Source organism: Dama dama, chromosome 27 (assembly GCF_033118175.1).
Source record: "Dama dama isolate Ldn47 chromosome 27, ASM3311817v1, whole genome shotgun sequence".
In the NCBI taxonomy this organism is placed as follows: Eukaryota; Metazoa; Chordata; class Mammalia; order Artiodactyla; family Cervidae; genus Dama; species Dama dama.
This window is the reverse complement of record NC_083707.1, coordinates 56,507,088-56,568,035: the sequence shown is the minus strand read 5'-3', so window position 1 is coordinate 56,568,035 and position 60,948 is coordinate 56,507,088. Positions and strand designations below refer to the sequence as shown.

At 49.6% G+C, this 60,948-nt stretch overlaps 1 protein-coding gene across 1 annotated transcript; it reads right to left on the bottom strand.

Annotated features, from left to right (window-relative positions):
* Positions 1 to 423: 423 nt before the first annotated feature.
* Positions 424 to 51,648, bottom strand: ONECUT2 (one cut homeobox 2). The gene is made up of 2 exons (XM_061130725.1): positions 50,394 to 51,648; positions 424 to 8,114 (listed from the first exon to the last, which is right to left on the bottom strand). The coding sequence occupies exons 1-2, from the start codon at positions 51,646 to 51,648 to the stop codon at positions 7,828 to 7,830; spliced, it is 1,542 nt and encodes a 513-aa protein (XP_060986708.1). The 3' UTR covers positions 424 to 7,827.
* Between the last annotated feature and the right edge of the window lie 9,300 nt (positions 51,649 to 60,948).

Genomic DNA, 60,948 nt, shown 5'->3' with positions numbered 1-60,948 from the left:
GCCACTTCCAACCAGGCTTCTTCATCAATTTGGAATTTCAGGAATCCAGTGACAGCAACATCTGAACGTGCATCCTGGACATGTGGAGGGGACAGCGAACACACGAAGAAAAATACAGAAAACATCCCTTTCCCGATCAGCAGCCACTGTCGCATAGATTAACTATTTCTTTGGGGTATCTGAGCTGTGGCCATACATGCCATACATCAGAGAGAAGAGTTAAAATTATAAAAGAGCACAAGCGAAATGCAGACCGCACAGAGAAAGAAATCTTTGGTATCTTTGGTGTCATCAACACGATTAAAATTACAAATGGAAAAAGTCAGTGAGGTAGCCTTCTTTGGTTCTCACTAGAAATAGAAAGTTTTTCCTTTTTTTTTTTTTTTCCTTTTTTCTGCTTTTTTTTTTTCCTTTTTTGTTTGTTGTTTTACACACACACAGAGTTCATTCTTGGAAGCAGCTAGTGTAAGGGTTTCTTTTTGCTGTTCTGATTTTTTTAAAAAATTTTTCCAGTTTCTGTACAGAAGCCCCGAAATCCAGGCTGGTGAAGCAGGGTCTCGGCATGCGTTTTCTGAATGCACAGGTTCGGGTTGAATAGTCATTGCTTGTCCACAAACTTTGCTCTGTTGTCCGTCTGACAGCAAACAAACTGCAGTGCTTTCTGTTGTTTTAAATAAAAAATATAAACTATATCATGCACCTTTTGCAGATGCTGAATAAGTTAAATAAATAAGTTACAATATGAAGGCTCTGAAGGCCCCAATAATTAAAAGGTGAAGTTCGCTTGGTACCAGGTGGGGCTGTGAACTTAAATAATTTAATCACTGTTACTTAAACTATTTTCAAAGTTAATTCAAGAAAGAAAAATACCTCAAAAAATTTTTTTTTTTTGTAACCTGTATTTCTTCCCTGTCTGTAACAGAATTTCTCTGCTTTATAAAGCAAACCTTCAAGGGGATTCTAAAGGGGATCGCGCATCTCTGATGCACCATTGGTCTAGGTTCTGATAAATAAGCACAAAGAGTAAAATCAGAGTAAGCAAAGATGATTAAGTAATTATCAAAATCCTATACATTCAGTGTGCTAAAAACTAATTTAAATAAATTAATTACATTTATGGTACTTAGCTTGTTGGGTTATAACCCAAAGAGATAATGGGAAAAAAAAAAAAGGTTTCTTTTGTCTTCATTTTTCAATGGACAAAACGTATAGCCTCTTTCCACAGTCTAAATGAAAATAAAGCAGAAAATTATAACCTCTGAACTTTCTCACGTTCAAAAAGACCATTCAAATGTGATAAGCATGAAAAAAATCACCATGTCCCTCCCTCTGGCTGACACAGCCCCCCCAAGACCACATCACCATTTTCTCAACCCTGGAAACCAGAGCCCACTTTTTTCCTCATTAGTTCGTACTTGCTACTTTTTCCTTCTTTTTCCTTTTTTTTTTAGGTGTGTGTTCTTTTTTCAGGTCTTTGGATTTAGCTTTAGTTAATGAGAGATCCACAATAAAGCTATTCAACCGAAGTCATCAAGCACGCGTGTCACTTTTACACAGATGATTAAATAAAATCCAAGGTTTCTTGAAAGCTGAGTTTATCTTGGATGTGACCAAATGAACGGAATTCCAAGTGTATGGAATGAAGATGCTGGGATTTTTTTTTTCCCCCCTGCACTTTTGTTTTCAATGGTACAATAAATAATAAAAACAGTGTATACTGTAGAAGTAGCACATACATGTGAAACGATCATTTAAAATGTATTTATTGTAACAGGGGACAGTATGTATGGACATATGGAGGTGTCTGTGCAGTCTGGACACTCACAGGTGAAGGGTGTTGCTATAGTTGCCTATGAGAATACATGGTGAAAGAGGCGTCTAAATCTGTATACACTCAAGTGGAAGATGGTACAAGGATTAGGCAAATGTATCTACCAAGGTTTACGCAGTGGGAAATATCTCTGCTAAGGCTGGAGCAGAGTGGAAGACTTCCGTGGAATGAATAGATCTGTAGACATGTGTGTTTTCCTCCATTAAAAGGGAATGAACTGGTTAATTCCAGGCAACCAAACTCAACACCGGTAAGGAAAGCTTAGGCTCTGGCTTTCACTTGCCTCCAGCTGTCAGCCTTTTTGGTATCTAAGAACAAGGAACACTTCTGGTCCCCATGGGGTTCATGGAATCTAAGTGAGGCTTTATGTTATTTTAATATTTAAAAATTTCTATAAACAATTCTGAGACTTTCTAAAACAAATAAACCAACCCTCCCTCCCCTTGGCCCTTGGAAAGAAAAAAATCATAGGTAGAAAATAGGCATTGGGACATCCATATTTAAAGCCAACATCATTAACTAGGTAAGATTTATACAGCGAACTTGGGTACACTTGCTTCTTTTAGCAAGGATTTTGTGGCCTTATTTGAAAACTATAATCTGCTGTTGTTTTAGAGGCGACTTGGTCTTCGCTAAATGTACAAAAGCTCTCCAATCTTACAAGTAAACATCAGAATGTTATAGGCAAACCAACTGTATCCCTTTTCTGTCTACCATCTTTCACTCACTCTTCCTGGTTAGGCTAGCAAGTCTGAACTACAAGGCGTAGGCAGCAGCAACAACCAAAAACTCAGCTCTGATTTGTTAGGAATTGTGACAGTTACTGTCACAGTACATGGGTTTGGGCTTTGGAGTCAACCTTTCTTGACCACATGGATCATCTTTTTCTCTACTTTTTCATATACTCCATTATTCTTCAACAAGACTGGGACCCAGTCTGTTCTTTTTCTATTTTTAAGAAATTCCTATTCCTACTATACAACCTCCTGAAAGTCAGAGTTCATCACAAAGGTATACTGTCACAATGCTTCAGGAACAGTATAATCAACAGACACTTTTATAATTCTACCAGCATTTTCAAAAGTGGGAAAGTGTCCCCCTGCACCCAGGTGGTAGTCATATTTTTCAAAAAGCTGTTCAACTTTAACATATCAGCATGAATAGGTGGGCACCCAGCATAAAGAAAAATGGTTGATCATCAAAAGGCATTTATGTTTGGCTCTGAAATACATCATTTGACTTAACAAAAATGTGTGTGTGTGTATCAGATTTACTCCTAATTTTGATTTTATTTTAGCTAGAAATAAAAATGAGCTTGAATTTCCAGAGCCCACAGTTGCCAGGAGCCCTCAGGAAAAGAGACCCTGCAGAGGTGATTTCTCCCAAGTGTCAGGCTGTCTGCCTTATTCCCACCTGTACTGTTAAATGTTACAACCTACACGCTATTTTACATTTTGGAAAGGCCTTTAAATATTGTGGATGAGTTTTTATTGTTGTTGCTGTTTTCTTTTTTTTAAAAAGAAATATATTGGCTCTTTTTTAAATAAAAGTTTCCTGGAATGAAAGAACTACATCCTCAGGACAAAAATCACATTGAAAACAAAAAAGGAGGCAAGCCTATTTCCCTAAAGAAATAAAGAATTTTCCAGCCAATAGCTTTTGGATTTCCATTGTCTCAAGAATGTGAATTTGGTTTGGAACTGTCCCTTCACACTGCCCTGCCCTTAACATTGCTAATGCCTGGAATTTTTCTTGGATTGAGGAAATGGATCCTAAACTATAACTAAGTCCAAAGAGTTTTTTTCTCTAAAATTGTTAACCTAAAATAAGTTTTTAAATGCTTGAGGAAAGACATACTGGGTCAAATTCCATTATAATTCAGTTCGCAGGTTTTTGCTTTTTTTCTTTCAGATTTTTAACAAATTGAAATTCTGTAGGACTTAACTTTTAAACACACAAATATATAGATACACACATATATTTATATATGTACGTAGATAATTTTTCAGAAGCAAGCACTTCTCTCTGATATGGCATTATTTGCTATGAGACATTTATCAAAACCCAGGAGGGAAGTTCTTGCCTTTTTTTTACATTATGACATCTCCCTCTGGTCCCCAGGAACACTGAGGGTGTATGTGTCTACACTTGGTTGGACCCGGGTTGAAATCTGAGGGCACGAAGGCAGCCTCTTTCAGTGTAGACATCTTCAGAGGACGCCAGAGACCCAAATGCTGAGACTGGCATGTCAAAGAATCACTAACCAAACCAAGGAGGCTTTGCTCCTCAGCCCAGTCTCGGGAAGAACAAGCATTTCCATTGGCCATGAGTCACAAAGTTTCATTAAGAAAGGCCCAAGTTGAAATTTGCTTTTATCAACCCAGTAGGAGCATCCCCCTGCTGAAATATGCTCTTTTCTTGGCCGTTGGACAAAGGAGATATGGAGAATGAGCAAGAGACGAAGCGACACAGGGCAAAGTCAAGGAACACCCCTGGGTGGGATGAATTATTAAAGCCACGGAAAGTCACTCTCTTTCTGGGGCTCCAGGCTGCTGCCTCTGCAAGGGGAGACCAACGTGGAGGGGGCAAGGAGCTGGGACCACAGACAACAGGTCTTCCAAGCAGGAATCAGGGATCCTCCCTAAACCTTGCCTTGTGTTTGCTCTCCAGGACTGAGACACCCCTACCCCCCAACACTGCTGCCTCACCCCAGTGCCAGCCGTGGGCTGCACACGGGCTTGTCTAAACAAACTGGTCATTACCACCCTGAGAAAACCTGATGAACCCATTGCAGCAGGAGCTGGACTTCTGTGAGAAGTCCCTTCGGTGGATCTACTCATTGAAGGGCATCTCGAACACCCCAATGGGACAGGGCTCTGGAGAAGACGTGTCTGGGCTGGCCTCATCTCTGTAACTGGTGGGAACGGACCACTGAGCTTCCCCAGCAGTTAGAGAAGATGAACAGGCCCCTCCCCGGCCATGGTGGATGGATGTCACTCCATCCTGATCTTGGCTGAGACAGAGAACAAAGATGACTCGAAATACACATAACACTCATTTGTCCCACGGACCCATTTATCAACACTTTAAAACGTTGACATGCTTGAACTTGACTTTCAACCTTTCCCAGGAATTTTCACAGAAATCGGAATACTCTAAATCATCCACACTCTGGGATGGCATGAGAAATGAGCAAAGCTCTGAAACTGAGTACTTAAGTGATGAAGCACTTGACAAAAACAAGACGTGAATTTGAACAGCAATAACTTTGGGTTATCGCCAATATCAAGTTGAATCTATATATGTATTCATATATTATATATATCTCTTTCTTTAGAAATGCAACTTTACAGCTGATTTTTTAAAAAGCTAATAGAAAAGTAGAAACTGACAATCATTTTTACATGTCTCCCCCCACCCCCAAATGAAGCCCTGTTAGGATGTAGCGATCACATGAAGATGAGGCTTGTCAATTCCTCTATAAATTCTTTGGTTCTGTGGCTCGGGAGAGGACGCATCCCCAAGACCCCTACTCCTGACCCTCACTCTCCTTCCCTCCCCTGATGATGAAACTCTGAACACAGAAAGAACCAAGAGAAAGGGAGGGTTAAGCAAAGAACATTCAAGTGACAGTATGATTCCCCACGCTCTGCTGAGCAGAGAGAAGTGCTCAGCGCCCCCAACATCTTAAAGTGGAGTTCCATGGAATCTTCTGAGAGATTCCATGTTGGGTAGAAAGCCGTAAAACAAAATGATAGGGAAACAATAAAATCAAATAAATGACCCTTTCCTCTCGTTGCTCAGAAACAAAATTGATTACCTTTACACACAGATCAATGGCGCTATTAGTATTTAAGCCAGGCAAGAGGGGATAATGAACTGAAACAAAGGTGTGAGAAATCCTCATCTTTGGTATTGTAGCTGTTGAGGTTTCTGTTGCTCTGTTCCGTGTTCTTTTGAAAAACTGCATAGGCACAAATTAAAGACAATCTTCAACTTTTAAGATTACCGCGTGAGTCGTCGGATGAAGCAGCAGCCACGGAGGCTCTTCCTTATTTCTCTTCCTGTCTCAAACCCTTTTTAAAAATCTGCTTCCAAAAAATGTCCCAAGAGGTCTGTTCGAACACAGTGTGTCTCGATGTTTTTTCTGTTTCTGTTTTTTTTTTTCTGGCGTGCTTCCATCTTGGTGGTGGTGGATTTTCACGGATGTCCATTTTTCTTTATTCATTTCAATGGGACAGTTTTGTTTGTTGCAGAAGTAGGTGCAGAAAAAGTTTCTTTGGTTTCGATTAAGTAATTCATAAAAAAAGTCAGTCTCAAGTGTCTGTAAAGCATCATTGCAGCGTTTGGCTTGCTTTGAACACCCCTGTGGTGCCCACCTGGGGCCATTCACTGGTAAATACGCACATGGTGACCGTCGCAATCTCCTGGGGTCCTGTGGGCCCTCCTCCACTTGCTGTGGGAAGGTGACAGCCAGGAACCAGAGAGCCCCTCGCTCGGTGGCCTGGCTAACATCCGTGGCGTAGCCGGTCCACTCAGCCCAGTGATGAGCCAAATGCGAGCGCTGAAAGCCATTTGGAGTTATACAGGTTTTCTGACTTCTAAAAGTAATCACAGTATTTTTTTTCAGGCTAGAAAATGGCAAGTAAGAAATGTCTTTGGTTTGCAGTATTCTGCTTCTTTGGTGTGCTGTGTTTTCCTCCAGATTTATTCAGCTGTTCTGCTAGGATGATTCAATAATGGAAGAGATTCAGGACTAGATGATGGTTATGAGTAACATGTTTGGTGGTTTGAATTCTTTATTTTTTTCCTTGCTAAGAAACACTGAAAACGTCCCTATTGATGGGATGGACAAGGGAACAACCCAAATCTGAATGCATGAGAATGTATTATGTGGTGGTAATAATGCACAATAGGAGGGACCAGGTGATGGATAACCAAGAAGGATACATTTATGATCTAAAAAAATCTAGATCTTTTAAAATGCTGCATTTGCTCCGTATACCGTAACAGTTAAATTGGCCTCCTGAGTGTGCGTTTTCATTATGTACAAACAGAATTTGTAGCAAACTGCAAAATGTGCTTGAAGCCATATTCCCAATGATTCCCTCTTGACTTCCCAATTGGTGTCTTGAAAATCCAGATGCAGTGAATTCAGAACCTCCCTCACTTCTCTATTTATCTTCGTTGTGCTTGATACATGGCGCTCCAGTGAACTGACTTGGTTTGTTTTATTTTTTGATGGATCCAAGACCACATGAGATTTCCAGGAGGTAAGGAAAAGAAAACTGTAAACTGGATCAACTTAAAGCTTTCTAAACCGTTCAATGAAAAAAGATGCCTGAGTTGGGAAAAACAGGTCCTTGGATTTTTTTTTTTAACTTCCATATTTAAAACTTGTGCTCAGTAATTGTCATTCGGATGGTTTTTTACGTTATGGCTGTGAACGTTGGTGAACTACGGTTTGATGAAGCTAAGCACTTGGAAAGCAAATGAGGTCATTCTTGTTGCTAGATTCTTCTCTTACGGTAGCATCTTGGGAACCCAAACTCAAGAGTCCTTGTACAAGCCAGATTCCTACTATTGACTCATAGGAACGCTGACTCCAAGGGGCTGACAGGACCCCAACTGGGATGCTGACATTCTAAGCAACCCTGCTTGGCTGACACTGGGCTGGAATTGACTTGTTCTAGGAAGGCCCCATTTGGGTTCCTGGGGTGCTTAGCACGCTCGCTCAGAGGACAATGTCCGGTTCAAAGAGATTAGTTTTCAGCTTGCACGTGGACTCCATAGCCATTAAAAACAAACGAACGAAAAAGAACACCTGGCCTATGATTACAGCTAGAATAGAAAAGTTTCTTTTCAAGAGAATTGTGCTTTCAAATCACCAGTGAAGGGCCCCAGCTAAGAATCCGGTGTCTCTTTCCTCTGCGTTTTCTTTGGGTATCGGGTGTCCTCGTCGGGAGGCGGCTTGTGCCCAGCCGGGAGTCCTTCCGTCACGCTTTGGTGCAGGCGCCCGAGGCGGAGGAGGCGCCGCCCGAGCTCAGGTCGTCCTGCCACTTCTCCAGGCTGCGGCGCCGGGCGTTCATGAAGAAGTTGCTGACGGTCGTGAGCTCCAAGCCCAGCTGCTGGGAAATGGTGATCTGCATCTCTTTGGACGGGCGCTTGTTCTCCTTGAAGATGGCGAAGAGCGTTCGGCGTTGGAGGTCAGTGAACACCAGGCGGGATTTCTTCTGGGAATTGTTCCTGTCCTTGTTGGGCTCTTGCTCTTTGCGTTTGCACGCTGGAAGGGGAAGAGAAGGAGCAGAGAGTCAGGGTGAGGCTGAGACCCGACCCCCCGCCCCGAGCTGATGGACTGAGAACACAGACAGCCTTGCAGAGCGGATGTAGACCGTCAAACCTGACTGCGAATTGCCTGGCTGTCAGTAACCAGCCTTCCCAGTTCATCTCCGGGTGATGGAAGGCATCCGTTAGTGGGGGGACGGAGGGAGGAGGAAAGAACAGAGCTGTTCTGCACACTTGGGTCTTTGAACCAAATGCTGTTGCTTTCTCTTTCACCCCCGACCGCCCACCCCCACCCCCTTAAAACTCTTCATCTGTGAAATCGGGTGTTCTGAAGAAAAGGACCCCTTCCCCTGGAGGAAGCCTGCTTACCCGGTTCCTCTTTCACAGTCTCCCTCTAGAACTGCTGAGAGCTGAGCCACATGACTTTCTGGAGTCGAAACTTAAAAGTGGCGTCATTTCTCAAAATCAAACCTTCCACCCACATGACTCAAAAAGTTGTGAACAGAACGAAAGGAGTGATGGCATCATCCCAACCCCAAAGCCCCTTCCTCTAGACTTTCGAAAAAGTAAAAAAAAAAAAAAAAAAAAAAAAGAACCCTCCATAAAATCAAACAGGGAGGGAAAGTTTATGAAAAAGTTGGTTTAACCAGTTGTAATTTGGCTGGTCTGAGGTGAAGCCAGTACATGAAGACCAGGGTTGAGGTTGGCAGAAGAACCCACATTTGCAGGGCATCAGCTTAGAGCCCGAGATATGTGAATAAGTAGATGGAGAGTGCCTGATTCAGTAGCTAGGTCTCCCCACCGGGGCTTCCAGCACACTTCAGTATGTCTCATTGCCTCTGCTTACCCTACAAGTTCCTGGAAGGCGGGCATCAGGTCTGTGTGATGCTCCCGACTGGCTCTTTTTGGAACCGTGGACACAACTGAATGCCCGGGATGTTGGGGACAAGTGGTGTCTTGGCTTTTTCAGGAATGTGCACATTTCACAGATGGAGCGGGTCCCCGAAAAGTAACCTCTGATGGCTAGTGCAGAGCATACGAGTCACAGATTTAAACACGAGAACACTGGACAGAAACCTCAGCTCATCCAAGGTTTTTGTGTAGCCTCAAGAGCCTACTCATCGGAAGAGACTGATGCTGGGAAAGATTGAAGGCAAAAGCTGAAGAGGGTGGCAGAGGATGTGATGGTTGGATCAGACAGCATCACCGACTCAATGGACCTGAGTCTGAACAAACTCTGGGAGATAGTGAAGGACAGGGGAGCCTGGAGTGCTGCAGTCCATGGGGTCGCAAAGAGTCAGACACAACTTAGCGACTGAACAACAACAGACACAGCTAATCCAGGAAAGGCCCTCAAGGAGGGAGCAGAAGTCTAGCTTTGAGCATCCTTCCCTGAATCAGCTCCTACTGGACACTCTGGCCCCAGCTGAGCGCTCCTTGGACTCTTCTGACATTCCCCCAAGGCGAGCTGTCTGGAGTACTGTCTGGAAGCCTTTTCAGACTTCTCAAAGCCCTGATTTGTGAGTCTTGCCTCTGAGCTTTGGGTCAGGTCATTTTTTACTCTGGATTCTGCAAGGAGAATGAGCTGTAGCAGGGGCTGCGGCGGTGTGAGTATCAGGGGAACATCCTTCAAACATCTGGGTCTTAGGATTTAACCTGAGGACCAACACTCAGAGGAAAGATATTCTGGAAGCTGAACTCCCCCCGGCCCAACTGGCCAGCCACCCTGTTGGATGCCATTGGCTATAAAGGGCTCACTCCTGAAATAAGAGAGAAGCTGTGAGAAAGGGCAGGGGCAGGAGAGCACTCCAAAAGTAAAACTGTTGGGCGGCATCAGCTCAGCTAAACCCTCTCTCTCCTCCTGACTTTTCCTTCTCTTACTTCCAAAAGTAATCAGATTACCTTTGAAAATTAAACACAACACACACATGAAAGTGAAAGGCACTCAGTCCTGTCTGACTCTTTGCGACCCCATGAACTACGGATTCCACAGAATTCTCCAGGCCAGAAAACTGGAGTGGGTAGCCTTTCCCTTCTCCAGGGAATCTTCCCAACCCAGGGATTGAACCTAGGTCTCCTGCATTGCAGGTGGATTCTTTACCAGCTGAGCCACCGGGGAAGCCCACATATACACACCTGTAAGAAACAATTTGTTTCATTCCAAACCCAGATCTCTTGGAAAGTTTGGACTCTCAGTTAAAGGGCACTTGCCCTGCAATGGGAACTCAGAAAGGGCTGAAACGGCTCACAGTTACTCTTTTCCCATTGGAGCTTCCCAGTTAAGATTTCTTCTTTGATTATCCCCGGGAGGACTTTAGACTTTAGTCGGATTTTGGATATTTACTTTAGCCTCATTGGTAAACTTAATCTCTCTAGTGCAATCCTCTACAACCGTGCTTCTAAAGTTCAGAGTGGGGACTTCCCTGGTGGTCCACTGGTTAAGAATCCAACTGCCAATGCAGGGGACATGGGTTCGAGCCTGGTCCAGAAGTTTCCATATGCTACAAGGCAACTAAGCCTGTGTGTCACAGTTACTGAGGCCCACACGCCCTAGAGCCTGTGCTCCACACCAAGAGACCACCTCCGTGAGAAGCCTGCACATCGCAACTAGAGAGCAGCCCCTGCTCGCCACAACCAGAGAAAGCCTGCCTGCCGCAATGGAGACCCAGCGCAGCCTAAATAGATAGATACTAAAAAAACAAAGTTGATCTGCTCAGGGATTATCTGGAAAGCTCGTTCAAACGCAGGATCGGAAGCGGTCAACCTGGGTGGGGCCCAGCAGCCTGCATTTCTAATGAGCCTCCAGGTGACGCGGCTGCTCCATATCCTGCTCTTGCTTGACCATGTCCAGTCTTCCTTGATTCACAAACCTAACATTCCAGGTTCCTGTGCAATATTGTTCTTTATAGCATCAGCCTTGACTTTCACCACCAGACACCTCCATGACTGAGCGTCACTTCTGCTTTGGCCCCGCCGCTTCCGCTTCCTTCTCTCTCGAGCTGTGAGGAGTTGCCCTCCGCTCTTCCCCAGCAGCATACTGGACGCCTGCTGACCTGAGGGGCCCCCCTTCCGGTGTCATGTCTTTCTGTCTTTTCACGCTGCTCATGGGGTTCTCACGGCAACAATACCGGAGTGGTTTGCGTTCCCTCCTCCAGCGGACCATGTTTTGTTAGAACTCTCCACTATGATGCATTCTTCTTGGGTGGCCCTGTATGGCACGGCTCATAGCTTCCTTGAGTTGTGCAAGCCCCTTCGCCATGACAAGGCTGTGATCCTTGCAGGGGAACAAGGATCTGTCTGGCTGGTAGAGTCTCAGAGGAGAACCCTGATGGAATGGAATGTTCTGGAACCCAAAAGCCTGGATTCTAATCTGGGCTCCTTCATCTCCAAGACATGGGATCTCAGTAAATGACGCAACCTCCCAGTGCCCATCTTCCTCATCGGCATAACGGAAAGAAGGCGCTCACCTCCGTAGAGGCTTCCATGAGGCAAAACGTGCATGTGCCACCTTCCCTCTGGCTGGATTACCCCAGGAATCCCAAGGTAGGTAAGTGGAAGAATTATTCTTACTTTAAAATGAAATAAGTGGAGACCTGAGGGTGTAAGTGGCTGAGCTGAGGTCACATTCCAGGCTGGCTGCAGGCCCAGGGCAGGTGTCCGGCCCTTGGGTCTCTCAACCTTTGTCCTCTACAGAAATGGCACCCACACCCTGGCCCCTTAGAGACAAACTGCTGCAGGGCACCCCGGCGGTCTGTCCCAGAAATCCTGACTCTCACCTTGCGGGGCAGGGCTCTGGAATCTGGGCTTTCACAAACCTCCGAGGGCGCTTCTGAGACAGGAGAGCCTGTATGCGCGACCCCATGGCCACATCAGGTCCCCGGATTGCTGTTCCCACCCCAGCCTCCCGGGATAAGTGTGCCAAGCCTGCATTTGGAAGATTCTGAATGAACAGTGGTGCGGGGAAACCGACTGATAACAAGATCTGGCCACATATACTCTACCCGCATCGGGTGAGACCTCGGTCAATTCGTTCTCTTTGGGTTAATCACACAGTCCTCAGCCTTCATACCAGTATTGATTATTCTTCAGATAAGGCTTTATTGGTGCCTTAAAAAAAAACCATTAAGAAACTGAAGTATAGTTAATTTACAATGTTGGGTCAGTTTTAGGTATACAGAAAAGTGACTCAGTTATATATACATACGTGAACACATACACACACACATATATTCTTTTTCAGATTTTTCCATTATAGGCTATTACAAGATTTTGGATATAGTTCCCTATGCTGTTCAGTATGTCCCTCTTCTTTATTTTGTATATAGCAGTGTGTATATGTCAATGTCAAACTCCTAACTTAACTCTCCCACCCCATCCCTTGCTATCCCCTTTGGTAATCATAAGTTCATTTTCTATGTCTGTGAATGTGTTTTTGTTTGTAAATAAGTTCACATGTATTGATTTTTAGATTCCACATATAAGTAATATCAAATATTTATCTTTCTCTGACTTACTTCACTTAATATGATAATCTCTAGGTCTACCCATGTTGCTGCAAATGACACGATTTTGTTCTTTTTTATGGCTGAGTAGCATTCCTTTGTGTGTGTAAATACACATTATGTGTGGCACATGAGCGCACACACACATATGTATCTCACATCTTTATCCGTTAATCTGTTGATGGACACCTATGCTGTTTCCATGTCTTGGCTATAGTAAGCAGTGTTGCTATGAACACTGGAGATGCATCTATCTTTTCAAATTACGGTTTCCTCTGGGTATATGCCCAGGAGTGGGATTGCACAGTCATATGGTAACTCTATTTTCAGTTTTTTAAGGAACCTCTATACTGTTCTCCATCATGGCTGTACTAATTGACATTCCCACCAGCAGTGTGGTAGGGTTCCCTTGTTCCCATACTCGCTCTAGCATTTACTACTTGTATTAATAGGCTTTTTAATGGTGGACATTCTGACTGGTGTGGGGTGTATTTGTGCTTTTAAGAGGGTACTTAGGCAGTGCTGGTGCTGGTCCAAGTTGGCCTGTCAGATTGTATTTGAAGATATACTCACATATGAGTTAAGAGACAAAATGTTAAAAGTTTAACATTCAGCAACCTGTAGAGAAAGAACAGATCAACACATCCTGTGTATTCCTTCCCAAGAGCTTCCCAAAGCCGAGAGATCCCTACCAACAAACGCAAAGCTGCAGCCTGCGGTCTGACAATGCACAGAAACTCCAAAAGCCCAAAAGAATGAGGCAGCAAATACATAACATGCCCAAAGTCCTGAGAGCTGGCAGCTGCCACCCCATGGTTCCTACAAAAGCAGTCAGGAGCTGAAGGAAGGTACAAAAAGAGGGCAAACATCTGCTTTGCAAGTCTAAGAAAAAGCAGACAGATCGAACGACGTCTGGGAGTTGGCATGAAGGCAGGAACCTCAGAATTTCTCAGACAAGATGTGAAGTCAGCTATGCCCAGGGGCACAGTCAAGAAAGAGTGTCAATGGTTTTGGTGTGAGAACATTGCGTGCTACAGTCAAATACCCATCTCAAAACAGGTCGGGAAATGCCAAGTAGCTCCCGAAAGCCCAGGAATGTGTGCTGGAAACCCAACAGACGGTGCTCATCACCGGTGTAGATGAGCTAAGCTCCTCCCACTCGAGGTAAGCTCTGCTCCCGAAGGGTGGGAGGTCAGCTCGGGCGCCTGCCAGCACTGGGATCTGCTTCTTCTCCTCACTCTTCCAGGAGAGAAGGGAGGGCGTGCCACGGGGCTGTGTGTGTGTGTGTGTGTGTGTGTGTGTGTGTGTGCTGCTGGATGGGAGGAGGGAGACATCCCCCAGCCATTCCCCATCTTCCCTCCTCTCTTGTGGTCCCCATGTAGGCCATGGAAGTTTGAGAACTCATTTCTATGGCAAAGACAAGGAGAAATCATTTGCGTGCAATGAGGCTGCCTGTTGGGGCTGCATAGCTTTTTCTCCCCTTCTGGGGCAGGACCAGTATCAGCTCAGATGGAGAACACTACCTGCCTTTTGTGGGCCAAGACCTGGGACCAGCAGATTACAGAGACAGAGGCACCTGTGTTCAACCACAGAGGTGACAGCTACTGCCCAAGACAAGTGGACAAATGTCTCAGACCACCGGGCTGCCAGGGTGAAATAAGAAGGGAAGCGCTGGTTTGCGGCTCAAGCCCTCCAAAATCCCCGAGATGCCCATTCACCTGTTCGCTGGTGGCCACCCTTCAAAGGGGCAGAAACTGACAAAGAAAGTTCATCTCTAAGCTTGTACCACTTCCCTAGAGTGGATCTTCCTAAACTAGGAGCGAGAGAACTTCTTTCTACCACTGGCCCTTTCTCCCTGCCTGCCCACCCCCCCACAACGGGGCTGGGCCACTCCTGGGTATCCTCAGGGGCTCAGCTATCCTCCAGTACCCAGGACGCCATCCAACACCCGCACACAGGCAGCCAGGCACATGGCGAGGTGGTATGCCCGAAGTCATTCCCATGAGGAGGGGATTCAAAGGGAGGCGGGACAGGGTGAGGGGCAGTATCAGAGACTCGAGAAAAACATGCAGGAGGCCGCGACAAGCGACGTCGTCATGGTCTCTCCTTTCACGCACAGCTGGGGCGGCCCCCACCCCACCTCTGGCGGTCACAAAGGGCAGAGACCGTGTCGTTCCTCTGACGGAAAAGGCTCATTTTCACCCATCACTGATTTTCCTTCCTGGGACAGAGGTCTTTGGTATTTGCATGCCCTGAATGAAAAAGTTCAGTGACTTGCTTAGGGCACCTGATGCGAGGAGCCGACTCATTTGAAAAGACCCTGATGCTAGGGAAGACTGAAGGTGGGAGGAGAAGGGGACGACAGAGGATGAGGTGGTTGGATGGCATCACCGACTCAAAGGACATGAGTTTGAGCAAGCTCTGGGAGATGGTGATGATGGGGAAGCCTGGTGGGCTGCAGTCCACGGGGTCACAAAGAGTCGGACACGACGTAGCACCTGAACGACAAAATGAACGTCGGGGCTGACAGTAGGCCTGGAAGCCCCTTCCCCGCCGCTCAGTCCTGAGGGGCCCATAGCGGCCCCGCTCTGTCGGTTCTGCACGCTTTGGAGCTGAGAACCACTCCCCCCCCACCCCCACGCCATGGGGATTCTGCCCCAAGAATGCAGGTCCCTGTTGAGAAAACGCACGGGACAGGCTCCCGTCTGTTTCTGGGGAACCCGTCTCACGATCCGCTGCAGAATCATGAGCACCAGAAGGGTCCCTTGGACTCCGGCCTGACAGCCTCAATTGGCAGAAAGGAAACTGTCTCACGGAAATGAATGACAAGCCTAAGACGTGAAACAAAAAGACGCTGTAGGTTTACTTTTCTTGAGGCCACGGACGGGGGACAAGATGACATGGATGCGGGCAGGGCAGTGCCCGCCCAACCTGAGTCCAGAGCCGGCTCTGCCGGTCAGCGGCCGGGTGGCCGGGGTGTGACCGCTGCGCCTCCCGCCCCCTCCGGGGTCCGGACCGGAAACATCCTCCTGCCGAATGTGCCTTCCGCCTTCCTCTCCCTCCTGCCTGGTACCGTCCGTATTCCCAAACCAAATGCAAATGCGGTCTTTCTCCGTGACTTCTCAAGGGGTCCAAAGAATTAAGGGCATCGTCAGCCATTCCCCGCAAGCCGTTATCACACACAGTCCCTTCCACCTCTCGAGTCCCGTGGTGGGCGGGTGCCTCTTTTGGGGATACTTACCCCACCTTCCTTAGTGGAATATGGAATCGGTGTGTCTCTTCCCTCCCAGTCTAGAAGCTTCAGTCCCGTTAACCTTTGGACCACCTCGCAGGGGTCAGGAACTGTCTGCTGGTGAAGGCGGTCTGAGCAGGCACCCATTGTGAGTTAGCAGGGGAGGTCACTGTGGGTACGAGGTGGTCTCTGGGGTCTGGAAACATCCGCCTCCCAATGCTTGTGCTCTTGACTCACACCTTTTAGATTTGATTTTTATTTTTTCTCTTTGTTTAAAATTAATTTTTATTAGAGTTGTTTTAAATGTTGTGTTTCTGTTGTACAGCGAAGTCATATATATATGTGTATATATATGAATGTGTGTGTGTGTGTATATATGTGTGTGTCCGTGCTTCCAAAAAAATCCCCTCACTTTGAGTCCTTCCTTCTCATTCAGTCATCAGAGACCGAGTATAGTTTCCTGTGCTATAAGGCTTGTTCTCATTAGTTATCTGCTTTATACATAGTATCTAAGGGCTTCCCTGATGGCTTGGTGGGTAAGGAATCCACCTGCAATGCAGGAGACACGGGAAACGCAGGTTTGATCCCTGGGTCGGGAAGATCCCCTGGAGGAGGAAATGGCAACCCACTCTAGTATTCTTGCCTGGAAAATCCCATGGACAGAGGAGCCTGGTGGGCTATATAGTCCAAGGATTGCAATGTGTGTGTGTATATATATATGTGTGTGTGTGTCCAAAAAACACCCTCTGTTTTGGACTTCCTTCCCATTCAGTCACCAGAGACCAAGGAGAGTTCCCTGTATTCAAGGCTTGCCCTCATTAGTCATCTGTTTGATGCGTGGATATGTCAATCCCAGTCTCCCAATCCCCCACCCCCCATTTTAAACGCCCATCTTTCCTGCTTCCTCTGAGTGGGGTTGGTTTCTTCTCCTGAGCTTTCTGGCCCTTCCCAGTCCTCCAGGAGCCCAGCAGCCCTTTCCGGCTCAGCCTCCCCTCCCGCCCCTGCGCCCCCTCCTCCAGGCTGCACTCCCTTCCCCCCACACTGCCCAGCATCACCTCCCATGTCAACCAGCCAGCCTGGGAGTCCTGCGGAGGTAGACCTTTCCTTCCAACCCTCTTCCGTGGAAACCACAAACACACAAACCAAAGACAGGTCCTCGCAGAGGCCTAGGGGGAGGTGAGGGGGCCGCGCCCCCCCAGAGCAGAGGAGCTGTGGCCCCACCAGCATGACGTGATGCCTGGAGATGCTCACGGATGGCAGTGGAGAGCCACCCCCCACCCCTGCACGGCACCCAGAAGACGCGCCGGCCTCAGGTGCAGGCAGAGGAGACTCCTTCGTGCTGTGGTTTCTGCCCCCGGGCTGGCTGCCCTCCCGTGCTGGCTGATGCTGAAGGCGGCCTGCCTCGGCTTCATCGGGTCAGTGGAAGGTTTAACCCTGCCAGACTGACTGCATCCCTCCCCCCCCGGGAAGAGGCCACTGAAATCCTCCTTCAAAGTCATTCTGCACAACAGCCTCGGTACCAACAAGAAACAGCTCTGAGGGCAGGCGTGGCGAGGAGGGAGTGGGCAACTGAGGCTTCCAGGAAGCAGGGGCGGGCACCCAGGGGAAGCAAGGCAGCCCAGCGGCGGGACCCGAGGCAGGCAAACTGCAAAACTGGCCCCAGTTCTTCCCCTGCCACCATCCCGGCCTCCTGCCGCCACTCTGCAGGGCCTCCCGGCATGAGATGGAGGCGGTCTGCTCTTCCTGGATCTGGGCTGGCCTGGTGATTTGCTCTGGTCAGCTGACTGTGGCAGAAGGGACAGCCTGGGCCTCCAGAAGCCGGGTGCCTTGTTCACGCTCCCTCCCGGAGTGCTGGATGCCATGTGACAAGCCCAGGCCAGCCTGGGTCTGCCCACCCCAGCCACCGACTGCCGCAAGCCCAGCAGAGACCACCCAGGTGTGGCCCGGCACAGCAGAACGGCCCAGCTGACCCGTGGACTCCGGAGCAGAAATAAACGCCCATGGCTGCATGCCACCGGTTCTGTGGTTCCGTGGTAGGTCGCATCCCTGTGGCTACACAGAGCTGATAAGTAAGCAAAAAACGACCGTCGCCTTCCTGCCCAGGTGGTGAGTCAAATGCAGGGTGAAAAAAAACCTCAGCCTAAAGTCCAAGACCTGGTCGCCAATTTTACGTTGGCCACTTATCCACTGCATGACCTGGTGCCTCCGTTTCCTCATCTGTAAAATGGGGATGGATACTAATCCAAACCCTTCCAGACATCAAGGGGCTAGTTCAATGCTTGGCGCACAGTCAGCGCTCTGTAAATATCCTTCCTTGCTTCACAGAGAAAGAAGAAAAAAGGGTGGGGGGGATGGTAAGAAAGTGAGGTTAAGAATTTAGAGTCTGAAATGATTTGCCAAGACTTGATCAACAGTAGATGAAGTGTCCAGAGGGCTTATGGCAAATAAAAGGTTAAAGAGTTTTGTCTTCCTTGTGGAAGTTGCCTCGGAGCCAGCTCCTAGCCTCCTAGGAAAGGTAAGACTGTGACGAGTTTTTACATACGTGTCCGGGATCCTGATAGGTTTGGGACCCCTAGTGTTTCCTAACATCACTAATTTATGTCCAAACACATTCTGCATGTGATGGGTATTGTGAGCCCCTGATAAATAATGCAGGCGTGCTCTATTCTCCCCGCGTTCAGTAAATACTTGCCCTGAACAGTTCAAGGTGATCTGGCCAGGGCACCGGGTGGGGCTGGGGTGGGAAGCATTGGGTGTGCGCTGGTCAGAGCAGTCCCCTAACCCCCCAGGATACGGGTTTTAGAACAGTGCCCAAGGACCGTCTCCAGCTTTCATAGGGAGAGTCTGAGGTCGCCCTCCTCCAAGGGCTTGTGCAAAAAGGGGGCCTAACCATCTCTAGCAAGGAGGGCCCAGGCACAGGGGCTGCACCTGGGGTGGGACCCTCAACCGAGGCTATTGACGGTGATGCAGAAGTCCATTACAGAGCAAGGTCATGTCTGCGCCTCCAGCCTCATGCTGACAAACCTTTGGGGTTTTGAGGTCAGAGCAAGGGAAATCAACTTCCTTACTTCCCCGCCTTGCTGTCAGGATGCGAGGAGGCATGGTTGTCTAGGAAGGCCCCCCAGTTCCTCAGGAGTTAATCTGCATGCTCAAGAGCTTTTGAAATAATAACAGCATCCCTTGCATTCAAATAAGGAAGCAAGAACAGAAGAGTTACGCACTCTGGTAGTACATATTTAATGTTCGGGAAGCCGTATTCTGATAAATCATAGCAATGCGGGCTCCTCAGGCCAAAGGGATAGGTCCTGGCACGTAGCTCCAGGGACCAGCAGAGCTGGGGTTTGAGACACAGGATGGGGTGGGCTCAGGGTGGCCGGGGCACAGATCAGTCCCCAGGGAGGCGGGAGGGCTTGACGCAGGGGGAGGGGCTGCCAAGGACAAGATCTTTCCATCATTTATCTTGTGCTAAGATTTGGAAATTATAAATACTTTGCAGTTCAGTGCTTTGCAGTTTTCCCGGCTTCTCTGTGACTCCAAACCTTATCATCAAAGGCCACCTTGGTCCAGACGACCATAGAGCGAGTAGCGTAAACGACCCCCGAGAGCTAAATTCCAACTCCTCTCTCATTTCTCCAAACATCCCTGGCCTCAGTCAGGGGGAAACTTAATGGCTTTGTCTTTGGGCTGGGAGCTGACTTTCTTCATGGACCGGCTGCCCATCCATGCGGGCAGCAGACCCAGGGGCACCCAGGCCAGCGTCCATTTGGGTGGCCAAGGGCAGAGAAAGGGGGGTTGCGCTTCCCCAACCGACTTCTTGTTCCCGGTTGCTGGGGTTTTATCCCTCTTTTTGCTCCCTTCTAACTGGCCTTCCCTGGTGAGAAAACCCTCTAAACCATTTGGCACATTATCCTCGACAGCCAAGATACCCTGAACCAAACAACCCATGTGCCAGTGAGCAAGCTGCTGCCTGGCTTATTATTCGAGCAAATGTTACTGGTGGGAGATGCTGGAGCAGGAGGGAGAGAGGACAGAGAAAAAAGACGAGGGAGGGGAAGAGAGGGGAGGGGACCACGCGTGTGTGAGCATGCACCCTTCATTCTGAAGACCCTGGAAGGGGTCTGGTCCCAAGTGCAGAGAAGCCAGGAGCCCCGGGAAGCCTGGCGTTGCCCAGAATGCTTGATCCCCACCTGGGGCTTCACCTCTGACCTGGGCACATCGCTGCCCACCTGGGAGTCCCGCAGTGCCCTCTTCCCCCCGTCTGGAAAACGTGGGTGATAAGTGAGAACTCACTGTGCTTCCTCTGACCCCGCCCCTGCCTTCACCCGGGCTGGGGGATAAGCCGGATACGTGGGTAGGTTTAGTCGCTGTCGTGTCCGACTCTTTGACCCTGTGGACTCCAGCCCGCCAGGCTCCTCTGTCCATGGGATTCTCCAGGCAAGAATACTGGAGTGGGTTGCCATGTCCTTCTCCAGGGGATCTTCCTGACCCAGGCATCGAACCCGGGTCTCCTGCATTGCAGGCAGACTCTTTACCATCTGATTGACCAAGGAAACTGGTATAAGCAGGTTGGTGACAAGTAACCCTGCACCTCCCCCAGGTCTATTCACTGTCGATGAGCGGCAGCGAGCCAGCCACCCTCCTGAGTTCTCGTGCCTCTAAGACCTCCTCGGAAGATGACAGGTTTTACCTCCTCTGCCTGTTTGCCCTTAAACACACAGTCACTGGAGGGGACTCAGCAAATGGGGTCCTTGGCTGCCTGACCACTTGCTCAGAGAGAGGCCAGCGAGGCCCCAGAGGGGGGCCTCCAGAGGGGGGTCCCCAGAGGGTGAGTCTCCAGAGGGGGGCCCCCAGGGGGGGCCTCCAGAGGGCAAGTCTCCAGAGGGGGGACCCAGAGGGAGGTCTCCAGAGGGGTGGTCTCCAGAGGGGGGCCTCCAGAGGGGGGTCCCCAGAGGGCGAGTCTCCAGAGGGGGGCCCCCAGAGGGAGGTCTCCAGAGGGGGGTCCCCAGAGAGCGAGTCTCCAGAGGGGGGCCCCAGCAGGGGGTCTCCAGAGGGGGCCAGAGGGCGGGTGTCCAGAGGGGGGTCTCCAGAGGGGGCGCCGGGTCGCTGCACCGTGCTGCCCGCTCTCCCCACGGCCCCTCCGGGTACGTTCTGCCCGAGGGTGGGGCTCAGCCGCCCAGCGTGGACGTGACTTCTCCTCCCCTGCTCCTCTTTCAGCAGAACCTCTGAGAGTAAAATGGGGAGCCCCAAGGAACAGGCTTCCAACAGCAGAGGTTCCAGGTCAGCTGGTGAAACCACGGAGCCCTAGACTGGCGGGGCGTTAGAGACCAGTTGGTCCTCTCCTTTACTTTAGACAGATCCAACCAGTCCGTCCTAAAGGACACCAACCCTGAGTATTCATTGGAAGGATGGATGCTGAAGCTCCAATTCTTTGGCCACCTGATGCGAAGAGCTGATTCATCGGAAAAGACCCTGATGCTGGGAAAGACTGAAGGCAAAAGGAGAAGAGGGCAGCAGAAGATGAGACGGTTAGGTGGCATCACTGACGCAGTGGACGTGAGTTTGAGCAAACTCCGGGAGATGGTGAAGGGCAGGGAAGCCTGGCGTGCTGCACTCCATGGGGTCACAGAGAGTCCGCGTGACTGAGCGACTGAATAACAAAGCAGTCCGGGACTCCCGGGGCTCTTAGAGGTGTCATGATTTGCCTGACTCTGGCCACAGGAGTCGTGACTGAGGCCTGAAAACCCAGATTCCCTCACTGCTCACTCAGTGGGTTTGGATTTTTTTTAGTTTTTAACTGACTTCTGGCTGTGCTGGGGTTTCACTGCCCTGCAGATGTTTCTCTGGTTGCGGCGAGCAGGGGCGGCTCTCCAGTTGCAATACGTGGGCTTCTCTCTGCCGTGGCTGCTTCTGCAGCAGACCACGGGCTCTGGGGCTCGAGAGCACAGGCTCAGTAGTTGTGGCACGTGGGCTTAGTTGCTGTGTGGCTTGTGGGATCTTTCCGGACCAGGGATTGAACCAGCAACTCTTGCATTGGCAGGTGGATTCTTCACCCATGAACCACCAGGGGGGCCTCTCACTACGGTTTTTATTCTTTCCTTATTAGAATAAATCTTTAGAAGGCACTCAGCTTTTGGAATCATGATTTCTGGTCATCTTTTCTGCCTACGAAGAAGCCTGGCAAAGAGAGATCTTTAGAACTGCTGCGTGGCTTGCACTCCTGCAAGCTATCCTCCAGGACGTCGTGAGTTGCTGAAACAAATATTTAATTCAGGACGGAATGCTTCCCTAAAAGTAGGTAGAAGAATCCAGTACAGCCTCGCCTAACTTCCCACTAAAATCATCTTCAAGACCGATTAATAGAATAAAACATAGAATTCACCAAACTGAACACCAAGACTGCCATCAACTTGCATGGGGGGACATTTATGAGGAATTTTCACCTAAACACAAGGTTGATGGAACTGGGTAGGAAAAATAACACCTGAGTCCTCCAGCTCTTCAGAAATTCAAATTAAGCAGCGATCACTCAACGTGATGGGTGATGCCTTTTGAAACAGCCAGTGCTGTCCACTCCCTTTTTACTAATACCTACTAGATTTGAGAACTGCAACTCTCAGAAGACACCTAGGGAAAAAAAAAATGAGGGTGGGTGGGTAGAAGAGGGACATCAGTGGTGGTAGAGTGAACCCCGGGAGGTACAGTTTCCAAAGGGCGCTCCAGGTGAGAATGAGGACAAGAGGACGATCGGGTACATGGCATATCAGGGACGGGGGATTCCTCGGTCATTCAGATGGTAAAGAAACTGCCCGCCAATGCAGGAGACGTGGGTCCGATCCCTGGGTCGGGAAGATCCCCTGGAGAAGGGAATGGCAACCCACTCCAGTATTCTGGCCTGGAGAGTCCCATGGACAGAGGAGTTTGGCGGGCTAAAGTCCAAGGGTTCACACAAAGTTGGACACGACTTAGCGACTCAACAACAACGACGACATATGGGGAACTGATGCACACACATCATTTGAGCAACTTGTCCGCAGCCTAGGAATGGACACAGGTGATGAATCTATGCCAGTCCTGCAGAGTCAAGTTACAAGAAAGCTAGTTAAATGGTAGGAGCTGGGTTAGGTATATTAATTGGCAATTTACTGTAGGTCTGCAAGGTTGAGCGCACCAACATCCAGGAAGAAGGCTGGGAGGGAAACACACAGCCTTCCTATGAGCTCCGTCAGGCCTGACTGGGTCTTCCTCCTTTGAGAATGAATAAATAGGACAAAAGGAAAGAGACGGAAACTATTGGAAAACAGAAGCTATCTGGAATCAGAGAAAATTCATCTGAAAATATCTTACAGAAACTTAAAGAACATTTTAGAGAATTATTTGCTATCTCAAGATGATGCAAAAAGAGCTGGATTCTCTGAAACAGGGTCAGAAAATAAAGAAGAAAACGAAACGGATCTCTATAAATAATAATATGTAAAGAAAAAAGTTAAGGAAAGAGATGAGAAAGATAGAAACTCCTGCAAGAAAATGAGAAATAGATAGCATTGGAAGAAATTAGGAGCAAAATTGATGCCACACTTGTTAGGTTAGAATTTATGCAGTTCAGGTGGTCTTTCCTGCAGGGAAGCATTTTCAGTTGTATAATGACTCAAAAGTGTATCCATATACACTTTTTTACATTTTTAAAAAACTTTTAATTTTGTATTGGGGTACAGCCGATCAATAATGTTGTGACAATTTCTACTTGTATACTCTTTATGAAAGGAAAACTGAAGACATACTTGGAATATAATCAAAATTAAAAGCTCAAGAATATGATATTTTGCTAGAAAAGGACTGGCCAACAGCTCTGCATGAATATAAATATTCCTTCACTCAACCCAAACATCGAAAGGAGTATCATTATGTTAACAAACAGCACCTTTTTGGAAAGACTACATCAATGAATCTTCGGGAACGTAGAACGGTCGGTACCTCCTTGTACAGAAGGATTTCAATGATATTTAAAAAAATAATTCCATTATGAATGGTTTTCATCATTAGCAGAGTTTGACAAAAGGAAATTCCTCTAAAAAATTACCTTCCTCTAAGAAGTTATCTCCCTCTTGCAGAATTTAACCCAGATTCATAAGTGCAGTTAAAGGGGGTTGCATATATGTCAAATGATGAAAAACAAAACCAAAAAACCATGCCTTTAAAAAAAACCTAGAAGGAATATTTCAATGTGTTAAGTTTCAGGTGAGGTCTGAAAGCACCACTAAGATTCAGTATTACGCTGGAAAAGTAGCCAGTGCGATTAAATGAGAAAAAAAACAGTCAAGAAATGGGAATTTAGAAAAGAATGACGCTATTATAATTGATAAAATAACAAAAGTCAGCATAAACTGAGTGCTCATGACTTGATAAGTGTTTTTGAAGTTGCACTAACTCAATTTTTAAAATCAACCTATGAGGTGGTTTATAATTAATTACCCTGAGTCACAGAGGATTAGGTAAATTACTTAAGGTTACACAGAAAAGTAATAGAGCTGGGATTCAAACTCGGGTAGTCAGATTCCAGAGTCCTTGTCCCGAACAGTTACCCTATATTGCTTCTCTCGACAGAAAGAGAATACTCATAATGATAAGTTAATATGATTTTTTTAACCTACAAAACATAAGAGCCTCAACACCCAAAATTATTAGAACCAATGAGAAAGGTGGTCGATATTAAGATGAACATTTTAAAACATCAATATGGATTATGCAGCCATAAAAATCCAAGATAATACACAGATAAACTATTAGAATTAATATGAGAATTTAGCAAGGCTCCTAGACTCAACATCCACAGACAAAAATCAACTGTTTTTCTACATAACACAACAAACAAAAAATGAAAAAGATACCATTGACAGTAGGATTAAAACATCAAGTACATAAAAAAAAAATAAATAAATAAAACCATCCCCCTTCCAGACCAAAAAAAAAAAAAAAATCAAGTACAGACAAATAAATCAAACAATAGGTAGGCAAGAGTTTGGCAAAGAAAATGATATACTCTGTTAGAGAAAGTAAAGCGTGCTATAAATGAATTGGAAGACTCAATACTGTAAAAAGTTTAATTCTCTCCATATTGATCTATGGATCCCACCAAATCTTTAATAAAAATCCTAGCAGATTTCTCTCATCCCCTTCCTGTCTTCTTTCTTTCCTTTCAGTTTTTTTTTTTTTTTTTTGATTTAACAAGCTGATTCTAAAGTCTATGGGAGGATACAAAAAACTCAAAGAATAGTCAGGCTCTTCTTGATGAAGAAAAATAGATGGGAGGACTTGATATATTAACTATCAAGACCTCTAATAAGACTCTACTGGTGTAATATGGGAAAGGATATACAAGACCAGCTGACAGCACAGAAAGCTTACCGACAGATCCACAGTCACACGGCTGTGTTGTGTTTAGTCGCTCCGTCGTGTCCGACTCTCTGTGACCCCATGGACTGTAGCCCGCCAGGCTCCTCTGTTCATGGGGATTCTCCAGGCTGATTACTGGAGTGGCTTGCCATGCCCTCCTCCAGGGGATCTTCCCAACCCAGGGACTGAACCCAGGTCTCCCGCATTGCAGGAAGATTCATTACTGTCTAAGATACCAGGGAACCCCAAGAACACTGGAGCGGGTAGCCTCTCCTTTCTCCAGGGGACCTTCCTGACCCGGGAACTGGACCAGGGTCTCCTGCATTGCAGGCAGACTCTACCCGCTGAGCTGCCAGGAAGCCCCGTATACACACGACACGGGATTTAATGAGATGGGCACTGCAGAACACGAGGAAAGGTAGTCTTTCTAATGATGGAGCTCGGGTAACTAGGCAGGCATGGGGGCAGGGCTTGATTCTTGACCCCCTACTTTATGTCATGCACACACAAAAAAAGTTTTATAGGAATCACAGAACTCAGTGTAGATGGCAAAATGATCAAGTTTTATAAAATAATACAGGGTAATATCTTAATAATCTCAAGAAAGATTTCTTAAACAAGACTTAAAAAATACTATAGCAAAGAAAAAGACTGATACATTACAGCACATTAAAATTGAGAACTTCTGCATAATAAATGACACAAATATGAAAGTAAATAGAGACAGACACAGAGAGAGGGAGGGAAGGAGACCGCGTGAAAGGAGAACCATGGATATTTTCAGCACATATGACTGACAAGAGGCCTGAATCCAGAATATATAAATATATAGTCTTTTGGAAATCAACAAGAAAGAGTCAAGACATCCCAATAGGAACACAGGCAAAGACCCGAACTGGCACGTCACAGAAGAAGAAATCCAGATTTCCAACAATTATATAAAAAGGTACTCAAAATGACTGGCAATCCAGGAATTAGATGCATAAAACACCCTTATCCATCTACAAAATAGCTTAAATGAAAATCTCTCAATCTCCACTACTAGCCAGGAACATGGGAACACGCCCAGACTGCTGGTGGCAGTGTGAATGTATGTAACAGGTCAGAAAACTGCCTGGCAGGATCTGATATGGTGAATACGCGCATGTGCTATGACGCGGACATTCTGCTCCTAGAGAGACCACCTTGCTGCGGATGCTGTCAAAGGCTGGCCTGCCCGCCCCTCCCTGCGTTTTTTGATGGCTGCCGTCCAATGGCCATGAGGACACGTAAACTTTTGATGAAAAGAACTGAGCAGCCGAGGTCTGACAGTGAACCAGACTTCCAGAGTCTAGCCCATGCTCAGCCACATAGCTGCCAAAACGGAAGAAAATTTTGTTTTTGTTATTACTTCCCAACTACGAGTTCTCCGGGCAGATGTCTCTGAGCACTCTCCTATCTGAGATTCCAGGAGAGGCTCTCAGAGATGCTCACCTCCCGCCGGGAGCTCCGCCCCTCTGCTGCGCTGGACCCCCTCCAGAGGACCCGACCTTGGTGCATCCACAGGGCGGGGGGGGGGGGGGGGGGGGAGGGTGCAGCTGCAGCCAGACCCCATCAGAGCCCGCCGGAGACACGCCTGTGGGTCAGAACTAATGCCATTAGGCGATCACTCAGGGAATAGAGCTGCAATTACCCCTTGGATGCTTTCTCCAAGATGACCACATGCAGAACACCAAGATGGGAGAGAGCAATGAATCACCAAGCGAATTAACTGGGAGCCGCTCTAATTAGTGTTATAATTTTTCATGAAAACACTAATGAATATGAAATAATGTGGCCATGAAACCACTAGGACAATTAATGCTTTGGAGTAATTTGGGGTCAGGGAAGGATTCTACAGACTGTTTAAACAGACTTGTGTGTTGAGAACTCAGTGGAAGCCCCTGGCTTCAAAATCTCCTATTAGCAGGTAAGTTGTTACTTCAGGAAAAGCAAAGTGTCGGTGGGTTTTCTTTCTTTCTTTCTTTTTTTCATGTTAAGGCTCCTGGCTTTGGGAATAAAGATGATGCCATGAACTTCTTCAGGGAGTTAGATGAGAACCAAATACACACACAGTGAATGGATCAGGGGAACAAGAGAAAATGGCAAGGTCTGGCCATACTGAAATCAGAAAAGAAGAAATGGTAGTTGGCACTTTTAGCCTCAGCATTACCTGGATGTCGGAGAAAATAGCTTTCTGAAATGACTCCCAAACCTGCGATCATGAAGACAAGCCGAGCCTCGGCGGTGGAGCTGCAGTTTTTATACATACAATTGTCCAATTCTAGCAAATGGAGAGCTTGTGCTCAACACGTACCACACTTACAGAATGGACCTTATCCCAAAATCAGTCAGTAAGGATGCCAATCAGAACCTACTGGGCGCATAGCAGATTCCCGGGTTCTAAGCCCACGCTTAGCAAAATGCTTATAATTGTTAAGAATCTTAAAAGGACCTGCGGGGTGGGGGAGAGAGGGAGTGTGGCAAGGTGAGTAACTGCTGCGTGTCTGACCAGCTTGCCAGGGGAGACCCAAAGACCAGCATAGTGTCTGGCCATCTCTTTCATCACGGTTCCCCCAGTGAAACTGACAAAAATTCTGTCCTTGTGACATGGGGGACGATCCTGGGTATGCAGGCAGTGCTAAACACCACAGCGTCTCATTTAACCAGCACACCAACTATTGAGTCGGCACCAACCTTGTCCCCATTCTACAGAGAAAGCAACCGAGGTTCCTTGAGGTTAATGATTTGAGTGAGCTCACACAGCCACACATAGCTGGCACCCAAACTGGATCTGTCTAGCCCCAAAGCTCATGCTCTCGTGATGACACCAAGCAATACTCCTGATACATAAAAATGATGGAAGAGTTGGTAACTCAGGCCAAATCTCCTGCTTATGTACAGAGAAGTTACAAAGGTAATATTAACCAATTAATAATAATAATGATAGCAACTATATTAGCAAGCATTCACAAAGGATCAGCCGTTCTAAGTATCCATATGCCTTAGCTCATTTAAGGCTCACAACAATCTTACGATACACTCACTTTTATTTAAGGCACAGAGACTGCTATAGGCTGAATGCTCGTGTCCCCCCACCGCAATTCATTTGTTGAAATTCTTCTGAAGATGATGGTAGTAGTAGGTAGGGTCTTTGGTAGGTGCTTACGTCACGAGAGTGGGGCCCTTATGAATAGAATCAGCACCCTTATAAAAGAGGCTCCACAGAGCTCCCGAACCCCTTTCCCCAAGTGAGGATACCATTAAGCCTGCAAGCTTGAAGACAGCCTTCACCAGACCGGGCTGGCATACTGATCTTCTTCTTCCAACCTCCAGAACCATGAGCAATACATTTCTATTTTTGATAAGCTATGCAGTCTGTGGTATTTTGGTACAGTAGACTAAGAGATAAACAAGATAAACTTTGAAAGCTTTGAAGATTCTAATGAATTCTGAAGTGTTTAAAGGTTAATTAACAATGCCAACAAAAAGCACATCTTTGGAGCTGTTTTATTTTTTTTAAATACTAAAGCAGTGCTTATGGAATGCGAATGGCATGGCCGTGTCAGGGAGAGCCAGGATAAAAGATGACAAGGGTCTGTTTTTCTTGTCTTTGGTGGTAGAATGGCTGGAGTTGAGAGGTAAGGACTTTCTCCTGAGTTTTGCTTCCAAAGACAAAACATTGGGAATCATACCGCGTCCACTGGAGATGCATCCTGAGACAGTTCACTGTATTTGTTTTCAAATCCCATCTGGAATTCTATCCACCTCTGTTGTGCAAATAAGACTTTGTATGTCCTGGCTTCCCTGGTAGCTCAGCTGGTATAGAATCTGCCTGCAATGCAGGAGACCCCGGTTCAATTCCTGGGTCAGGAAGATCCCCTGGCGAAGGGATAGACTACCCACTCCAGTATTTTTGGGCTTCCCTCATGGCTCAGATACTAAAGAATCTGCCTGCAATGTGGGAAACCTGGGTTTGAACCCTGGGTTGGGAAAATAACCTGGAGGAGGGCATGGCAACCCACTCCAGTACTCTTGCCTGGGGAATCCCCATGGACAGAGGAGCCTGGTGGGTACAGTCCAAAGAGCTGAACACGACTGAGTGACAAAGCAGACGTGCATGTCCTTAAGGAGGGAAGCAGCCTAGGGCTGGACTGTGAACTTGTAAACAGGAGTATCAGGATTCCAGCTCATCCATGAAAGAAGTTACGGATTTTGTTCACAATGCTCAGAATCGGAACAAATCAGCCTAGCAAAAACCACGGACATGAAAACACAAGGTGAATAAATCAGCCTAGCAAAAACCACAGACATGAAAACACAAGGACTCTTTTGAATGACAGGGTGAACAAGTTCAGTAACCAGAGACGGCTTGTTATGAATAACAGGAGACTACATTTGCCGACAGGGTGTCATTTCTTCACCTCCACGGAAAGTAGAAGCACCGGGTATTGATTCATAGGATGCCATTTCATATGCACGCAGAACAAATCCAGCTAAATAAAGTTATCTGCCCAATGGAACTCGAAAATATTTCTCAATTGAATTTTAAACAGACCTCGATGTGAAGGAAATTTAATTAGGTGAGTAATATAGAACACAATGAAATGTCCATCAAAATTGCTTCCAAAGGTTTAAAATGTTTTCCTTTTCAGACAATGTAGTTAGAACTGCTGAGATATCTGTGTTAGTACCGTGTCTTGAAAAGTGGGCCTGGGAAATCAATGTGATCACCTCTCTGAATTAAGTATGCACAAATGAGAGCAACTGAGATCCATATAAATCAGCTCAAGGAGCCCACTGTGTACCAGACCATTAGGGGACAGGCAGGGAAGAAGGAAGATGCAAATAAACACATTATCTGAGGCATACTCACTAATGGAAGGCATCTCTTAACACCCGCATTAAGAACCAAGACAAAACCCGTCAAGTATTTTTAACATTGCTTATGATTTAAAAAAATAAAAGCACACCAGAGGTAGAATCTTAGGTTAAAAAAACAAAACCCAAAACCAAAAAAAAGAAACAAAACCCATCCTCAACAAGTCTCAGACATTGTGAGAGTCACAAATGAGTAAATCTCTCGATCTTTCTGATAGCACCTCCAAATAGCCCCTATATTCATTGGCAAAATGAATCAAGGACTCGCATTGTTTGGATTTTGTCCACTCAGAATAATGGACCTCTGGATTGGATGGCTTAACTTCTGTAGGCAGCAGCTTTGGACTTGGCTCCTCAGATGTTTGGTGATTATTTCAGTGGGGAAAAAAAACAGCAAAATTTAAAATGAAGTCTTATCATAAAATACATGGAGAGCCACATACGGTCATCTAGTGAGACTGGAAGGGATGCCCTGCTAGGATGCCAGAGGTGACCCTAGGGATCACCAAAATTTACTGAGTGCCAACTATGTGTTAGGCACCATGCCACGTTCAAGGGGAGATGAAGGAGAGGGATGCTTGGGTCCTGCCTGCTTGCAGCCGGAGGGCAGGTCAGGCATGGCTACAGACCAGACTTGGGCCACGAAACATGGCTTCTAACAAGCCAGGCATAGTTCGCTATTTGTATGAAAGTTTGCTACTTTTTAATGTCTTTAACGGCCGTGCTGGGTCTCTGCCGCTGCCAGCGGGCTTTCTCTAGGTGCAGAGAACAGGGTCTACTCCAGTCGGGGGCACAGGCTTCTCCTCGCCATGGCGTCTCCTGTGGAGCACGGGATCCAGGCGTACTTGTGGGCTCCGCAGATGCAGCTGAAGCATGCAGGGTCTTCCCGGACCAGGGATCAAACCTGTGTGCCCTGCACCGGAAGGCAGATTCGTAACCACTGGAGCACCAGCAAAGTCTGATAACCAGTTTTGAAATACTTCCACATTTATTTTCCATTTGTTGTCCTTATCCCAACCATGGAGATGGCATACTCCAACAATGGGAGTGAGCTAAAACATGCGGTGAGAGGTAGATGGCAACACACACACATAGACACACACAAACATACACAAACATAGACACACACACAGACATATAAACACCTACACATGCACACATACACACATACACACATAGACACACACACACACACATAGACACACACACATACACAAACATAGACACACACACAGACATACAAACACATACAGATGCAACATACACACATAGACACACAAACATACACACACATACACACATAGACACACACAGACACACAGAGACACAAACACACACACATACACACATAGACACACACACACAGACACACAGAGACACAGACACACACACATAGACACACACAGACACACACAAATATACATAGACACACACACACATACATGCACACACAGACACACAGACGCACACAGACACACACACATACACACACAGACACACAGAGATACAGACACTCACAGACACACACAGATATACATAGACACACACATACATGCACACATAGACACACAGACACACAGACGCACACACACAGACACACACGTAGACACACAGACACAAACACATACACACATAGACACACACACATACACACAGAAAGACACACACATGCACATACACACAGACACACACAGACACACAAACACACAAAGACACACACACACACACACACACACACACACACAAACCCCACACAGCTCGCACTCCAGCCCGCCCTTCCCTGCACCCAGGCGCCCGCTGTGGCACCGGCCCGCGCCCCCCGCTCTGCTCCAGGCTCAGTCACGTGACCTGCTGTCCCCGGTGGAATGTCACGGGGTGTCACCGCTGGGCCTTCCTCTTCGCCACGGCCGGGAGGACCTCCCCAGACTACCCCAGAGGTCCCTGGAGAGGAAGCATGGAGCAAAGCCAATCACACACACACGATCAAGCCAGCCAGACCACAGATGCAAACCTAGCCAGGATCAGCCTAGATCAGCTGCGCCCTACAGATGGGTGAGGAAACAAATGTTTAGAGCTGTTTTAAATTCACTTTTTTCCTGGAGTGCAGTTCATCTATAATGTGTTCGTTTCTGCTGCGCAGCAAAGTGGATCAGTTACCCACCGACACAGATCCCCGCTTTTTTAGATTCTCCTCCCACGCAGGTCATCGCAGAGTACTGACTTCCCTGTGCTACCCTCTAGATTCTCACTAGTTATCTATGTTACACACAGAAATGTGTATGTTAATCTCAACCTTCCAATTCACTCCTCCTCTCCCAAATACCATATGATACTGTTTACACATGGAATCTAAAAAAAAAAAAAAACGGTACAAATGAACCTACATACAAAACCGAGATAGAGTCACAGACGCAGCAAACAAGCTTACGGTTACCCAGGGGAAAGGCAGGGGCGGAAAATGTTCCTTGTTCAACGCCGCGCGTCTCGGGGCGGTTTGTTGCTTATTATTATGGCAATGGGCAACTGACACACGGCACATCACAGATGCTGAATAAAATATGGCCTTTATTTCTTTTCTCTACTTCTTCCCAACATTCAAGACCATCTCGTCCCTTAGGTCATCACTCTAGGCAAGGGATTCTGTGGGAAGTCCTGAAGACAGCCGATCAGCCTGCTACCTGACAAGTGGTTGTCCAGGCCATGGTACCCCAACCAGAGGAGAGGACAGCCTCTGACTCGGGGGGGCTCTCTCTGCAGAGAGAGGCCTCGGAGCTGCCTCCGGCTCTGCCCAGCCCCGCCTGTCTCTGCCTCCGTGTCAATGGAAAGCTGGTTTGTCTACGCAAGGCACACAAATGACGGTCACTCGGGCCAACTGCTTATCAAGCACATCTAATCACCATGCAGCACAGCAATGCATTCAATCAAAGGCGTAAAACAAAGGTCTGGAATGTTTTAAACATTCTGTTCACATATGCATAGTCTTCATAGTTTGTTATTCATGTAATATGAATGTCAAAATGTTAACTGCCAAAAGAAAAAAATATCTCCAGGCAGTATATATTTTTCACATAAGATGTACAGCAAATTATTTTAGTTTCAATTTCTCACCAACTTGACACAATGGTAATCACTCAATTCTGTAGGGATATTACAAAGAAAAGTGAGGATTTATCCACTCAAATTTTAAAATTCCAGTAAAATCAAGGTGAAAAAAGCTAATTTTTCCCCCCATGCATAATTACTTAGTTCAGTATTGTGATGGTAGAACCATGTATGTCCCTGAATACCTCTGAATGACTAGGTTTCAAAGAGCTCAAGTAACTTTACGTACTTCTCTGCCAAAGATCAGGAAATGAGAAAGAAAAAGGATAAACTTATAAAAGTGTTGACCCTGGCTTTTTTTCCTTTTTAAAATGATCACCTTACTTAGCCTGTGCCAGGCCTCAGCTGCGGCATGCAGGACCTCAGCTGCCACATGCCGACTCTCAGGGGCAGCTTGCGGGAGGGACCTAGCTCTCTGACCAGGGACTGACTCCAGCTCCCTGCGTGGGGTGTGTGGCATCTTAGCCTCTGGACCACTGGACAAGTCCCTGGCTTTTTTCTTTACAGGTAAATTTCAGTCAATAATGATCTAAGAATTTGTGGTGTATTAAGTAATTGCCACTTAAATGCAAACTTGGCCTACAGATAACTGAAATGATTTAGAAGAGCAAAATAGTCCTTCTGATTTGCTGATGTGTTTGCAAGCTCAAATATTCTCAAATGGGTAACATTTTCAGTTTTGTGTGGAAGCAGAACCACCTTTGTTATTTACAAGACATCGTGAGCACTGTTTCCTCTGTATTAACCTATGTGTCACTTCAGGTTAACACAGGAATATATTTTTAATTATGTAAGCAAGTACTTCAAGGATCAAAATATTTACAAAACAGAATACTCCTTTTCAAAGAGCAGAGGCTAGAAAAGAATGCCAGATATAAGCAGACATATAAAACCAATTTCCCCCACTCCCCAACTGAGTGGCTGAAATTAGGAGAATCCATAAAAACAGGCAGGAATGCATCAAAGTGACTCATTTGAAAAGAAATGACTGCTGTGTGTTCAGCCATGGGCCAGCACTGGTGGGAGACACAGGTGTACGGCTTCTCCCCTCCAGAGCCATAGGGAAGGGATACAGAAGAGATCTAGAGAGTGCTGTAAGACTCCAGCTAAGAAGCTGCTTTGTAGTTTGGAAGAGATGACTGCAACCAGAGTTGAAGAAACAGAAAAAAAAAGAATGGGCTGGAGTTTGTTGTGAACGTTTGGAGTTGGAGGACCCGAGGTGGCCAGGAAGGATGGGGAGGGTCTGGACAGGGACAAATGAGATACGATGTCCCGGGAAGGCGGAAGAGCGGGTGTGGAGACACAGATGTGGTGAAGAGGGCAGTATGTGAGCAAGGCAGCAAGAACCACCTGTTTCAGCAGGTTACCTTGGCAGACTATTCAAGCGGTAACATGGGTCCCCAGTACAGTGCTTAGTGATCAGTATTTCACATCCTTCCCCTCGGGGCGATAGTCTGAAACTTTTGATAGGATTTAACCCCACTTTAAGATTCCCTTTAAAACTCATACATACCTATAATCACTGAGGAGGAAAATGTCATTAATGAGAACTTGGTATCATGAAACATGAAACACGGCTTCCAAACGATGTACCAACACTGATGATTCTTCTTCAAATGCCATCTAACTAACTTGGGAAGGTAAAATGGGCAGAAACAGCGTCATATAAAGGCATTCATTAATTTATTCACAGGTGTTTACTAGCTGCCTGTCATATGCTATAGCTAATCTTGTTCTCGTAGAACTTATAATCTGGGGAGGGTGAGGACAGTGACCAGGAAGCAGGTCACACCTGTCTGTGTTCTGTGTGAAACGGGAGGGGTGGTCCAAGGAGATCTCAACTTGGGAGACCAGAGGAAACTTCCTAGAGGCAAGGACCTTTAAGCCGCCAAGATGTGAAGCTGAGTTGAGGTTAGTTGAGTGAGCGAAGCAGTGTTCTAGGCTAAAGGAATGGCCTGGTGTGTCTGGGGCACAGAGTGAACAGGTGGGTTGAAAGGAGATGAGACTGGAGGTGGGCAGGGGTTAGCCTATCTTGTTCAGGAGTCTGGACCTTCACCCTTGGGCAAAGGGAGCTAACGAAGAGTTTTTAAACAACGGTGCACTGTGGTCAGATGTGGGTTCCAGAAAAACCACTCTGGCTTAAGGCTGGAAAATGGATAGGAGAAGGTAAGACCGGAGATGAAGAGACCAGCTCAGAGGTTGTTATAATTGGTGATGCCTCCAACAAGGACTGATGCTGAAGCACCAATATTTTGGCCTGCTGATGTGAAGAGCCGACTCGTTGGAAGAGACCCTGATGCTGGGAAAGGTTAAGGGCAGCAGGAGAAGCAGGTGGCAGAGGATGAGATGGTTGGATGGCATCACTGACTCAATGGACATGAATCTGAGCAAACTCTGGGAGACAGTGAAGAACAGGGAAGGCTGGTGTGCTGCAGTCCAAGGGGCCTCAAAGAGTCAGACATTGACTCAGCGACTGAACCACCACCACCGAGGGCAGAAGTGCAGGGGACGGAGGCAGATATTTAGGAGGTATGATCAACATGGCCAGTATGACTAACTTGGGGGAAAAGCAAAGAATTTTGAGTTAACTTCCTGGTTTCTGGCTTGAGATTCTGTGTATAAGATGATGCTACTGAGAGACAGAGAATAAAAGAAGAGACTCATATTTGGTGATGATGGGCAGGGGTTAAGAAAAATGAGTTTACTTTGAGATAGACTGAGTTTGAGGACACTCAGGCAAAGATGTCTGGATAAAAAGGAAATAGAGACCTGCAACTCAGGAGAGATATCAGGACTGCAAGGAGACCTAGAAGTCTCAGCAGAGAGACCTCAGCAAAGGTCTCAGCTCTCAGAAGACCTCAGCAAAGACAGAAGACAACCTAGTGGACGTAATCTTCGGGGGTGAGTATGTTGAGTGAAATAAAATAGCCTAGGCCCGAAAGATGGGCAGGGGCTACAAAGGAGACTGCGAAGGAGTAGCCAGAATTCCAAAAAGGAAAGTAAGAGAGAACGTATTTCAGAAGTCAGGAGCAGAGGGGTCAGGAGAGTGTCACAGGCCACGGAGAGGCCAAGGTAAGAACTAAGAAGTAGACACTGGGTTTAGCTACAAAGACCTCAACAATGACACTGGTAAGAGCAGGTTGAGTAAACCGGAGTGGCCAGAACAAGACAGCAAAGGACTCGGGCTGAAGGGCAAGTCAGAAACACAAGCTGAGTTATAGCAGCTCTTCCCAGAAGAGAAGGGAGGGAAGAGCCCGCGTTAGAACAGGGGTCAGAGGAGCATTAAAAAAAAGATAATGAGAGTCTGGAGCACAAAAATTCGGATGGGAAAAAGCTAATGAGGTGCGGGGCAGGGAGGTAGGAGAGGGTGGGATGTAGGAAGACAGTAACATGCAAACACACGTCACCATATGCGAAATAGACAGTCAGTGGGAACTTGCTATATGACGCAGGGAACTCAACCTGGGCCTCTGTAACCACCCAGAGGGGTGGGGTGGGGAGGGGGCGGGCGGAGGTTCAAGGGGGAGGGGACACAGCTAAACCCATGGCTGTTTGGCAGAAACCAACACAACACTGTAGCAATTACCCTTCAATTAAAGGTAAATAAAGTTAATGAGGAAGAGGTTCTAAGCACAGGAATGGATCGGGTCCTGAGAAGGCGAGAGAGGCAGGGGCCCAGAGGGAGGGTAAGGAATTGGTTTTCTTGTTTTCCTCCTCATTTTTTAAATTATGAAACCATGACAACATATTCATGGGAGACTTAGAAGAGACAGGAAAAAGTTACATACAGTTCCAATATATGCTCCAATTATTTTTTAAGAAGATAATATTAAGATTTTTAGGTGGGAGTTTCAATATCAAACTCTCAAAAACTAATAGAATCAATATACAGAGAAGCAGAAGGATACTGTAGACCTCAGAAGCACTTTGAATCAGAGGAAGTGGTTTTTTTTTTCTTTTTTTGTCTTTTCAAAAAATATTTGATTGATTGATGATTGGTTTCCAATATTGGTTTCATCTCTGTCGTGCATCGACATGAATTAATCCCAGCTGTACGTATGTCCCCTCCCCCTGACCCTCCCTCCCACCTCCCGCCCATCCCAACCCCTCTAGGTTACTCCAGAGGCCCCATGTGAGCCCCCTGAGTCACAGAGCAAGTTTCCCTCGGCCGGCTGTTCACACACGCAGGCGCACACGCATCCACGCCGCTCTCACCACGTCTCACCCTCCCCTTCTCCCCGCTCCATGCCCGTAAGCCTCTTCTCCATGTCTGTGTCCCCACGGCTGCCCTCCGAATACACCCAGCAGTACCATCCTCCTAGACTCCATATACATGTGCTAATATACGCTATTTGTTTTTCTCTTTCTGACTTACTTCAGTCTGCGTAATAGGCTCTAGGTTCATCCACCTCATTACAATTGACTCAAATTCGTTCCTTTTAAATGGCAGAGACATTACTTTGCCAACAAAGGTCCGTCTAGTCAAGGCTGTGGTTTTCCCGGTGGTCATGTATGGATGTGAGAGTTGGACTGTGAAGAAAGCTGAGCACAGAAGAATTGATGCTTTTGAACTGTGGTGTTGGAGAAGACTCTTGAGAGTCCCTTGGACTGCAAGGAGATCCAACCAGTCCATCCTGAAGGGGATCAGTCCTGGGTATTCATTGGAAGGACTGATGTTGAAGCTGAAACTCCAATACTTTGGCCACCTCATATGAAGAGTTGATTCATTGGAAAAGATCCTGATGCTGGGAGGGATTGAGGGTAGGAGGAGAAGGGGACGAGAGAGGATGAGATGGTTGGATGGCATCATCGACTCGATGGACATGAGTTTGAGTAAACTCCGGGAGTTGGTGATGGACACGAAGGCCTGGCGTGCTGTGGTTCATGGGGTTGCAAAGAGTCGGACATGACTGACCGACTGAACTGAACTGAACTGAGTGAAGAATGCCTCTTCCTTTTCAGAAGAATGGAAATAAAAAAGGGATCAGAAGGGTTAAACGTCAAGAGTGGACTAAAGAATTCACTTTCATGCCTTGAACATGAACTGATGATAAACTCTGATGTATGTTAGGAGGCATCTGAATCCAAGATTTTTTTTTAAATCCTTTAGATTTTTGGATCTATCACTCTGTTTCAGAAAAGCAAAAAGTTCTTTTACTTTTTTTAAAAAAAGTATTTGGAATCAAAGAAGACTACAGGAGAGGTCCTATTTACATTGCAGTCTTGTCAACATAGAATATCTTTTAAAAACCACATTGAGTTCACTAGAAAGGAAATGCATTTAGTATAAGCCCTGGTGGAGTGGACAGACTTATTTTAATAAGAAGCAGTCATGCATATAAAGCAGACTAAAAAACTGACTTTCCTTACTGTCAAATCCATGTTTTACTGGGAAAGGGTTTGATAGTGTAACCCAACAACTACTAGGAAACATGTCTGCAAATTTGAAGACCATATGACCTGAAGAAACTGCTTTAATCAGTGTTTATCAAAGAGACTTAAAACCAGCTCTTATATCTAATTCAAACGTGTTCCTGCTCCTTTACAGAGCGAAATTTCAGACACAGAAAATAACTTTTTTCCAACACTGAGAGTGAACGCTCTACCAGGCTTGTTTTGCTTGGGGTGGATTTTCTTCCTTTCATCCAAGTCACTTGGAATTTAAAGATGAATTGTCACAGGGAAGAAAATCTCATTTATCATACCCTTGACTTTCTTTTAAAGGCGATACGCTTGTCTGTTCCTATGCTCCACCTCCCTGAGAACCACTTTAGCAATAAACTAGGCTTGAACTAAAGTTCTCTGATATGGAGCAGAAGTTCTGCATTTTCATTAGCTTTGGGAAGTCAAGGGCCATTTTACTAGAAATCTAAAGTGATAGGGTCATGCCTAATCACAGACCAAAAGGACCCACCAGTCTCCTTTCTCTGGACTGCTGCTGCTGCTAAGTCGCTTCAGTCGTGTCCGACTCTGTGCAACCCCATAGATGGCAGCCCACCAGGCTCCACCATCACTGGGATTCTCCAGGCAAGAACACTGGAGTGGGTTGCCATTTCCTTCTCCAATGCATGAACGTGAAAAGTGAAAGTAAAGTCATTCAGTCGTGTCCGACTCTTTGCAACCCCATGGACTGCAGCCCATCAGGCTCCTCCCTCCATGGGATTTTCCAGGCAAGAGTACTGGAGTGGGTTGCCATTGCCTTCTCCGTTTCTCTGGACTAAAAGATGCAAATAAAGCGGAGCAATGGACTGAAAACGGCCAGAGGCAGGGGTCAGTGCCTAACGTCAGCTCTCACCGTGGCCAGGGTCATGCGGAAGAGACACCACCCTGGGCCCATGGAAGCGGTGGAGAGGTCCCTCTTAAAGACTGTCCCATCGAGGAATAATCTCAAGAACTCCAACCTGCCTCACTGGAGGCAGCCTGGCAACATGACTCCTGACATGATGTGAGAATCTTGGTTAAAATAAAGAAAAACTGTGTTTGCAAAAATCATGTGGTGGGGGGAATCTGTTTTTGTGCATTTGTGTATGGGGCAACCAGAGGATAAGCCTTGAAAGGAAACTCTAAATCTGAAATACCATGTTGAGAATAGCAGTCAGTGCCTGCAGAAGCCAGTTCAATCCCCCGCCCCCCTCCACCCCCTCCCCCCCCCCCCCCCAACACACACACAGAGGTAACGCTCTTCCTCTCGGAAAGAAAGGCGTCCTTCAGCATCTTTGGTCCTCACATCATCACCTCTCTCCCTTTATTAACGCCAACCTCACACAGAGAGCCGAAGCCGCGGGTGAGAAGACAATCGGAGGCCCTGTTCAGTCTCGGGCTCCCAGATCAGAGAGCTGGAGCTGCTGATCAGGGAGGGCGCCGCCCGAACTTAACCGGGCAGAGGACCTGGGCCCTTTCTCTGGGTTGAGATGTTAAGTTTGCTCTGCTCAGCGTGGGTGAGCGCCGGCTCTTGGGGCGCTCCGTGGCGCTGTTCGTGGTGCTGAAGTCTGCGCCAGGGGCGTGCAGGCGGCAACCCACCCATCGGCGCTCCGCTGTCAGGGGCAGCGGTCCGGACCAAGGGGAGGCGAGCCTGCAAACAGCCGCTGCCGACAAAGCCTCAGCCAGCACCCCAGTCTGGCTCCAGGTGTAGCTCGGTGGCTCACTTCTTTGCAACTGCAAAACGGCTGGTTCACTTCTTCTCTTCCCAGGGGACTTCCCAGAGCCCACCTCTGGGTCAGAGCCTACCCTCTGACCTGGCATGTCTTTCCTGACGTCCTCTCTGCACACACTGATTCTCTCTCATCCACCTCTCCCTGGTACAATATTTTGCTTTTGCAGAACACCTTATAGTTGGCACAGTCCTCACTGGCACCATCAACTGAGCAGTTTCTCTTATACACATAACATTCCTCTTCTCTCCCACAGATTTTTTTTTTTTTTTTTTTTTGCTTCCTCTGCCCCTGTTCTCCTCCCAAGCACTTTCCAACTAAGCAGGAGACTATTACTTCAATGTGCAGGGCGGGGTGGGTGAATCATCTTACCCATCACAGCAAAACTGCCGATTTCTCCTTAGCAACTTATTAGAACAGGCAGAGGTTAGAGTTCCAAGCGACCAGGAAAAAGCCCCCTAAGAAATTCCTAGGGAAATATGGGTAGTGGTCAGGAGGGTGGGGAATGGAGACACAGATACTAGGAACAAAGTGAAGGAAAGAGCTTGGCCCTTAGGGGCGCAAGGCTTACTGCAGTTAGGAGACGCCCGGCAGGTGGCGCTCTGGCTCAAGGTGCTCTTGGTAGAAGCCTGACTGTGCTCCTGGCTCCATCTCAAACCTTTCTGCTAAACAACCCCCTCCCCCGCCCAGGTTTGGAGCTCGGTCTTCTTGATCCAAGCACTTATCCAGACTACATTCCTGCTAAAAAGCACCGTTTGCACAATTCTATTTACTGTAACACACAATGAGGAAGGGAACATAAATAAGAGACAAGGTCAGCCGGGAGTATTTTTTTCCCTTCCGTGTGTGATTGATGGGTCTCAGATCAAAACTGTGTAATCATCAGTAACATGATTCAGCAATTGGGAAATGCAAACAAGTTGTGCAAGTGCTTGCTCTGGTGAGGGCCCTGGAGGGGCCCACAGGTCTGGACCGAGCTCTGAGAGGGCCATGGCAGCAGAACACCTCCTCCCTCCCACCAGGGCAGAGCTGGCTGTGCCTACAGCCTGACTGGCGTGACCTTTGGCTTTTGCGACACACACTCGGCTGGGCCGGGGTTAATGGCACTTTGCAGGGAGCTCCAATTGAGTAAACAAAAAATGCCTTGCCCTGTTCTAATGGAGCGCATTATTCTGAGGCCGGAGCCTTCATCCAGGCCGCTGCAGCTGCTCGCAGGTCAGTGCTACCAATAAAGCAATTAGCCAATGAGAAAACTCTTCTTCCCTAAGGGGGACTCGGGGGGCTTTGTTGCCGTTGCTCTGCTTTTGCTTTGGGTTTTTAAACAAGCAGTCCAAGTGGATCTGAGCCTCTTACATCAGACTCCAGGATGAAGACAGTGAAACTGTGTGTTTGCTGAGTGTGATATTTTAAGGAACTGGTCCCTTGTTCAACACAGGCTGGAGAGCTCACAGCTTCCTGTTCAATTAACCTGAACCATAGCTGAACTCTGCCCTTTGAACTCACTCAGCAGATAAATACATTAGCTCACCTAAGGAATCATTAATATTTTTCAATCACATAAAACAAACATGAATGCCTGAACTCAACCCAAGAGAGAGCCAATTATGTATACCGCATAGAACATGTTGGAAAAAAAAATCACAAATGGATGTTATTTACAGAACAAAAAGGGTCAAGGAAGAAATAAAACAGATCATGCCCACAGTTCTGGAAACAAAGGGAACTTTCATTTTCATCTCTGTAAACATGAGGGGTGGCAAGCAATATTTATTCCTGTTCCATCTACACTGCTCTAGAAGAAAAAGTGGTTCCTTACTCCTGGTCTGGTTTCTACCCTCTTCCATCAGAAGACACAACTCCAAGCCCTTCTCTTCGAAAGTGACTTCAGTGCTCATGCTCACAGAGTCCGAAACATTGCATATCTGGGGACAAATTTTATTCCCAATCCGCTACAAATGAACCAAAAGAATTTCTGTGGAAGTTTTACTGCCTTTAAGGGAACCAGTTTTAATGAAGCAAGCTAGCTGCTTTATTGAAATAATTTCACAGTAGAAAGTGATGTTCCCGTGATGTTAGTCTAGCACCTAAACAGATTTTGTTTTGGGGGGAGAGAGGAGGGGAGGGAACGGAAGGGAAAGGGAGAGGAAACGTGTTAAATGCATCTGTTTTGTTCTTATCCCTGCGTGTCATCTCAGAAGAATGAGTAAAACATCCCCAACCGAGTCATTATGCATTTCAGTTTGATTCAGTTTCACTTACCACAATTCTGCCTCATGACTCCTCCCCTCACACCCCCTTTTCATTTCTGTTTGGTTTGGAGTGTGGGCTTAATGCCCAGCTAGCCTAGATGAGAACACTTAAAGGAATATCACAAGCGCGAAGGGTAAATCTATTGAACGAGGGTCTTTAACTATGTGGTTTCCTTAAAGGGAAAGGTTGGATCAATAGGATCAATATGAAAGGTTTCCCTGGCCCTGCATAAAAGGGTAAGGGCTTCTCTTTTCACTGGTTTAACTTTACTCTCTGACAAATGCAAATCAATGGATCTGTGTTTACAACAGATTCCCTAACAGACCCAACTTGGGTACAGCCCAGAGCCTCGCTCTGGGGGGTGGGGCGGCCAGGCTTGTTCTGGGGGATGCTCCAGGCCCTGGGGGTGGGGTGGGCTTGCTGCCCACTGGGATCCTGCGGCTACTGCCTGTGGTCTCTCCAAAGAAAACAGACAGAAATGGAGCAATGGAGCACCCGATTCTTCCAAAGATGCCTCAATGCAAACACAAAGCCTAAATTCCTAGGAGTCGGTCAACCTACTAACTGTACCAATACAGATCTGGCAGGCTGACTACACAGAAGAAGCTGGAGTGGGACACTTACAATTGGAGCAGCCCATATATTTCAGTTTCTAGAATGTTCCTTCCATCCTTTCTCAGGTGGTAACTGGCTCTCTTAGCTATTTCGAGGCAAACCACCGAAAAACTGTGGGTTCTTTCCCCCCTCAATTTTACCTTTCCCTTTAAAAATGTGATGCTTTCCAGAAATGACATGACTTCAAGTCAATGCTGGTTACAGAGAAATTATTTTTCTTCCTGCAGGAGAAAGTATATGCATATTTGATTAAGCGAGCCAAAGTCCAATGCTGATTAAATTACGCTGGAGGTGTGCTCCCAACCCAAACAAAGTCTGCTTTCTACAGAGGAGTAATGGATCTTCAGATGGCGAGAGGGGCACCGAGGGGGAACGCAGCGCCTCCTCTCCCTCTGGGACAGTTTGCGTGGGACGGTTTTCCTGACAAATGTCCACAGCCCCGAGGAATCTTCCCCTCACTGAGACTAGCCCTGTCTGCACAGCCCACGCCTGGCCCATCCGCACCCTGCTATGCATGAGATGGGCTCAGTCACCCAATCAGGGCCCCTGCCCCTCCTCCCCTGCCCCACAAAAACCTGCGTCCATTCCTCAGAGCCTTAGCCTGGAGACCCGGGATCGTAGAGCTTTCTCCAAAGGCACGGCTGTGCATTAGGGGGACGGATGGGGTGCTGGGGTACAGCTCACATGTACAGGCTCTGTGCCTGACAGCATGAATATCCTTCTTGGGCCCCCTCATAACGCCTCCCCCCACCAGGAAAAGCAATTTTCCCAGGTCAGGGAAAACAAGGGCCCCTGAGCAGGCCGGGGCTGAGGACAGTCCAGGGTGTGTAGATGAAGGTGCAGGCCCTGGGGTCCTCATCACTCACCCTTCTCCCCAGGGCCCTTTATCCAGACGGTGCTCGCATTTTATTCCCTCCTCGGTTCCCTTCCTCTGGCAGGAACCCAGAAACGGAATCCCTGCTTCTCCTCTGAGGTTTTCATTCCTCCAGGGACGCCCGACACAACGCCACTTCTCCTCCAGGCAGTTTCTGCCGACACCAGCCGCCGCAACAGTGTGAACCGGGCAACCCCCTTGCCCTGATCTTTCCTTCGAAGAACTGGTTCTAAAGCCCAGAAAACTACGGCTCCCCCTAAAGTGAGGTTGTGGAGTGAAGGCAGCGGCAGAGGCAGCCTCGTTTGCCCCTCTGGTTCCTACCTGGAGCTCCAGGAGGTAAACCCTGCCCTGGCACCTCTGGGCAGTCCGGTGCCCCTAGAGAGAAGGGGGCCCACTCTCCTCCTGGGGACACGGGGCACCTGGGGGCCCAATGTCCCCTCTGCCTCACCCCCAGCATTCCCCAGGAATTCAGCCCTGTTTGAGGACTCTAGGAGGAGCTTGAAGATTCTAGGATAGGGGTGAGGGAGACGCGAGGAGTCCACCCTTTGAAAGCCTGCTCACCTCTTCCGGAACCTGAGGACCCTTCCCCTGGGGCTTGTGGGGAGGGGCCAGCTATCTGCCTCACCAGGCGGAAACCACACACGATTTTTGGTTTCTGTATCTGATCATCTGAGCTGACTCAAGTTCATTTTCAGAAGAGGGGGTAGGGCGAGCCGTCAAGGAACCGTTTGAAAGCCCCCTTCTTTAAGGAAACCCATTGGTGGGAAGATTAGCCCGTCTCTGGGGAGAACAGAAAGAAATAACTGCTGCCCCTTGGCCGCCCCTCGAGGCAGAAAAACGCCAGATTTGTTTTTGTCCTCTCTCCTTTCCTTCCTCCTTCTTCTCATCTCCTTCTTGGAGAAGGAAGGGAAACACTCCTTTCTTCCAGGTTGGAACCTTCTCTTGAAGGAAAAGCTTTCGTTTTTCTCAAACTGGAGAACTTATAATAATAATAAAAACCTGAACGATTTAGTTCTGGTCTCACCCGCACCACTGCCCCAACTTTCTCTTCCTTTCCTTCATTCACCTTGGTGTTCCTTCTGCAAGAGCCAGCCAGTGAGCGAGATCGGAAAGGTTGGCAGGGTGGAAGTCTCCCTGCCGGGGGAAGGAAGAGCTTTGAAGTTCTTTCCTTTTCCCCATCAAGGCAGATGTCTCAGAGAAAACTTTCCTACCAGGGGGCCAGGCCTGAGTCCCCGGTCTCAGAAGGGAAAATCGCTCCAGTCTCCAGGAGGCTGGCAGTCCCCCGGGCTGTTTTTTTCATCATCCTGCCCCCGGCGGGGTAAGAAACAAGATTCTCCCCTCGTTGACCCAATTAGCCCAGAGCAGAGCAGACCATAGAGGGTGACGCCTAGGCCACTGTCACTGGGGCCTCGTTTAATTGTCCAACTAACGCATCGGTGTAGAAAGTCTGCAAGTGGGACCATTTAATGCGAATGTTCTTTCTTAAGGAGGACAAATCTAGATGGGTATGGATCCGGGGATCAGGAAGCTGCGAGGTTCCTAGGCAGCTTTAGAGACCTCGTTTCTAACGTTCAGCTCGGAGTATCCCGCGTAACGAGGGGTGACCAGATTTCCCGGATGGTTTCGGATTGTTCCGGCTGAGGAGAGAAGTTGCCCTGGGTCCTGCTGGAACCGATGCGGGCGGCACGGGCGAAGGCGAAGGCCCCCCAAGCGAGGGAGGACTCGCTTCCCGCGCGGCGCCTTCGGGGACACCCGCCACCCGGGGAGCGCGTGCGAGGAGCGCGCGCGGGGAGCACGGAGACAGGGCCAGAGGTTGGCAGCCCGTCGACAGAGAAGACGGGGGTTGGAAGGGCGGGCTGGGGCGGCCGCCAGACCCGAGCGCCGGCCTGGAGCTGGGGAGGCAGCGCGGCGGGAGCGCCGGGGAGCCGGGCCGCTGGCGTGCGCTCTGCTGGGAAGAGGTCACCCGTCGGGTTTACTGGAAACGCGCCGGATCGGATTCCGGATCAATGAAATCCGGGTCCACACGTTTACGTTCTCGTTGCCAGCATTAATGCTCTTTTAATCTTCTAAACATTATCAGCATCGATCTCCCTCCATATACACATTTGTTTGAGGAAAGTGACATACCCACACGGCGCAAAGCCTGGAAGGAAAATAAAGGCGCCGCCTCTGGCGTCCAGGGCGCGCGGCCTCCCGGGCTACTTCTCCCGCGCACGGGTTCACTGCCCTCCGCCGCTCTGGGCCGCTCTGGCCCGCTCCCGCCCATCCCAAAGTGAATTAGGAAGGTATTCTCGAGGCCACCGAGGACTTGACCAAGAAAGGATGGTGGCGAGCTTTCCAATTATTCACCCAACCAGCTGGCTCGACTGAACACGGGTGCGCCGTACCGACAAGGGCCGCTGACCCGGCGGCAAAGACACTGGGACCGACTGGGCGCCGGCGAGGGAGGGGGAAGGTCTCTGCGAACGGGGTCCCAGTCCCCACCCTGAGGCTCACCCCAGGCTCAGCGAGGCCTCCGGAAGTCCCCTCGGCCCCAAAGGAGCCGCAGGCGCGCCGAGAGCCCCTGGAAGGCGCCGCGGCCCACTGGCCCGGCCACGCTCCGCCAAGGGTGTCAGGGGGCCCAGGCGACATCCCGGTGGGTTGGTTAAGGGTTTGCCGCCGCTGGAACAGAGTTGGCTCCTGATCGGCCGCTGGGAGCTGCTGCCCGGAGCACGTCAGGCGCCTGTCCGCCGTGGGGACAGGAGACAGGCTCCCCCGCCGGCCGCCCGGGGAGTCCGGCTCACAGGAGGCCGAAACCTTGGCCGCGAGGGTCGAGGGTCGTCGGGGGCTCTGCTCTGTCTTCCAGCTGTCGGAGGAAACCAACTCCCGCCATGGGGAGCGCTCTTTCCCTCCACGAGGTGTCCCTCCACTGTCTCGCCTCTCCGTCTTTCCTGTTTCGTGTCTGTGCTTGGTTCAGAGGCCTCTTGGGCTCAAAACCAGAGAGAGTTTGTGCTGGAAGCCGCTGGGGAGTTGCCCCCCCCCCCCTTCTTAAGCCTCTCCTCGGGTTAATAAAAACTGCCCTGCAGGAGTCAACCCTGGACGCAGCGGAGGAGGCCCAAGCCGGTGTGGTCGCAAACAGTTTCCACTGTGGCCACCCTTTATGAACGGAGTCGTGCACTTGGAACCCCTTTCTCTGAAATCGAACCTGCGTTTCCCCGACATCTTCTCCCTTCCCCTTTAAAATACTACCTGGGGCTGTGGATCCAGCACCCCTGCAGTGGGAAAGGAGCAGAGCAAGGCCCCCTTCTGCTGTGATGGGGTGCACTCCACCTCCTGGAGAGGGGGCCAGTGCTGGCCCGAAGCAGACGTCTTAATTCTTAATTCAGGGTTCCCTCAAACCCCTGCCTGCTTAGGCCTCTGGCAAGACCCAAAATGAGAACCAGAAAGAGAAATTAAGAAGAGATAGAGAAGTTGAGAAGAGAGAGAAATCAAGATGAGACAGAGAGAGACTTGGTCTTGGTGAGATGGGGGCCGGTCGCTCTCTGCCAGGTTCCCACATCAGGGTCTTGCTGAAAAGACCCCACCGGGTTTGCTGAAAGCCCCAGGAGCCCTCCACACTGTGAGTCCGCTGTGAGAGTGGGATCAATACTCCTGGAGAAGGCCTTGGTGTTTCTTCTCCATTTGCTCCCTTTCGCTAGCGCGCCTGAGCACATAATACCTACTTACCAGGCCCAGCTTCTGCGTCAGTGTCTGAAGAGACTGATCTACTGACCCCAAGCTGAAAAGACTCCTGTGTAATAATAACCACTCGACACACTTGTAGTTGCTGATAAAATGGCCAGATAAAAAGGCTAAAGCTCTTGTCCCTTTTCAACTCGGGGTAATAAAACAGACATGCATTTGAATGCTTGAGCAAAGTGGGGTCCCTGGCAGGAGATTTCCACTCGCCCAAGGAAGCTCTTGGCCTCCTGCTCTGAAAAGTCCTGGTGCCCCATGAGGCCAGCCCCCCAGAACTGGCCTGGGGACTCTTCAGCGATGGGTGGTGGGACTGCGGTCCCCCACAGATGCCATACTCTCCCTAATCCTCCGATACTTTTGCAAAAAGGCTTGAGACCGGCTGACAAGCAAAGCATTTCTTTCCAGCTCACTTTCAGACAGATGTGGGCAGAAGGCTGGCTTTTTAAAAAAAAGCTCTGTCCTCTGCCGGACAGGCATGAGGGGGCGGCAGTGCTCTGAGATGAGCCGGGTAAGAAGCCCTGTCGCCCTGTCTTCCTTACCCTGGCCTCCCTTCCCCGAGACCGACTGTCAAGTTTCTTCTGCTGCCTGTGCCCAGGAAGCCCGTCCTCGCTAGAACTCTCGGAGAGGGACTAAGGGCATGTTCGGGGGGCCTAAGACAAAGAGGGGGGACCACACCGTTTGGAATTGTCAGTAGGCTTCCAGTCCATTTTTCACTGATACTATTTCCTGCTTAATCTTTTCAAGGGACCAAGAGCAATCAGAGAAAACGGTAGGAGAGGATGAAGAGTAAGCTAGGAGAAAGAGAAAGTAGGTTTCGAGATCCATGCAGAACTATTTGGAGTTCACCGACTTGGGGAAGCTCTGGGGGTGGCGGACCTAGTTTTCAGGACCTTTTCGGACCGAAACTGCGGGCGGTTTCGGACTAGAGACTGGAATCCTCCAACAGGCAAAGGCAGACGGCGGCTGTCAGAGTGGAAACGCCCCCTCCCCACCGCCTGTCACATCCCCCAACCCTGTCCAGCGTCGGCAGAGTGCACCCCAGGAGCCAGACTCAATGGTGCGAGGAAAGCCCCAGGGAGCCTGAGAGGAAGCTTGAGCTTTACCTCCGGAAGCCCGTTGTGCGCGGCTCGGAACTTCGGGCTCCCTGCTCCCTTATGTAAATGACCGCCACCTCGAATTGTCCCCCAGACAATCTGACGATCGGGAGAGGTGGCTCAGTCCAAAAGAAGCCGCCCAATCCCGGGCTGCAGTCGGGGGCCGTGCGTCCTCCGCGGCGGGGCACCTGGACACTTCGCCCCTCCCGGCCCGTGGCAGGGTCCCCGGGGGCGCAGCGCAACCGCCACGCACACCGCGCCGGGGCACAAAAGCGCGCACCCGAGTACCAGCCGCAGCCCGGGCTGCGCCTTTCTCTCGGCTCCCGCCGCCCACACGGGAGGTTTCTGCGCTCCTAGAACAATAGAGGGCTGTACCTCGCGGCTCGGCCGCTAGAGGAGGCACAAAGAGCCCAAGCCGACTCCAGAACAATGTAACCGGCGCGTCAACCCGTCCCCTCCCGCCGGTCGCCTGCCCTCCCCGTCGCCGAGCCCGGCGCACCACCCGCGTCCGCTTAATGCAAAGGCGGAGCCGGGAGCCGAGCGCCCAGGAGGCGTTAACTAACCTGCATCTTAATTTCTCAGCGCCCTCTTTCCGCGAGCTCCCAGCCTCGTCCCCGGGGTCCAGCCACACCTCGGCACATCGCGGCCAACGCTGGGAGCCGGGCAAAGGGCGGCCGGCCAGTAAGGCAGGACGCTCCCCGCTCTCTCTGAGTTTCCCCTCTCCTGTCCTCCCAGAGGGGTGAATGTGGCAGTCCCAACCTCACTGTGGGCAGGGACACGGGCGCTGGCCCCAGCTCGCTCTTTCCATCACAAAGTCCCCGCGCCAATGCCAAGGCCGGAGACCGGCTCCGGAAGCGCGGTTGTATCCCGGCCCCCCCGACCCCGGTGCTCCGCGTGGGCAAGGCTGTGCTTCCTGTCAGTGACCGAATAAGTTTGCCCAACATGGTGGGGAGAAAGACCGCAGAAAGATCTCTTCCCCCTCTAAAGCCCACTACCTCTCGCCACCAACTGCCTCTATCTGGGGAAACCAGGCATCTGGGAGAAGTGAAATGTATTGTCTGAATAAGAGTTCAAGCGCACAGGGTTCTAAATAGAGGCAACCCCGCCGTCCCCGGGAGTCTGGGAACGAGAGGGCTCCTAGTGGGCACCGCACACCCTCCTCGTGCCTCCCACAACTGGGGAAGGTCCGAAAGAGAGGGCAGAGTGGTTGGCACGGTGAGCAGAGTGCGACCAAAACCGGGATGGGATCGCTCAAGAAGCTCGAGACAAGGAGGTGAGAAGGGAGAGAAAGAGCAAGGGAGAACACAGCAAAGAGGGGAGAAAGAGGAAACGGAGAAGGAATGGAGTAGAGAACAAGTGGCAAGCCTGGAGGGACAGGGGCAGGGGACCCGGAGGGGAGGCTCGGTGCCCGCACCCGGGCAGCCCGCCTCCAGACGGCCCTCTGAGCTTACCTGCCAGGCGTAAGGCGGACATGCGCTGGAACTCGGGCTCCTGCAACCACTTCCACATCCTGCGGAAGGTCTCCCTGCCAGATTTGAGTTTACTCCACGGTTTGGGGTTCCGGAGCAGGTCGGAGAGTGTCCCCTGAGACCGGCACAACACCCTCTGCGCGAAGATCGCCTGTGGGATGCTGTAGCGCTTCAGCTCGGCGGTGATGCGCTGGGCCACCTCTTTGGTGTTGATCTCCTCCAGCTGGCCGGAGGTGGCCACCTGCGATCCCGAAGACGACGAGGGTGGCCTCTCGCGGCTGGGCGCCAGCACCGGCCCGTGGGACTGAGCGTGGCCCGGGTGGTGCAGGCCGTTGAGGTGCGACATCATGGCCGCGGGCGGGGTGCCCAGGCCGCGGGACAGGTGCTGGTCGCCGCGGGTCAGCATGGCAGTGTGGTGCGCGTCGAAGTTGGGGCTGAGCATCTTGTCGGGGCCCGGGGGCCCGTAGTTGGGCAGGCTCTGCTGCGCGTTGTGGAGACCGCCCAGCCCGTTGCCCAGCGGGGTGGCGGCCAGCGGGGACAGGCTCTGGCCCATGCCCGGCATCTCCTTGTAGGGGCTGTAGAGGCTGTTCATGGCCGGGAGCCCGCGTTCGTCGCGCAGGAGCGCGAAGCTGCCGCTGACGTTGCCCGAGAGGCGCTGCTGGTGGTGATGGTGATGGTGCGGGTGCGGGTGCGCGTGCGGGTGCGGGTGGTGGAACTTGTCCGAGACGGTGGAGATGGGCGGCAGCGGCTGCAGCGGCGTCAGCGTGGTGTAGGTGTTGCTCATGCCCATGCCGGGCGGGGACGAGTCGCAGGACATGCTCATGGCGTGGTGGAGCGGGATGGACAGCTCGGGCCGGTAGTCGCCGCCGTCCAGGATCGAGGCCATGCTAGTGACCATGGCCGAGCGCGATGCCGCCGCCGCAGCCGCAGCCGCGGCCGCCGTGCCCAGCTCCTGGTGCGCCGTTGGCGGCGGCGGCGGGGGCGGCGGCGGAGGGCCCCGCAGCGAGCCGGCGGCGCCGCGGCCCGCGTGGTGGGGGCTAGGGCTGGCCAGCAGCTCCGGCTCATGGCCCGGGCCCCCGCCGCCGCCCCCGCCGCCCCCGCCGCCGCCGCCCCCGCCACTGCCGCCGCCGGCCGGCCCGTGCAAAGTGCCCAGACTTTCCATTGTCAGCTCCGGGTTCATGGCGCAGCCTTCTAGGTCTTTGGTGAGGCATCGATAGGCGGTGTAGGCAGCCTTCATTCAGTCCATCGGGGCCCGGGGGCGGCGGCGGCGGCGGCGGCAGCGGCGGGGGCGGCCGGCGGGCTGGCGAGGCGCGCGTGGCGGAGCTCGGCTGCGGGCGGCGACGGAGGGCGCGGGAGAGCGTGTGTGTGTGTGTATGTGTGTGTGTGCGCAGGGGGAGCGCGCGTGCGGGTGTGCGCCCCGGGTTGCGGGCGGGCGCGACCGGGGCGGGGGCGGGCGGGGCGCGCGTGCGGGAGGCGGGCGGGCGCGGGAGGGTCACCGGGCCCCGCCGCGCGGGCCGGCGCGCTGCCTCGCCATGTCCGAGCCCGCTCCGGCGCCGCCGTCCTCCGTCTGCGCGAGCGGGAGCTGTCCAGAAGGGCTCTGCCGCTCGTCCGGGCGGCCAACCTAACCCGCCCGGGCTCGGGGCGGGGCAGCGCCCGACGGGCGTCGCGGGTAGCCACTCGGCGGCCGCAGCTTCCCCCGGGGGGGCGGGCCTCCTGCGCGCCGCGACCAATGGCTGTGGAGGGGGCGGGGCCGCGTGGTTCAGGTTTGGCTGACGGCTCTGTGCCTCTCTTTTTTTCCCCTCCCTGGCCGCTGGAATCAAACGTCAAGGGGAGGGACGGAGGGGAGGGGAGCGTGGTGCGGAGAGAGAGGCGAGTGTGCGGGCGAGGGGGAGAAATCACGGTGGAGATGCCGCTCTGTGTCTCTTCCGAGCTGCCACGACCGGACTAAAGGGCTTTGCTTCACCCCAAAGCTTTTCTCGAGGCTAGTAAGCCAACTGCGTACGGCTGTTAAACGCAAACTCACATCTCCTAACAAGCCACTACCCGAGGGTCACTAGCTGGGAGCCAGTAATGCAGCTTTTTAAAAAACGCAGTCGCTAATGTATTGTAATGCACGGTAAATCCCCGAGACTGGGGCGTGCATAGTCTACGGGGCGAAGGGAACAACCAGCGCCCTCGCCGCCCCCGAGCGGGCCTCTGTGATGCATGCAAAGTTAACACGATCACATCATTTAATTACCCAACAAGCCCATAAATCTCTTAGTTATGAGCCTTCAGAAGGGCCCTGCTAGATTGCAAAACAAAAGTGGAACACCAGAAGCTGCGGTTTCAAGGTGACCATATGCTGGCTGCGGGAGCGAGTTGGAAAGGAGTGGGTGGGGAGGTGGGGTGGAGAGGCTGGGGGTGGGGGCCGTGTACAGTAGGCTTGTTTGCCGATGCCTGTAGCGAGCAAACTTCGGGGTGCTGGGAGTGTGTAAACCGCCCGCGAGGTTACCGATCTTTACACACACACACACACACACACACACACACACACACACACGTCCCTCAAATCCTAGGAGAGGGACGCCCGGGGTTAAGGCTGTGGGTAGATGACCTGGAGCCCAGATCTGCATATCCAAGCCTTGATTTTGAAAAGAACAGAGCCTTGGTCAGTTCCAGAACGCTCGCAAGTCGCAGCTTTGAAAAGTGCACCTTCACGAACCCAGTATTTCCGTTGTTGACTAACCCCCGGTCGGCTACTGTGAATGGAGCGCGCGTAGAGAGAAGGGGCAGATTTCTGCGGCCCGGGGTTGGGGTGGAGGGCTGGTGGAAGGCCGAGAGCCGCTCCGCACGGAAAGCCTTAAAAGTAGCTGCTTCTTCCAAAGCAGGTTGCGCTCTCTGTTTGCCTCCGAAGATTCAAGCTAGCTGAGGTTGCGCAGATGTTGCCTTTGTTTAAAGAGACAGTAATTAAGGACAGGGTGGACATAAGTTTGAGAAGCGTGACCTATTTTCTTTTGATCAGCTGTCAAAAGAAGAGCAGGGGGTCTCCTTAAGACAGCCCCCTCCAACCACTTCCAGCTGTTAGAGAAAACTTGATAAGAAAACAAGGACACAGGCTGGAATACTGTATATGCCTTCCTGGCGCTAGAGAAAGGTTTTATTCATTTGGAAAACAGTTCTTAGTGTCAGTCACCTTTTATGGCCGCCCTCCTCTCTATTCTAGATACAGAGCCAAAAAAAAAAAAAAAAATCCTCCCCCCCCCCCCCCATCATCCTGTCACAAGAATGTACGGTGACACTATTTACAGATCAACTTTATTGAGTTCTGGCCCAAATCTTGCCAATTATTCTTTCAGATAGCCTCTTCTCTGTGCTATTAAAGCCTGGGCAAGAAAGTGGATGATCCCCTGATTTGCTAGATATACTTTTCTTAGCTGCTCAATCTTTAATGTCACAGCCCTAGTCAGGTAGCATCCCTCACTTTTCTGTTTCTCTGACTTTTCTCTCTCCCTCACCATCTCCTACCTCTCCCTCTACTCTCCACCTTATAGATGGCGACTGGACATTTGGGGATAACTTGAAAGTTAAATGTTTGAAATACACATCAAGTTGAACAAAAGTTCACAAGAGTGCAATCTCCTATCGGCCCAAGAGTGTTCAGAGACTGAAAGAGGGCAGGAGAGGAATCCGAGTGCCCTGGTACTGAAGGTGGCCTCCCCCCACCCTGGCTTCAGGCTCGAGGAGTGGCCCATGACCCCAGGCTGGGACTTCAGTAGGCACTGTCGTCGTTTCAGAAACCTCCGCATATAAGTGGCCATTTAAATAAAATTTCAAAATGATGAACTCATTTACCAGGCTACTAGGATAAATCTGCTCCTGGGTATTGCATCTCCGTGTGCCTGGAAGCAGTCACGTGCTGGGGAGCTGAAAGGTGAGTTGCATATTCTGGCCTCTTTCTCGCTCTCCCCTCCCTCCCCCTTCTTCCCTCGATCAATATTGGCGATCTCAGGGAAATCATGAAATCGTATTGGCTTCTTTGTGTATAATTTCATTGGGCTAGATTAAAGCAGATTTTTCATGTTGTTTTTCTGATAGTGGTTTGACATTTTTGTATTTCAACCCCCAACCCATTTAAAAGAAAAATTAATGTGCATGTTTAGTCAGCATCCTAATTTTTTTTTTTTTTACTGAATTACGTTTGCATGTTTCCCTCCTTTCTTTTTAAACAGGAAAAATATTTAGTATCTACTCGAAGATAATTTTAAGAACATGAGTACTAATATTGAATACCATTTTCAAATATGTTTTGAAATAGCTTTGATTTTTTTCCCCTCTATAGTCCAAGAAAATAAAAAGGAGGAGTTGCTTTCTGACCACCTCTTGAATAGCACATATGCTGTAGCCTTCAGAAGTTCTGAATCTCAGAATTTTTTCTTTTATTTTAAAGTTACACTCTTGTTCCCCTCGACCATATAGCAATGTGACAGCAGAAATGCTACTTCATGACTATTAAAATTACCAGTAATTATATCAGGAGCAGACTATACTTTGCTCAGAATATCCCCATTTACAACACCGACTTTCTTCAAGATCACACACTTAAATGGGTCAAAAGAACCCTGTAAATAAAACACATTGACAACAAATGTAAGCTATTATTGTACTGCAAAAGAAAAAAACAAAAACTGAATTTGAGTTAGCAAGTGCAGGAAAAGACTGGAAAATTTTACTGTTGGAGTTTTCATATGTGTTTTCACATTAAAAAAATTTTTAAGCATCTGAGGAGGGAGTGTGAACATTCAATTAAAACAGAGAACTTATAAATTATTCACACACACACACACAAAATAAACAGACCACAAGTAAACCCAACCTGGATAACGGGCCCAACAGCTCTGTCTTTCACTAAACAACAGTAACCACAGCCCAAACCCTGGGGATAGAGGGGGGCGGCTTATTTTCACCCAAACGTTCAAAATCCTGAAGAAGGTTTTGTGTTGGGGAGAATGCATTTGTGCTACAACTAGGTTTATCAGAACAATACAAAAAGACATAATGGTGGGTTGATTTGGACTATTTTATTTTTGTCCTTCCCCAAACCATCTGGCGTGTGAGTGTAGGGGTATTGATCAGGATCTGTGCGCTGCAGACCCCATGCCAATCCATAGCGTTTCTGGCAATCAGCGTCGCCCATGAATTGCAGCTGTCTGTGCAGCTCCCGAACAGAAATCTTCAAAAAAGTCCCCCCCTTATCAAACACATCATCCGTTCAGGGGTAAGTCAATACCATTTCTTTGTCATTCCAAGAGCAGGGATTATGCAGGAGAAAGTTTTTGTTGTCTGTTGTAGCTGCTGCTGTGCCCTTTTTTCCCCCTTCTTTTTTTAAAGGAAAGAGAGCAATTTTCTAGCCATTGAATGGTAATGGTTTTCCAGAAAGGCCTCAAGCGTTTGCAGGAATCGGAAGACAAATGCTGTTTCAGTATTGTGGGGGAATTTTCAAAGGAGGGGGAAATTCTTATGTTGCTATACACAATACTAGTGATAATAGAGGGTTCCTTTTAATGACGTTGGATTTTCTCGGAGCCCCTGGTGACGAAGACGCCGCAAGTCTGTGATTATCCTTGCAGATGGAAGGTGGGTGCTAGTGGCGGAAAGGGCGTCTTCGGAATCGTGACTGTTTGATATCTCCATTACCTCCAGTTTTCTTCGGCCTGAAAGCTCGGGCTGGTTGGGCACAGAGAGAGGAAAACCAAAACCGAAGCCTAGCTCACCAACTCCCTCCGGTCACTCAGCTCAGAAATTCACTGATCCTTCTCAGATTCCAGGTGAATCTAGGAAAGTTGTTTTTAAAAGTTTTCTATTAATAGGTGGTAAAGCCGAACCGGTCCTTTTTTTTTTTTTTTTTGGCTGTTTCTGGCGCTGTGTGGATGTTGTTAATTTCGGGGAAAAAGCCCTGCCAAGTTAGTTACCAGAGCTGGTGGGGGACTGCCCTGAACTTTCGGGTGGACAAAGGATACTCCGCACCAGGTCGGGGAGAATTGGGAGTTTGTTAGTGCTCTTGTCACCCTCAACTAGCCTCTTAGGGAAAGAAAAACGAGGCTCCTGGAGCCCTCCCTACCGGGAGAACTGTCCTCTCGGAGCCCCAAGCCCGTCGTCTGGATTCGAAAGTGCGGAGTAAGGCCGCCGTTGCAACCCAGCGGCAAGTCGGAGCCTGGGCGAAACCCACCTAGCCTCAGTAGTCCGGGCGCGGGAAGTGGGCGGGCTTGGGGGAGGGGAGAGAAGGGGGTGGCGGAGACACTGTCCCAGCGAACTTCGGCACGTGCTCTGGGGCGGCCAGTCTGGAGGGGCAGCGTCGGCCGGAACGCTGAGCTTCGCAGCAAAGCTTCTTGCCCTTCCGCCTGCCTAATTTCAAAGAAAGCCCGGGACTAGGTCCGCCGACCTTGATCGCACCCCTCCACCCCGTCAGGTGGGAGCCTGATGGAGCTTTGTGTCCTCAAGGACACACAACACACACACACACAGATATACAGAGACACACCTACAGGTTTTTGTCCTTCATCCTGCCTGCCCTCCCTGGGTTCCCTGGCCCTCTCGCTGGGGGGGGGGGGGGGGGGGGGGAACTTCGCCGGGGGTGGGTCCCCGGGCCTTCCGATCTGGATCCTAGGTGACTGTAGCCAGGGCTGGGTACTGGGACCGCAGTCCCTGCCCGGGCACAGTCCTTGCTTCGGGGTTCACAACAGAACCTCGTCTGGAGCCCCACCCCCTCTTTCCGATTCTGGTTGAGAGGCTGCTACCACTTCGGAAGCTGGTGGGAGAAATAATTTGATGCTTGGGGGAAATAAAAAGAGTGAAGGAGAATTTGAGGTCTCGAACCTGCAAAGATCAGAGAAGGCTTATTTTATTTAGTTAGTTAGCTGGAGGAGTAGGGGCGCGGGGGTGGGGGGAGCCTGGCTCTTTCAACAACGTAGCATTTCCCCCCCGCCGCCCCGCCTCCCAAAAGAACGTTGAGCTTTAAGAGAGCAACTTGTTAGCCTGAAATCCACGTCGACGAATTTTCTTCTCACCGGCCTTAAGTTGCAGTCCTGTGTTTTCTCTCCCGAAAAGCCCTGAAGTCGGTTTTAAGCCGTGTGGAGCTGCGCCCGCACTTTCTTTTTACAGTGGGTTTCCCCAAGTACAATCCAAGGATACCTAAAGTTCTCCTCTGCTCCAGTCGTCAGCCCGCAAAAAGAAAAATTGGCGTGAGGTCCTTTTGTTCAGGTCAACTTGTGCGTGAAATCTTCTTGTGGTTCTTTCAAAAGGAAGGCAAAAGTTGCAGTTGATTTTTAAAAGGACTCTGAAAGTGGAGCTGTTTTCAAGTTGTTCTGAGACAGCAAGGACGGGCGTCGCTTTTATTTATTACCTCCTTAAAACGATCATTTATTTGCTCTGGACATAACCCTTTTTGATTGCTGTTTTCAATATTGTTTAGACATTAACACAAATATCCAGCACTTCTTCTCTCTTTGAAAATGGGAGCGTTCAAAAATTTTTTTATATAATTTCACTTCTCTAGCCACCACTGATTTTTTAAAAAACATAAAGAATTAAAAAAAAAAAAGTTGGTTGGATTTTAAACTTGAAAAGTATTATTTCCGATTTCAAGGGTAATATTTCTGTTGGAAAACTAAAAACCAACTGAGGGGTTTAAGATATTCAGGCGAATCGGACCGTTTCTTTTTAAAAAAAAATCACATGATACGTATATGTTTTTAGATTCCTGGGACATCAGCCTCCAAGGATATTAAATTGCCAAGTGAGTCTGGCTGATCTTTCAAGGTAATACAATCAAAAGTAGAATAGAAAACACACTCGAGATTATTTCAGGAGCATTTAATTTTGGGAAAATCGCTTGGATGTCATTTTTGAGAAATTCTGAATTGTTTCGCTTTCAAAACGTGTCAGGAAAAAAAGCAAACTCTGGCCGACTGCAGGGTTCCGGGGCGGCCATGGGCGTTCGAGGAACGGACCACGGTCCCCACGGGCCACTGCCTCCAGCGCCGGGCCGGGCCTGGCCGGGCACAGGTGGTTCGGCTGCTTCTGAAAGACGCCGGGCGCCGAGGGCGTCCTGCCGCCGGGCCTGGCAGAGCGATGGCCGCAGCGCACCTGAGTCGGGGGAGAGAGACCTGTTGGCCACGCGGAAGCTGCCTTTGCGCGGAGCGGCGTCGGGGCCGCGGGAGCGGGGTAGCCGCGCCGGAGGCCGCCCGCGGCGGACCGCGCCCTCGAGCTGCCCGGGTTTCTGCCCTCCCGGCCCCGGGGCCTGCGCCGAGCCGCGGCTCGGGAGGCGGAGGGAGCCGGCCAGGATTGATGTCTAAATCAATGCCGTTTCTAGGCGCTTCTCTCTGCTCCTCTCCGTCTTTCTCAAAGGCAGAGCGCCTCCCCAGAGTGGATTTCCTCTTCCTGCGCAAAGTCAGGGAGAGGCAAGTGTCTGCAGGAAACCGAGGCCGCTGCCCGGCGCGGGGCCCCGGAGAGGTGGGGGGACCTGGAATAAGCGCCAACAGGGGCCTGGGAGCCTCCCGTGCGTCCTCGTCCTCCTTTCCCCCCAGGTCGCCCCCCACCCCATCAATTCCTACTTCCCTCGCCCGCCTCGGAGGGCTCGGCCCGGGTTCGGGCCGCTCTCGTGGCGGTGGTGGCTGGCGAGGCCTGACCCCGTGCGCCCTCGTAGGTCCCAACCAGGCGCCCAAGTTGACGGAACCCAGGAGGGGAGCCCCTAGTCTCCGACGCCAAGCCCGACCCGACTGGGGCCGGCCTGCCGCTTCTGATTTAATTTTTCACCGACGAATTAGGCAGCTGCAATTGTCGAGGAAAATCAGCGGCCACTATTGATCCCCGGGTCGAGCAGGGCATGGGGAAAGCCTGGGGGCGCTGGTGGAGGGCGGGGCGGGGTAGGGGGTCGGTTCCGGCCCTCGGGTGCCCTAGATTGGGCGTCCCGGTCGGGCCCCCCGGAGCCCCGGCCGACCACGCGGCCGGGTCAGGCCTCCGAGACTCGGGCTCCTCTCCTCGAGCCGAGGCCCGGCGGGGCCTGGGTGGGCGTGCGCGAGGCCGCCCGGCCTGCTCCAGCCCGCTGCGGGCCTGCCCTGCGGAGAAGGAGGGGGACTGAAGACAAAAGGCAGGACCGAAGACGGATGCTTTCTCGAGGCCTGCGGGGGACGCCTGGGCCGGGGCGGGAGCGGTACCCGCTGCCCCCCCACCCCGGGCGGACTCCCGCGGCTTGGAGGCGGAGGGGCGCCCCAGGGGCGCCGGGCTCCAGGGCCCACCCATGTCCCGGCTCCCCGCACAGGGCAGGCCTCGGCCGCTGGACAGGGGTGACTTCCCACCGCCGGAGCAACAAGTCCTCAAGGCAGAGGACCCCCGAGGGCAGGCGGTGGAGGTCAGGTCTCTCTGCTTTGTCTCAAACAAACTTGAGAAGTGTGTGTCCTCAGAAAAAAAGGAGCTGACCCAGTTGTGTGCACAATGCATGCTAAAGAAGCCGTTCTGGTTCTAACTGGTGCAGAAAGGTGGAAAGATGGGGTGTCTGGAGACAGTGTGCACCCTCACCCCTTTGTGTAGGAGACACGCACTGGCAGCCAGAGTAGCCCCCTGATGTCTACGTCTCACATTTGGCTACTTTGGACGTCTTAAAGCCACGTGGGTTTCCCTTACCTTTGAGATTACTTGTTTATAGGACGTTTATGGGAATCACGGATTATACAGGAAGTGTGTAAGCTATATAGAGCAGAAGTATCAAAGGTATCAAGCTCCTCATTTCCCTTGTTTCCTTTTTCTCTTTCTTTCCAAAACTGCCTTCTTTTGTTGGAGGGAATGTGTGCTTCAGACTTTGTCCTGGAAAGAGTTGAGCACTGGCTCCCTGGAGATCAGATATAGAGTCAAAAAGGGCCTTCTCACTACATTGCCTGCTTCATAATCCATGGGCTGAGTACAGGTCACTGAGCACAAAGTGGCCTTCCCTCTCGTGCTTACTGAGATGGTTTAATGGATTTTATAATGGTTTTGCAGCTATCAGACTGGGGAAATCTGGTTTGGGGGCATTGTGTTCATATCAACCAAAGGCAATGCATTATGTCAAATTCTTTACCTTATCAATATAAACTGGTGACAACATAATGGAATTTCTTAGGATAATTTTGAAGGATCATGTTTTGAAACATCAGGTTCCAAACGTGGTTTGTAATTTTCATTGTGGAAAAATCCTAAAAATTTTCCATTTAGTTGATCTTGGGCTTGGTGAAAGTTCCGAAAACCCTTTCAATCAGTAATATTCTATATACATCTGCTGCAAAACTATGATGTTTGATCCCATTGAAGTTTTTACATGTCTCAATCCCTCTTTTTTTTTTTAAGTAGGAGACTTGTTAGGGAGGCAGTGAATTAGACTGAATTTAAACCTCCAGTAAAATAGAGATGGGGGTGAGTGGAAACATTTTTAGGAGTTTACCAACACACTAAGGTTGCGTAGATTCCTACACATGATTAAGGCAAGCATTTCGGGTTCTGCGAGGACAGTTTTGCTTTGCAGATG

Excerpts from the sequence above, each read along its gene's own strand:
- ONECUT2 (XM_061130725.1), bottom strand. The coding sequence starts at position 51,648 with ATGAAGGCTGCCTACACCGCCTATCGATGCCTCACCAAAGACCTAGAA. Across the intron at positions 8,115-50,393 it reads GTCCGCCTTACGCCTGGCAG|CGTGCAAACGCAAAGAGCAA; the intron begins GTAAGCTCAGAG and ends TTCCCCTTCCAG.